The sequence below is a fragment of the Dendrobium catenatum genome, unplaced genomic scaffold, assembly GCF_001605985.2.
Source record: "Dendrobium catenatum unplaced genomic scaffold, ASM160598v2 fragScaff_scaffold_542, whole genome shotgun sequence".
NCBI lineage: Eukaryota > Viridiplantae > Streptophyta > Magnoliopsida > Asparagales > Orchidaceae > Dendrobium > Dendrobium catenatum.
The window spans coordinates 3,707,049-3,776,866 of record NW_021319004.1 but is presented as its reverse complement, the minus strand read 5'-3'; the positions used below and the strand labels follow the sequence as shown (position 1 = coordinate 3,776,866).

Genomic DNA, 69,818 nt, shown 5'->3' with positions numbered 1-69,818 from the left:
CCCCCAGTTGACCATTAGTGGTACTAAAACTGTCAGCCCCTGAAGTTCCCCAACACATATGGATAAAGCGTTAGCCGCTTTATTTTCTACCCCCGGTCGGTATTGGATCTCAAAATCATAGCCTAAAAGCTTTGACAGTCACCTCTGATGTTCCTTAGTCACCATCCTTTGCTCCAACAAGTATTTTAAACTCCTCTAATCCGTACAAACGATGAAATGCCTACCTAGTAGATAAGTACGCCATTTCTGAATGGCCAAGAATATGACCATCAACTCTCTCTTGTATACGGACTTCAATCGAGCCCTGATCGATAGAACCTGACTGAAGTACGATATAGGCCTGTGATTCTGCATCAACACTGCTCCAAATCCATATCCTGACTTATTGGTCTCCATTATAAAGATCTAACTGAAATCTGGAAGAGCCAATACTGGGACTGTCATCATGGCCTTCTTAGAGCTCTCAAATGCCTTGGTTGCTGCCTCTCTCCACGAAAAATTATCCTTCTTCAGTTGGTCAGCCAAAGGCCAAGCGATGGTATTGTACCGCTTCACGAACCTCCTATAGTAGCCAGTCAATCCTAGGAATCCCCGTAACTCCCTTATATTCCTAGGCATTGGCCATTTCTGCATTGCCTCAATCTTTGACTGGTCGGCTGTCACGGCCTCTTGAGACACTACATGTCCCAAATATTCCACCCTAGATTGGGCGAAACTGCACTTCTTTAAGTTAGCCTTCAACTAATGGGCCTATAGGATCTTAAGAACTTATTTCAAGTGCTCCAAATGCTCCTCCTTTGTTCGACTGTACACCAAAATTTCATCAAAGAAAACCAGCACAAACTTCCTGAGGTACTGTTGGAACACCCTATTCATCAAAGACTGAAAAGTAGCAGGGGCGTTAGTGAGCCTAAATGGCATCACCAAGAACTCTTAGTGCCCCTCGTGCATTCTAAATGCCGTCTTTTGAATATCCTCCTTCATTCTGATTTGGTGGTAACCTGACTTTAGGTCCATCTTGGAAAACATTACTGCTTCTTGCAGCTCATCTAATATCTCGTCAATCACTGAAATGGGGAATTTATCCGGTACTGCCTCCTTATTCAAAGCTCTGTAATCCACACAAAACCTGCAGCTCTCATCTTTTTTTTGACTAATAAGACTGGACTATAGAAATGACTCACACTGGGTCTGATGACCCCTGCCTCCAACATCTCCCTAATCAGCTTCTCAATTTCATCTTTCTGAATCTAGGGGTAGCAGTGAGGTCGAATACTGATCGGTGACACCCCATCCTTCAAAAGGATTGCATGCTCTTGCTCTTTGGGTAGTGGTAAGCCCTGAGGAGGCTGGAAAATCTCTCTGAACTGCTATATGAGTGGTTGCACCACCAGTGGAATGTCTCTCTCTTCCCCCACACCGACCCTCTCCTAGCGTTGTAGCTCCACCAAATATCCTCCTCCCATCTCCTGTATGGATTTGAGAGATACTCTTGACATAGACAACTATGCATCCCCCTGGATCACCATCCTTTGTCCTTCCACCATCAATTCCATCCTCAGGGCACCCCAATTGACCTTGGTCTCCCCCAAAGTCTATAGCCATTTCATCCCCAGGATGACATCGGTACTCCCCAATTCTAAGGGAAGGAAATTCTCCCTCATCTGTATCTCTTGAATGGCCAGTACCACTCCCCTGCAAACTCCTCTCCTCATCTCCACCTTCTCCATGTCCATCTTCACTCCATATCCTCTTGTGTCCACTAATTTCATCCCCAACAGATTTACAATCTGGTTAGAGATGAAATTGTAGGTAGTTCCACTATCGATCAACACCACTACCTCCCGATCCCCTATCTCTCCCTTTACCTTCATGGTGTGAATCCCACCACCGAGTTTAGAGAGACTTCAGCTACGTCCAGGTGTAACTTCTCTTCTTCTTCCTCCATTACCCCGCTCTCACCTCTGTCAGTTTCCTCGTCATCACAGACGGTGAGAACCTGAAGTGTTCAATCCTTACACCTATGCCCTGACATGTATTTCTCATCGCACTTGAAACACAACCCCTTAGCCCGCTTCTTATGGATTTCCTTCTCAGTCAACTTCTTGAAATTTCCTCCAGGCCCCCCTCCTCAAGTCCTCTCCTTTGGTGCCTCTCTTGAACCTCCCGGTGAACTCCTTTGGGAGCTAGAAAAGTAGTAGTCATCTTGTAGGATCCCCCAGAGCTACTACCTCGAGCCCCTCTCTCCAGTTGCTTCTGCTCCTCCACCAACTGTGCCAGTTCCATGGCCTCCCTCAAGTCGTGCGGTCTCATCACTCTAGTGGCTGCTCTGATCTTCGGTTTAAGCCCCTTCATGAAGTTCCCCTCCAGCACGATCTCAGAAAGATGATCCAGCCTGCTCGCTAGATACTCAAACCGGTCATGGTAATCTGCCACTTTCTCCTCCTGTGTCAGGGCAAAGAACTGCTCGTAGAAGTCTCCTCCCCTACTAGTTCGGAAACGCTCTAGTAGACAGTCCTTGAACTCTCTCCAGCTTCGAATGGGCTGCCTCATGTCCCGCCATTGGTACCACGCTAGTGCCTTCCCTTCCAAGCACAGTTCTACAGCTGTTAGTTTCTCCTCCTCTATCAACCCATAAACCGTAAAGTACCGCTCCACCTTGTAGATCAAGCCATGTACATCATCGCCCTCAAAGATGGGCATCTTCAATTTCCTCACCCTCGGGTCTCCCCCGTTTCCCCTAATTCCTCCATAACCTCCCATTCCGTGAGGGGGAAAAGCTCCCCAGTGGTCACGATCTTCCCTTCGATGATCGTACTCATGCCCTTCCTCCTATTCCCCTCTCTCCTTTCATCTTCAGCACCCCGACGGTAAAATTCATCCCTTCTCCCCAAAAATTCAGCACCTCTTCTCTCATAGTCCATGCTCATTTTCTCCTTAGAAAGTGGTTCTAGTGTAGTCATTCAATCATTCCCCTCAAGAATCTCTACTTCCGTATTCTCCCTCCCCCTAAATGGTTTCAGATTCCCACATCTCCCATTGTCTCCGGTGGCTTCCCTTGCTTCCGATGTCATCGAATTTTGTTTTCCCTCTAACATTTTCTTCATCATTTATTCCAAGGCGGTGAACCTCCCATCCATATTTTTATGGATGGAAGCGAATTGGTTTTGAAAATCAACGGTTCTTTCTTCCAAATCAGTCTTCAGTTGGCCAATTTCTCCCCCCAATACTTCCACTTTCCTTCCGGCCATCTTCCCTCCCAAGGTTGTCGAGAAGATCTCTTGTGGATGAAGGTCCCTTGCTGAAATTTTGGAATTTCAGCCATCGATGGTCCCAAGACAACGCTATAATACCAATTTGATAGGAAGTACTTGAGTTCGCAAATAACCACAAGGGTAATACTTGAGTTTGCAAGCAATCATACCAATAATTGGCAAAAACAGTGAGCAAAAGGGCTGATTTCAATGAAAAATCAGCAGAAGCAATGCGAGAACGTTGGTAGAATGAAGCAGAAACACCAAGGAAAATCTTTGATTCAAATAACAAACAAGAACACAAAGCAAGATATAATTTATCTCAATTCGAGAGGAAGGAAAACTCTCCACAATCTCTAGCAAGCGTAGAGCCCAAAACAAACCCTTGGTCTCAAAATTTCAGCAAATCTCAAGATGCCCTAACCCTAACCTCCCCTAGACTAATTAAAGCCAAAGGAAGTTTACAAATACCTAAACAACCCTTTTCATTCAAAATTTCCCTTCTAATCATAATTTAAAAATAGCAAGAAGGCTCCATGAAACCCCCGCCCCCTCCAGGTTTCGCCCGCTTCCGCCTGCGATATACTTGAACCTGTCCCTGTTGGACCGGTTCAGCCAGCCTGCCCTAGGCCGGCTCCGTAACAACATGTTCTTTTCTCTTTAGCTTTTACCAATGTTATTAAAGTGCATACTGTGAATTGAGGAGAGAGAAAAAAGAATAGGGGGAGAGAGAATAGGAGAGAGAAAGAGGGAGAAATCGAGTGGACAGAAACCCGAGAGAGGTTGAGAGAATAGGAGAGAGAAATTGGGAGTTTGCTTGAATTTTTTTAATCATCTTTCAGCCTCTTGTAAGCATCCTCTATTTATAAATAGGATTTTAGGTTTGCAAAAATAATAAAAAGAAATTAATCCAAGTGCAATCAAAATAATCCAGTCATGCATCTTTGATAAGAGATAAGTCTTTGATGACAGATTTTAGAAATAATGTAACACTTGATTTTTTTAATTGCATAATCAATCCTTATAAAATGTGTAGAAACATCTTCAAATGTGTTAGTTGATGACATATAACATAACTTTGGGGGTTCAAGAACACTTCATTGAAAAGTTGAAGAGGGGTTGGCGTCCATGCAAGTTTCAATGATAAAACATGTTGTGTACTCTAGGTACACCCATGATCAGTTCGATGGTTGTGGCATCATGTGGACTCGTGGAGTTGTTTGTAACTCAATTGCTAGTGGGGAGTCTAGGGTTCTTAGAGATGCATGTCAACATGCATTATTTGTCAGATCAATAAAATGGGTTAGGATCTCATGTAGCATCTTGTATGACTATCTCAACAATTGGACATCTCCATATATTATATCACTATTTAATACTTACTATGTAACTATATGATAATATATGATGATGGTAGCAATTTAAATGAAAAATCACTTATTATCATGGGGGCAGTAGTACAGGAAGCTGGTGAATAATATATTCATACATTGTGTGTTTACGAATGTATTTTATGTATATATGCATGTATACGTGTAGTCAGCAGGGGTGGATTTAAGCTAGGGGCACAGACTCCCACTGTCTGCATAATTATCGCCTAATTAAAGTATTTATGGTAATACAAAATAATAACTTTAGATTATTTTTCCTTCCTTTTCCTCAAACTTGCGAAGTTTGTTTCTTCTTTCATGCATGTAGCATTTTGGCGGCTCCTTCGTCTTCCTCGTCCTCGGCTGGCAGCTTCACGACAAGTATCTCTCTCTCTCTCTTGGCATGTCTCACCAGTACCCACCTCATATATGAACAAAAAAAGACATGGGAGTTTTTCGCTTTTGAATTTGCTATATCAGCCTGAGATTGTGGGATTCTTTGCCAAAGTGAATAGGATCAACTCGACGCACCATCCATTTTAGGGCCTTTTTTCCTTTATTTTTTTTGGCCTTAAATCGTTTCTAATCCTAGGTTATCTGTAGCTTGTGGGGCATATAAGTTCTATTTATTTTTTACTAATTGAGGTTTTTCTTTTTTTGTTCTATGTGAATGTAAATGTTTGTTTTTGGGGCATATAAGTTATCAAAGAGAAAAATTATATATTTACATCAAGGTATATATGCAATTTTTTTTATTGTACTTGATGTTACTAGCAGTAGGATTTTTCTTCTAAAGTTGTGCATGAATTGGATAAAGCGAAGGAAACAAAATAACAATTAATTCATGATTTCATTATGAATGAATAATAATCTCATCAAATTGTAATTTTATTTCAATCCAATTCTTATAAGGTCCAAATTATATATTTATTTATGTGTGCCTGTTTATATAATTTTTGCACTATTTCAGGATTTAAATCAAGCTTGCGGCGATAATTTTGACACAAGATTTTAGAAATTGAAAAAAAAAGTTAGATTTCATATTTATATTGATAATGTTAATAGTACTTGTAATATTGATTGACAAAAATTTTGCTTTCAAAATATCTAATTAAAATCGTAGAGATTATTATACATGATTAAATATAAGTGTTGATTATGTACATTTTCTTTTGCACCAAGAATTAGCCTTTCGTAGTCATGATGAATCCGAAGATTATGAAAATAAAAAAAATGTTCATGAACTTCTATGCTTTCTTATTAGTCATAATGATGACATTAATAAAGTTATTTTGGATAATACTCATTGAAATAATAAACTAATTGCTCCATAAATTCAGAAATAAATCACACATGCTTCTGCAATTAAGGTTTCAAATGTCATTGTTAATGAATTAAAAAATTATGTATTCGCAATTTTGTTCGATGAATCCCATGATATATCAGTCAAAAAACAAGTTATTATTGCATTATGTTATGTTGATAAACAAGGTTGTGTTATTGAGCATTTTATTAAAATTATTTATGCAGACGAGACATCCCTTTTAACACTAAAGAAGGCTATTGAAACACTTTTTGCAAAATATGGGTTGAGTGTGGCACAACTACGTAGACAAGGTTATGATGAAACTCGCAACATGTTGGATGTGTTTAATAGACTAAAAACATTGACCATGAAAAAAAAATCTCTCAGTTTAATATGTATATTATTTTACGTATCAACTGTAATTAGTATTAGTTGTAGTCGTATAAAATCATATCCAGATTGCTTTATTTTTTAATACAATTGTTAGTTTAATAAACATTGTTGGTAGTTCGTGCAAAAAAAGAGAGATACTAAGAGAAAAATATTACAACAAAATTATTGAGCAACTTGAAAGTGAAGGAGTTATCAAAGATAGAAATTTGAACAAAAAAATTACTCTTCAAAAGCCCGAAGATACTTATTGGGGTTCACATTATAGTTTACTCATCAGTTTAGTTCTTTTTTTTATCTTTAACTGAGATGTTTGAGATAGTAATACAAGACGGATCTAGTAGTGAGCAAAAATGTGAAGTATATGTCATATTTGATTATGTATAAAATTTTAAATTTGCATATGATGAAGGCTATATTAAGAGTTACAAATGAGTTATCACAAATGTTGTAAAGAAATGATAAAGATATTATAAGTTTCATAAGTTTGATTAAGGTATCAAAATAAAAGCTTCAAATTATACGAGATGATGGATAAGATACTTTGTTTAAAGAAGTTGGGCTATTTTGTGAGAAGAATAATATAGATATTCCAAATATGATTGATACATTTGTAATGCGATGAAGATTAAGGTGTTGTGCTCAAACTATCACAAACAAACATCTTTATCAAATTGAATTATTTTATATTGTAATATATATACAACTTTAAGAGCTCAATAATAAATTTGATAAAATAAATACAAAGTTACTTGTGTGTGATATGTTTGATTCTATGTTATTCTTTTTTAGTTTTTGTTTTGATAAAGAGCAATTGATACCTCTAGTAGATTTTTAGGAAATAGATCTCATCATATTAGGCAATTCATACTAACTAGGTTATAAAACAAGTAGGAGAACACTATAAATGCAACAAGACACTTCATTTCAATAAAGCATAAACCAACACCAACAGAATGAAACTTAATAGTAAACATATATAAGTAAATGATTAGGAAACATTGCAAGAAACAAACTAAAATATAAAATAAACTACCCCCAGAACAACCTAAAAAGATCATCTCAAATGTAAATCTAAAAATTAGAGAACGATGCTCAAAGGAAAAATCAAATCAGTAGTTTGCCAAAAAAAATTTGATCCTGCTCAAGTCGGCACTCCTCCGGCAAATACCAACAATGGGCTCAACAACACTTTTTACTCATAATATTTGGAGAAGAAATATACAAGTAGAAGGGAATCTGTAGAGAGAAGAAACAGATAGAAGACCGAGAAGAAGAAATAGATGTAGGAAGAAGATAGCTCTCAAGCTAGGAAGAAAACTCTCAAGTTTTGGTTTGTTTCATCCAACAACAACCCCTCTAGCAGCAAATCATCCATAATTTATTGGAGAAGAAGGTCCAATTGCCCACATAAATGTGCCCACCCAAATAGCTAATAAAAGCCAAATCAAGACAATCACTTTTGGAGAAGATAAAACACTAGTTTATTAATCAACAAGGAGGGAACATGAACAGCCAGCAGCAAGAAATTTGCATGGAAAACCAACAACAGAGAATCCGAAACTGCATGGGGAACAAGAGGGTAAATGGCCAGTAGCAGGAAATCTGCATGGAAAACTATCAACAGAGAATTCGAAATTGCATGGGGAACATCAATCTGCTAACTAACATGGACAGAAATAGGCCAAGCCCAATAAGAAAAAAAAAGCCCTAGATTAAATACCCATGAAGTCACCAAGGAGCAAGGAAACAAATTTAACATAAGTGGAAATCCAATGAAGAGAAATTACTTAAGAGCACCGAACCTAAGCATGATCATGGGTCATAGGGCTCATATAAAAAAAATAGTCCAAAATTACATAACATCCAAAACATAAGAATTTTTTTAAAAAAAAATGATAATCCTTAATTGCATCCAACCAAATTGAAAATTTTATTGTTGATGTGAGATTGCCTGATGCATTCATGAATTTAAAAAAAATTAGAAAACTTGCTCAGAAATTAATGGAGACTTGGAAGAATAATATTTATCATTTGGTGTTCCTACTTATAAAGCTTATTCTAATATTGTCAATTGCTATAACAACGGTCGAACAAGTATTCTCTACAATGAATATTATAAAAGAACCGTTTGCGCAATCGTATGAAAAACTCTTAGATTAATGATTATCTATTTACTTATATTGAAAAAGATATATTTAACAATGTTAATAATGAGACGATTGTACAACGATTACAAAATATAAAGACTCGGAGAGTGAAATTATAGGTGATATGTAAGAAGAATATCAAGAGTTAACATTCTCAATTGTTTTTTCTTTATCATATATTCTATCTTAAAATACTCAACCAAATTAGATGAAAAAAAAAAGCAAGAGAGCTCCCAAATTTTCTTTTCTTTCTTCTTGCTAGTCTTATGTGAAGAATGATCTGTCTATATATATATATATATATATATATATATATATATATATATTGGAGTAAACTAATTTTACATGAATGTCAATTGCCATCTTTTCTTGAGTGGGAGTTGGTGTAGACATGGATGGTCTTCTAATTATATTTAATGATCTCAATCATCTATCTCCTCTAAGATTGATCTGTAGAAATATGTGGACAGGTCCTCTAATAAGTAAAGGAAATGATCCACGGTTTTTTCATTGATAAGAAAAAATAACATAAACATTTATAGATAGAAACAAGTAGAAATGGAAAATTATAAGATTTAATCTGAATATTTGAATTTGGATCTTTATTGTATTTACTAATAAATAAAGGATGAAGGAGAATTTCCTTATTGGTTAGGTGAATTACACAATCTTTTATTTCCCAAGTATCAATTTTTTAAGGGATTTTATTTCTTCAATTACCGTACCCTTTCATTGGAGTTGCCAAGAGCTTCTTGAATGTTGTATGGAATTCATGTAACTGAGGTTAAAAGGGTACAAGCTAACTTGTCATATGACACAATTGTTGATAGGTTGTTGGTGTAAGATCTATCATCTTTCCTAACTATAATAATTTGATCAAGATCATGTAAAGTTAGTTCATTAATTTTTGCTACTATTGTGAAGTTGAGAGGTCTCTAGATTTAGTTCCTATTTATGGTTTGATATAGGAGGTGCTTGGATCTTTTCCTTTTATGATTTTTGGCCTCTGCAAGTAAACAATCATTTCCTCAGACATAATATTATGTAGAGATTCCGAATGGTTGTTGCTAATTTCATTTGAGTTTGTAGGAATAATGTGATTTTAAGTGGAGATCATCTGGACTGGTGTTAGGGCTTAAATGGATCTGTAGCAAGCTCAATTTCCAAAATATGATATTGCCTGGAATTCCTTCCCTGAATATTAGCTTTAGTATAGAAGGGTTAGTTTCAAAGAAGATGATATCCATTGTAGTGTAGAATCTTTTTGTGGACATTGGATAGCATCTATACCACTTTTTGTTCAATGGGTGCCCAAGGAAAATACATTTGAGTGGTTTGTGTTTAAATTTGCTACAATGTTGAGGATGCATTATAACAAAAGAGGTTCTTCCTAAGATTTTGGTTGGAATGGATGAGATAATTTGAGCTTTTGGGTAGGTTTTGATGAGAGTTTGACTAGGTGTTTGAAACTTTAGTATTTGAAAGGACGTTCAATTGTTGAGAACTATTTTAATTAATACATCTTCCCCTTAGAAATATTTTGGAACATGTGAGGAAATTATGATTGATCAAGCCAATAACATTAAATGTATATTTTTTAGCAAGAGTGTGTGACACATGCTTTGATGAACAATCTCTTGATCTGATAGGTAGGATGCAATGTAGAATAATAGCATCACTTCCATCATCACTATGAAACACGTAGACTTTAGCTCAAAATTGAGTTTTCATAATCTTATGTAAAATTTGAAATATTGTGCTAACTTAATGTTTTGGAATGATCATCAATGAATGTAATGAACTATCAAATCATTTAGAGCTGGTGATATTGTTGACCGTAGATGGCTTCACATATCACTATGGATCAGGGAAAATGGATGAGTTGGTTTGTATGGGTGATTAGGGAACTAGTTGCAAGTGTGCTTGGAAAATTTATAAATTTTGATTAATAACATTTAGAATTTTATCTGAATAAGGTAGGTACAGAAAATTTGGATAACTTAGTAATGTAATTGCTATTATTCATGCTAGAGGAAGAAAGTATCTATACCTTTTTTCCTTTATTGACACCTATTTTCTTCATTCCTTACAAGGTAGAGACCAGCAACCATCTTAGCACTATCAATCTTCTTCCCCAAATCTAAGGCCTAAAATTCACATATGTTTGAGAGGAAGTTAATAACAAAATCAAGATCTTTGTGATTTTATTGATGGAAGGAATGTTACAAATCACTTTTGGAACATGAAGTACAAATTAAAAAACAATGTCCTTTGATAGTATCATAAGATTCAATGCTAGCATTAGTAGAAAGGGATCCATCTACAATTGAACAATAAGGTTTTCAGAGCATGGTTTTATACTCATAAGGCCGAAGTATCGTCAATCATGTGACCCAAACGCCTAAGTCGACAATCTAGGTTCTTGCATTTTCAAATGTAGTCTTGAGAGCGTTTAAAGATTTATGTTTTTCTACAATAGAGCTGAGCTTACAACATAATCAATATTTGAAGGTTTTGTAGAGATTTTGGTGTTTGCATGGGGAATTCATTACAGCAACAACAACAAACTTTTATCCCACTACGTGGGGTTGGCTACATGAATCCTTTTTCTCCATTGTGTCATGTTAAGAGTCAAATTCTCATATTAATCTAATAAGGAAAGGTCATTTCTAGTATTTTCTAACCAAGTCTTTTTAGGTCTACCTCTACCTTTCTTAATATAGGTCAAATCTAATATATCTACTCTCCCAACAGGGTCATCACGCCATTTTACATGACCAAACCATCCAAGGTGACTCTCTCTAATCTTATCTATCACTGAAACTACTTCAACCTTTTCACGGAGATGCTCGTTTTGTATCCTGTCTCTAAGAGTAAATTCAATCATCCACCTAAGCATCCTCATCTCAGCAACACTTAACTTGATATTATGCTTCTCTTTTAATGGCCAAGATTCTGCGCCATAACACATTGCAGGTCTCATTACCATCTTTGAAAATTTCCTCTGAAGTTTGAGTGATATTTTTCTATCACATAATAAACCCCAAGCATTCCTCCACTTTAGTCATCCAACTTGAATTCTTCTAATAATATCCCCATATATTTCAACATCACTCTGAACAATAGACCTAAGATATCTAAAACAAGCACACTTATTAATGACTTGATCGCTAAAAGTCACAAACCCCCCAACTAAATCTATTACTATTAAAATTACACTCCATGCATTCAGTTTTAGATCCAATCAAACGAAAACCTTTAGACTCTAAGGTTGACCTCCATAATTCGAGTTTACCTTCAACTCCCTCTCTAGTCTTATCAACAAGAAGAATATCGTCAGCTAAAAGCATAGACCAAGGGACATCCTCTTGCAGATGTCTAGTGAGAACATCCATGACTAACACAAAAAGATAAGGGCTTAAGGCTGATCCTTGATGTAATCCAACTGAAATAGGAAAAACACTTGGTCAAATCACTTTGTGTTTGAACGCAAGTAACAACTCCTATATTCATATCCCTAATGACTTAAATATAAACATTATTAATTCCTTTCTCTTCTAGAACTCTCCATAGCACTTCTCTTGAAACTTTATCATATGCTTTCTCTAAATCAATAAATATTATATGTAGATCCTCCTTGTTCTCTCTAAACTTCTCCATCAACCGTCTCAATAAATGAATAGCTTTCATAGTAGACCTACTCGACATGAATCCAAATTGATTTTGAGAAACATTAGTTTCACATCTTAACCTATGCTCCATAACTCTCTCCCAAAGTTTTAAGGTATGACACATCAACTTAATTCCTCTATAATTTGCATATCTTGTGCATCACTTTATTCTTAAAAATAGGAATCAACACACTCATTCTCTACTTATCTGACATCTTTTTAGTCATTAAAATAATATTAAAAAGTTTATTAAGCCAAGAAATTTCTTTATCTCCTAAGCATTTTCACACCTCTATTGGAATATCATTAGGACCACTAGTTTTTCCATACTTCATTTTCTTTAAAGCCTCTCTAACTTTAGTTTTAGTAATACGCCGATAAAAATAAAAATATATACGTTCATTTAGAGTGCTAAGGTCACTAAAATCAATCGTATTCTCAAAACCTTCATTGAAAGCTTAGCAAAGTATCTCATCCACCTTTGTTGAATAACCTTTTCTAAAAGAAGCATTTTTTTATCTTCATCCTTAATGCACTTCACTTTAACTAAATCCTTGCTGCTCCTATTCTCTTTGTTTGGCTAACTTATACATATATTTTTCGCTCTTTTTAGAATCTAATCTATTATATAAATCCTTAAAAGTTAAAATCTTTGTATCACAGATTACTTTCTTAGATACCTTACGAACCTCTTTATATCTTTCACAATTTTCAGAATTTTACATCTAAACCAATTATTATAATATATATTTTTTATTTTTTATCTTTTCTTGCACATTTTAATTCTACCACAAACTATTTTTATTATTAAGAACTTTTTCTTTTGAAACTTCAAGTACATCTTTTGCAACATTCTTAATATTACTAATTACTTTTACCCACATAATATTGGCTTCCTCACGCACAAACAAAATCATAAGATCTCAAATTTACTATAAAAAATATTTTGTTAGTGTTCTTTAAATGCTGTGGGTCTCCGAAAGGATTCTGGTCATGTGGTTCAAATGTAAAGGGTACGATCACATTATTCCGTAGGACAAAACGGTCGTAGGCCTTTACAATCGACACAAGCAGGCCGATTGAAGAGCAGATGGAGTTATGTATACGATTAGCCATGGAGGATAGCGGCTTTCACCTACCAACTTCGATGGATAATAATATACATAACCCAAAAGTTCACGAGATTTCCCCCATTCGATACATCAGCTCGAATGAGATTTATTTGATTGTGGGGATCGGTTTCTTACGGGCGCAAGCCCCCGTAGTTAATTACATCCTAGGCCTTGACCTAGAAAAACTCTCGATTAAGAACGATGTATTATTCACTTCTTAATTTGGTGCACATAAAAAGTTCCTAAGTTCTATTCCAAAGAGTCTCTTCTATTTATCTTTAATGATGATTAGACCTTTTTGAATGAATAAATATATGATTAAAATTTTGAGTTTAAAAGATCAAAGATCGAATTGCTACCCTAAGAGAAACGACAGACTCAAGACACACCAGAAGAAAGGAGACACACTGAGGGGTGAACAACCTGGGCTTATGCTTGCCTGGAGTGAGCTGTCAGCTAACATCCTAAACACAATCAATCACCCTATATGTATACAAGATAGGAAAGCTCTATCTTAAGAAATCAAGGATATGTAGTTCAAAAGGGTTTCAATCAGGGACTCTACAATATGCAACAGAGTATACCTAACGCTGTATGATGCATGAAATAGACACAAAATATCCCTAGGTCTACTGATGTAATGCATGCATGTAAGTGCGGTGCAATGTAAGACAAGGTGTGTAAAAAAAAATGCGTGCATGACATCCAGAGTGCAGAAAAAGTAAATAAACATACCAGATACCTTCCAGGCAAGGCATCTGCATCATATCACAATAGAAAACCATCCTAGCGATGCCCACATCGTGTGGGAAAACATCGATGCCCAATGGCACAATAGGTGGCCTACTCTACAGGCCTAAATGACCCTAATAGTCTCTAGGGCTCATAGAAGGTGGGGGTATCATACCCAAAACCAAAAAGAGGCCAAAATCCTAGCGGTGCCCACTTCGTATGGAAAAACAACGATGCCCAATGGCACAAATGGGCGGCCTACTCTATAGGCTTAAATGACCCTAATGGTCTCTAGGGCTCACAGAAGGGGGCAAGCTTTGGCCTATAAGGCCAAAGCTTCGTCAGTGTACTAACCTATGGCTGGCTACCTAAATATGCTAGAATACTTATCAACAAAATGTGTGTGATGTGTAGTAGTTCCGATATACAATTAAAATTTTACTTTACAAGTTGCAGAAATTATACCTGACTGTATGTGGCGATGCCACTTAATAGCTCCAAGAAAGCAAATGATCTCAGATTGTGGCGATGCCACTTAAGAGCCTCCAAGCAAATGATCTCATCTAATTCTCCACCGTCAAGATCTGGTGTACCTCGCAAGATAAGATAAAAGAGGAATATATATAAGCGTAGATGCCGTTCGAAAAAAAAATGCAGGTAAATAAATGAATGTTAGTGTTTTAAGATTGATTTTAGAAATTTTATCTTAGGATTCGATTGATTATCACCTTTGTTTCACATCGAGGCCGTGAGATTTATTTCACCCTCCTTGGGGCTAACTTAATAGCCTCGTAGGCCTGGGTTACCCAGTGGCAACCAATTTTTGTTGAATTATTAGTTGGTTATAAATTAGAAAAGAAATGTAGATTAGACAATTTTATTAATCAAGTTTGTTGATTGATTTTAAAAAAAATTGATCTAAGGTTCGATATTTTAGGAGTCTTCTATCCTAATGAATTTTAGCTTTTTTTTAAGTTTTGATCTCCTATATTAAGTCTACATCTTTTAAACTTTAAATTGGTTAGGAGATTATTATTAGATTAGTTGAACGAGATTTAGATTTTATATTTTAGGGATTATGAAATATCAGTTATGATTTGAATACGAACTAAGTATTTTAGTATATTTGTTAAGCATTAAATTAAGGTTAATTTTCATTGGTTGATTATTAGTGGATTAAGGAACAGTAAACGTAGGAAAATGTGTCACTAAGTTTAAGTTTTGATGTCTCTATCCTATAAGGAGCATGCATCCTAAGTCTATATTTTTTAGGACTCGGTCCTTAATTTTTATCCTTAGGTGTTACTAAAGTTGTAGGAATAAAAAGAGCTTTGTTTTCTAATCCTTAGGACTTTCGCACACGTGTCACTAGGTTTAGAGATCTATGGATAAAAATACGATAATAAGTAGCAAAGCAGTAGGAAGAAAAGAATGAAAATCAGACATAAAAGGAATGTAGGCATCGTTGTTTTAGACACACTTCTTTGAAACCAAGTGTGTCTCTAAAATAGCCTCCTCCCTAATTCGATATGATATGAGTAGGAAGGAAAGCATTTACAATGCTCTTTGCTGTCCCCACAATCCAAATAAGGCACTTGATATATTTGACTCGACTACCCAAGCGATTCTCTAAAATAAAGCTCAGAACGTCGAAAGGGAACAAGCTCCCAAAAAAACTAAAATCAAAATAAGCTCTCTTTTGTTTTACATTCCTCCAAAATCCAATTTTAGAAACAAATGCAAACGAGAAGGAAGACAAACCACACACTGAACAAGATCGTTTGTCCCAAAAAGGCGAGGGATCTTTCAATCGAAAATCAACCATAAAGCTCCAAATCTCAAAATTCACTTATAAAACCTTCGCATGAAACGACATATGAAACCCCTTATCAAAAAGAAAGCAAAAACACCAAAAACTCTTTTGACACCAAATCAATCAAGTGCTTTTATTCTATTTGGTGTGGGGTAAAACCATTAAAACCTCGTAAAATATTCATAAAACTTATCACAAAATAACTCATAAAGCTTTCCAACAAGAAGAAATACAAGAAATCATAGTACCTTTCTAATTATAAAATAAACCGTAGCTCTTTCAAACATAAGACACATCAAAACTCTTTTCAACGTAAACAAATCATACTTCTCTCAAATACAAAGCAAAGCCATCCATCTTTCAAATATGAGACAAATCACAAAACTATCCAACATAAAGCAGCTCATGAAATTTTTTTGATATAAAATAAATCATGAAAGCCTTTAAGTTATAAAACGATTCGAAAGACCCCTTAGCAAATTCTTTATTCTCTATGTTGTATGCTACCAAATATCCAAGAGATCACCAAGAAATCTCACAATTTCTTTTCAATCCAACGCGAAACAAATACAAATAAGAAGAGAATGGTTTTGATGTCATTTCACGTTTTCAACCTTTAACAAAATGCTACAACAATATAACTGACCAAATATTTTGTCAAAGCTCAAGAGAATAACTCAATACTCCAATGTACCGTTGAATCAATTCCCTAGAAAATCATGGGGATCCCTCATTTTATCCACCAAGAGAATGTCTACATGTGTGGATATATGCATTCCTATTCAACCTTATATCACCACTATATTTCTCATGATGGTATTAAGAAAATAATCTTTAACAGAATTCTATTAGAACTCCATTAAGCAAGTGAATAGTTTTCACATAGATCATTTCATATGTATGTTTTGAGCATGTTGTTCTCTAAGATATACCTAAGCACATGAGTATCTTATCTCAATCCAACTCATTCTCCCAAATGTATAAGTGAAGTAAGTTGAAAATATGACTTCCCATAGCTTTTTCTTGGCCAAATATTCATGCTATTTCTATAAAGGCAAAAAGACAAACACTTTACATGCATCTTCTTTATGTCTTTTTATAAAGAACAATATGGATTTTCACCATCTTTCACAACCTACACAAAAATATCTAAATAACATAGCATGGGTCATAAATGGCTGTGAACTTCATATACCAGGCATTCATTTCAAGTGAAATAAGATCAACAAAAGCTTTGTTCACGTCCTATGAAATCATTCATCCTACCATCTGATATCAATGTCTTAGTAGAAAAAGCAATATTGCTATTTTTTTTAAGGGAGAGGAGAAGAACAGAGAAAGAGAATGGTGAAGAAGGGTTAGAAGAAGAAGAGAAAGAAAGAAAAGAAGAGAAAATGGGGAGGACGACGAAATCTGGAAGAAGAGTGAGGTAAAGAAGAAGAAAAAAAGAAGAAGAAGAAGAAGAAGAAGAAGAAGAAAAAAGAAGAAATCTGGAAGAAAAGTGAGGTAAATAAGAAGAAAAAAAGAAGAAGAAGAAGAAGAAGAAGAGGAAAAGAAGAAGGAAAGAAGAAATTTGGAAGAAAAGTGAGGTAAAAAAGAAGAAAAAAAAGAAGAGAAGAAGAAGAGGAAAAGAAGAAGGAAAGAAGAAATCGGGAAGAAAAGTGAGGTAAAGAAGAAGAAAAAAAAGGAGAAGAGGAACGCTTACTTTGCAAAGAGGAGAAGGAAGGAACGGTCCAGGTGCCTGGGAGAAGGAGAACTCCAGAGAGAGGGATTTCGGTTCCCTGCCGTGAGACCAACGACTATGTTTTTTATTTTTGCGAACTAGAGAGACGAGAGCCAGAGAGGGCGGCTACTCGCACCAAAGAAAAAGAGAAAAAAAAAACACCCCGAAGGGCTTGCGGCTAGGGCGAATTATTGGATCAGGTGATAGGACGCGGAGAAAAGTCCGGATATTAAAAAATATATATATTTTAAATTAAGCGCATGTAAAGCGCATGTAAAGCGCAGGTAAAGCGCATGAAAAGCGTATCTAAAGTGCACAAAAAGTACACCGCGGCAAATATGAGTCAAAATGATTCATTCAAGGGCAAACAGCACGTGAAGCGCATATAAAGCGCACGGAAAGTGCACTGCAGCAAATATGAGTCAAAATGGCTCATTTAGGAGCAAAGCGCATGGAAAGCGCACAGGAAGCGCACGGAAAGCGCACCGCGGTAAATATGAGTCAATTCGGCTCGAGTCGAGTCAATTCGAGCTCAAATTAGGCTCGACGGGGTTCGATTAAATCGATCAAAGGTGTTCGAGGGTAAATCAGGACAAAAATGAGGTCAACAAATGCCCCATCTAATCTTAGAACAACGTTTTACTATATTTTTATATTCTGTTCTTCATCTTAAAGTTGAAAACTAATAAGCGATGTTGAGTACATAAACTTTCACTCGAAATAACTTTACAATCTTTATAATTTAAATGGTTTATTTTTCTTATAAGAAAATAATCAATCTGAGTTTTACTATTCTATTCTGGTAAGTGAGATGCTCATCTCTTTTCTTAAATAAGGTATTAGCAATTACAAAATCATAAGCTGGAGAAAAATCTAATGTAGTCTTACCACCTTCATTAGTCACTCCAAACCCATAGCCACCATAAATATTTTTAAAATCCTCTACATCTCTACCAACATGTTCATTTAAATCTTCTCAAATAAAATCTATTTCTTCAATATGTATCTTTTGAATTAATTCTTCTAAGTCATTTCAAAATTTGAATTTTATATACATATCTAAATTTATTTGAGGAGGATAAGCACTTATAATATTAATAATTTTACCATCAACAATAATCTTCAAAGTAATAATTCTATCTTCAATTATATCTATTTTTATAACATTATTCTTCAAATTCTTATTTATAATCACACCTAGCGGTGTAAGTGAGTTGAACCGGCTCGCGAGTAGGCTCAAACTCAACTTGTTTATGGGCTTGCGAGCCGAGCTTATCAAGCTCATGAGTCGAGCTCGAGTTCGAGCTTGAGCCGGCTCGGCTTGTGAGCTCGCGAGCCGGCTCGAATAAATATTAATATTTTTTAAATAAATTTATTTTATTTATTAAATTGAAATATTTAAAAAAATTAATAAAAAGCACCTAAGTTTTATTTAAATGTTAAACATTTTATCTTTTTTTCTTTAAAAAAAAAATTTGACTAAATTTTAAAGATCCCGCCTAAGTTTTAAAAATCCTGTTTAAGTTTTAAAAATCCGGCCTAAATTTTAATATTCCTGCTCATGTCTCACGAGCCGGCTTGCGATCTTGCTCGAGCTAGTTTACAATGGAACGAGCTCAAGTTTGAGCTCGGCTGTCGAGCTCGACTCGAGTTCGAGTTCGTTTTACAACAAAAGAGCCGAGTTCGATAAGACCTAAACTCGACTCGACTCATTTACACCCCTAATCACACCTACTTCATTTCTAGTATGACTTCTACCACAATACCTAAGTTTAAATCCTAAACTATCAGTCTCCTTAACTTTCTCTCCAATCCATTTAGTTTTCTGAATGTATAAAATATTTATCTTCATATGAATCATAATATCAATTAATTCTATTAATTTGCTTGTAAGAGAACCCACATTCCAAGATCTTATCCAAATTCTAGTTACATGGACTAGCTTCTTTTGCCCACATCCATCTATGATCTTTGTTGAATGTACTTAGGTCTGCTGACATTGGAGTCTCCATGGTGATAGATTTGTCATCTACTTCACGATTTCGTGTTGTCATTGATTTGAAGTCAGGAGGTTTTCTATGTGGGCCGTCTTCTGACAATGATCATGCCAAGGTTTTTCCACATTGTTGAATTGGGTTCCATGGGCGGCAGAGGCAGAGATGAAGTATTGAGAAATATTAGGTACCCTCAACGTTACCTTTCTCATGTTTCTTCATTTCAAACTTCAAAGAAGGCCTCACGAATATTGGGAAGAGGCTTCATGCTTAACATTCTCCTACGAACATCGTCAAAATTTTATTTAGACTGAGTAGAAACGTATACACTCGTTTCCACAATCATTCGGTATTTTTGACAATCTTTTGGGCACCTCTATTCTATTTCATTAAAGATGTCAAAATGTTATCAATAAGCATTAAAGAGTTGAAGTATATTATGATAGAGTAATTGTCTTGTTGTTGGTCATGAAGAACACTTTTGAAAATTTTTCTCATTTTTATTTTTTTTGAAATTTATTAATCATGGCATCATCGTATTATTTTTTAACTTCAATATTTAAAACTTTAGGCTTTTACAGTCATTGTGTGTACCACTCTTGTAAGATAATCTTCACTACCTTTCGTACTGACAAATAATATCATTAATTGAAAGGGTTTTTCCCATTAAGATTGTGCCCAATAACGATAAAGAAGGTCTCTGATGAGATGCTGCCGTTGATTAGGATAGATGGACCTTTCACCTCAGAGTAGTCTTTTCTTTTGTTTCCAACTATGAGAAGTGACGAAACAGGAATGAACGTGAGAAAATATGAGGAAAATTACTAGGAAGAGCAAATGAAATCGCTCCTATACCAGTTAAAACTTGAGGACGTTTTTCTTGATTCAATTCTTGAAGGATTTCGAAGTACAAGCTAAGTATAAATAGAGGAGATGATTCATACTTTCCTATATAAAAACAAGTAGAAAGAAAAAGAAATTATTTGAATATTTGAATTCATATCTTTATTATATTTAATATTAAAAAAAGAATGAAAGAGCAATGCCATGGATTGGTGAGGTGGATCAAACAATATTGAAAGCTTCTTGTACAAGTGCAGGCAGATGAACAGTAGGATCCATGAATTCTCTAGGTTCTGTGGACATCAATAGAAACCAATAGATTTATTATCTTAGAGCATAAATTGTCCTTCTTCTTCTATGGAGATCAGTGCACATGGTAGGATCATGTGTTAATTTCTTACTTCTTGAAATCTCGTAATCAAATAACTTTTGGTTATTATCTTTACTTTTGCTAGAACAGATTATCTTACTTTGGCTCAATGTTTTTTGGTTTTCGTTTTTTATTTTGCCCCACTTTCTAAACCATTAAAAAAGACGCGTGATTTTCACCATGATAAAATTTTTAACCTCCCCTTTGATTCAATTCAACTCTTGAATGCTTTATTTATTTTTTTGTCGTCTTTTACTTGAAGTATCTGATCTTTTCCTATAATCCTCTGAAAATTATCATGAAAAAATGATTTATTTTTTTTAATCGTACTTTATAATTTTCACAATATTAACATCAACGAATTTTTTTTTTTTAAATTTCTTTCTAGCTTCAAATTTATCTTTCAAAAGCCCTATTACTAAACCGTTTCTATTTCTGCATTGAATAAATTATGCTGGCAACTTGAAAAGTAAAGTTTTATATTAAATAAACCATTTCTTTCCTTTTTACAAAGATTTTCTTTAAACTTATATTTTTTCTTTTTTCTTTCTTCAACTAGAATTTTGTAAATTTGGAAAGTTAATATTATTGTCAAATAAGTTTATCATCGAGACGATACAATTGTTTTGCTTGATTTGCTTGTGTTAGTGGCAAATTGAGATGATTTTTTTTTTTAATTATTTCAAGTGTTTGGAAAGTTAATATTATTGTCGCTTCTATTTCTAAATCTTAATTTTTATGATGCAGTAAAAGTGGAATGCTTGTAGTGTTTTTTTTTGGTGGAGTCTCTATGCTTGAAGCATTTTGCTAATCAAGTTCCCGAAGACCTACATATTTTCAAGCTTGCCTCAAGTATGTTAAGTTTAAGTTATGTTGAACTAAAAATCATGACTATACAAAATTAGAAAGAAATACACAAAAAATAAAAGAAAATTATATATCTGTTATAATCATAATAATAATAGAAGCCCATGTGCCTATTAATTCTATTTCAGTTTTTTTGAAAATATGTAAATAAAATAATAAATTATTTTCAATATAATAATATTAATTTTGTTTTGCATTTTTCTTAATAACATCCATTTGGTTTACTTGTGATTGATATAGTTTATAGATACATGATTTATTAAAAATAACAAAATTACACCTGAATAAATAGAAAATTTTTGAATTAATCTTAGATGATAAATGATATTTGAATCAGTACTAATTAACTTAAATACAATAAGATCGATTAAAAAATACATTAAAAACTCAATACCCATGGTTAAAGACTGGTAAAGTTGGGCATGATAACTTCAAAATTTAAGGGTGTGCAGTTAAGCAGTACTTTTGCACTAAAGACAAAGGCTTCGTCCCTATTGCTTCATAAATCAGCTTTTTAGTATAAAAATTTAATTTTTTAAATTAGAATGTTGTTTTAAGAAATAATAAGAAAGTCATCCCAAACGAAACCAAAGTTGTATATGCTGAATTACCAATTCAAGCTTTAGCACATTTGAAATAACAGCACTTTCTCAAACTTCAACTCATATTTATTACTTGCTTCTATTAGAAAAAGTGTTGCTTGTGCATTCATATGATGTCCTATTGCATGTCTTGCTTTTCTTACTGTTTTAGATGTAATGTAATGTACTAATGAATGTACACCTCTTGGCCCATCATGAGAACATCTTTATGTTCTTAAGTTGTTTCACCACTCTATAATTAGATTCTCCATGAGGCTCTACGTAGGATTAACCTACCAATGATTAGTGAGAGACAAATCATTACAATAATATCTCTTAAACATCTTTCTTTAACATTCTTAAAACCTTAAGCGTGTACTAACAAGGCTGGTAGGGGTGACTAATATTGTTTCCAGCTGATAAAAAATCTGTCGCCTGAAAACTATCTCTGTAAGTTTTTATGAAATTTATCGCCTCCTGTCTTTGTTCTTCTAAAATACTTGTCATGTAATTAACTATGTAGCGTGACTTCCTTTTTTGTTTGACATCACCTATGATCTATATGTTATAAAATGCTATGTTATGTCCTACTATTTATACATTTCTGTACCAGTTCTCACATTAGCAGTATTTTTCCCTTAGGCTCATTTGGACTAATTTTCATGAAGGATGGTAATAGGCCACACCCTTTCTGAAGTCCACATATTTACCATGGTAATAGGCCATGTCTCAAAGCAATTGATACATGTTTCTGTTAAACGAATTACTCATAGTATTATGCCTGCAATAATTTCCTGATAAAATATGAATTTTCTGAGTTCATTTGTAACAAGATGTGCGTCTTGTTTCTGTTAATTAGTGTGGTTTCTTATGTTGTCAAGGTTTGAGCAAATTTCATCTTACGAGAGTACTATGGGCTCTCTTTTGATTGAAGGCAGCAGATGCAAATCTTATTGTAAGTTGGATGCAGAAAATCTTTGATTTCTTTTATTTGCTTTTAGCCATGTTTATACTTTTATTGCTTAGTGACAAGTTCAGAAGCAGAGATTAAAAAGCTTCCTCAGCACGTAATCAAAGTGTGTTTGAGGCTTCATTTAGTATGGCTTTCTTACCGCTTCTTAAAGCAACTTTTTAGTATAAAAAATTTAATTTTTTACTAAAAACCTGCATTAAGATGCAGTAAGAAAGCCGTCCCAAACAAAGCTTGAGTTTGTATTAAACAATTTTAACCAGCTTCCCTTTGTTTTTGGATTCAATATGGCATTAGATTGAAATGACTGTTGAACTAAGTAAGCAATGTGTACTTCTCTGTCAGACGCCTTGCAAACTTTTATAAATATAAAGAATTTTTGTTGTTGTTGTAAGAATTTTTGTTTTCCGACCTTTTCATCCTTGAAGAGCCTGCCATCTGATGATAGATTTATACAATCCTGAATTAAATTTTGATCTTCCCTTTTCCTTCTATCAACTTTTATGGAAAATTGAAGATTGGTGTTGACAGAACCTTGAGGTTGCAGCTTTTGAGTTAGACTTCTTGCATGTACTCACAACTTTTTTTTTTGTTCCCATCTCTGTCAAATGATGAAGGACATAATTCAATTCAGTAAACGTGGGTGGAAATATCCATATGAGGTAAACATTATTCTTTCCTTTATCTCTTCTGTCATTTCATGAACTTCTGCATCAATATGGCTACTGCACACCCAGCCAGGTTCACCCACCAACATCCCTGGCATAACTGTAGCGCATTAAGGGCTGTTCCTCTTTATGTGAACTAGAAACATTTTTATGTGTTTGTTTTATATGAGATTGAACAGCTATTATCCACTCTCAACGCTAGAAATTATTGCTGCAGTAATGTTAGTCAATGAAATGTCATAGGAACTAATCAGATTTTCAAGTAATAGCTTGACACTGTGATGGAGGAGCAAAACAATGGCATGTTGCATGAGTTGGACCATGACATTGGTATTTGGAAGGTTTTAGGTTTTTGTTTTTATTTAATAATGTCATGGTATGCATAGTTTTATAATAGGAGGTTTGTTAGGATTATAATAAATATTTGTTATTTTGAAAAGAGTTAGATTTGAAATTGATATGATAATTTATTGTTTTTATGGGAAAGTTTTGAGATAAGCTTTCTTAGACTTCGTTAAAGGCGGTTTTTTTACTGCTTCTCGAGTACAAAATTTTTAATTTTTATACTAAAAAGTTGTTTTAAGAAGCAATAAAAAAACTGTCCCAAATGAAGTCATAATTTTATTTTAATTTGTTTTTGTTGTATTATCGTGTCCAAAGTTATTATTTCTCTTTTTTTAGTGAAATTTGAGGCCTCCCTTTTGTGATAAGATTGATGAATTTGTAACAATGAAATGTGTTTTTTTAATGCCCACTTTTGGGAGTAAATTAAGGCTTCATTATGGACGGCTTTTTTCTGCTTTTTAAAAGTAGCATTTTAGTACAATTTTTTTTAGTTTTTTAACTAAAAAGCTGTTTTAAAAAGCAGAAAGAACAAACGAAACCTAAATGGGTTTGATGTTGTGTTAGATAGACCAATAGTTAAATCCGGATTCAAACCAAAAGCATGAGTTAAATAGTTGAGAGCTAATCACTTGATATTTATATGTTAACATATATTTTTTTCAATTATTCAATATAAGACTAAATTCAAAGTCTCACATATTTTAATAATCTCATTCGCACGTGTGAGTACTTCACTTCTATCATTATTCTTTAAAAAAAGGCTCATCAATTATTATGCATGAAGAGCAATTCTTGAGGTACTTTGTGCATCATATGCCTTTGAATCTTATTTAGTCATAGTAGAGCCCCACCTAAGAATCATAGGTGCCCTTATCTATAGGACATGTTGATCTCAATCGAATATTTGACTATAATACTTTTTTAGGTAGTAAACTAAATGAAAGGTAATCTTGATATTTCTATGTAATTATATTTTTCAACTATTCGATGTCAGATTAATGCTTTGTTTGGGGTGATTTTTTTTATTACTTCTTAAAATAGCTTTTTTGTTTAAAAATTTAATTTTTTATACTAAAAATTTGTTTTAAGAAGCAATAAAAAAGTCGTCACAAACGAAGGCTAAACCTAAATCCTCAAATTCTTTAGCATATTTATTGTAAATCTGTCTGGCTTCTCTATAAGTGATCTACTCTTCTTTTTAAAAAAAAAAAAAATTATTCCAAAAAAGATAAGGAAGCTACAACAAAGATTCAAAAACAACCAAAGCCAAAATACTTTAGATAACGAGAAACAAAAGCAAACTTAGCAAAACAAGCAATCAAAGATACAGGAAAAGGAGCAAAAAGTGGACTCAGGAAATGGCGAAGCTCCCACAACTACCCCACAGCCAGGCACGGACCATTAATTGGTGACATCCACTCATAAACACATCCTCAACCTACAACCCACACAGACCACCACCATATAGAAGGGCTTATTGCAAATGTTGCCAACAAGTCCGGGCCAACAAGATGATAAGCAAAGAGCCACCTCATCATCATCCAAATAGTCAATAAAGCCCATGGCATTGAAAGCGAAAGTATAACCCAAAGGCGTAAAGACTATTTCTTCTTAGATTTATTTTAATGTCTTTTGTCACCGTCATTGAGTACTGCTTGATCAAAAACACACCCCACCATGAAACTATGCATATCATCATTTACATGGTCACCAAAATCATCACCCTCCCCCCATAAGGCATGGATAGGGACTCATCCATATCCATCCAATCAGATTGATCCAAAATAGAGTTATTCAAATACCGAGTCAGATGGGCTTTCAAATCTGCGTTAGACATAACTGAATTAGGAATATCAACATACTCTGCATTTCCCTTCGAGACATTCACAATAGGAGACAAGTTCGACTTAACATTAATAGGTAAGCTCGAAGCCAAATTAATAAATGAATTTTCTACATCTCGGACCATAGACTCCGAAGTAATATAACCAACGAATGGATTGGCGAACCTGACAAAGCAGAAGCTAACAAATCCTCACTAGTAGGCAAACCATTCCCAGAACCCACATCAACAAACATATCACCCAAATATGCCACAACATCCGCACAAGAATGGCTAGCTATAAGGCTAATACCACAATTATTTTCAATCAAATTTCCATCCACACCCTCACAAATAACATTCTTAGGTGGAACCGAAGGAGCATGTTCCTTCTCAACAAGAACATAATCACTAAAGGCTAAAGCAAAATTCAATTGACAACATTATCCCCCAAATAATCAACAAAACTTTCCAACCACAATACCAATGGGACTCAACTCCAAAGTTCTATCATTAGCATCATCAGCATTAACCACCCTATTGATGGTAAGCACAACAAGAAGCAAGGAAGGGATAGCAAAATGATTCAAATTCCCTTCACAGTTAACAATAATATTAACAGGTTTATAATAGGAGTAACATTATAGGCGGGGCAGAAGAGAGGTGAGGACGATAATCACCCATCATATGTACAGGAAGCACAAAAGGGGGGAAATCCTTCCATGAAAACTTGCTAAACATAACTCAATTTCTCAGGACCTAACCAAACTTTGTTAGGGTAAGATTTAGTGATGTCAATCTCAACAAGCACACGAGCCACGAAAGGCTGAGACCAACAGAAGTAGCAGTGTCAACCTTCAAAAATTTGCCAAAAATTGAACCTAAACTGTGAAGTATACGATTGGAGTAGAGATGAGGACGGAGATGCAAAAAAGAAACCAAAATAGGGATCACCGGAGATTTAACACCAACATCAAATAAAGGAGACCACTTGGTTATTTTCATGTAACAATTATACACTAGATAAGATCTATGACAAAAGACCCTACAATAATAAAGATCATTAGCCAGTTTGATCAAAATATGCGACAGATCAAATTGGGTAACCAAGACTTCTCCATTAAGCTTAAGATTGAAAAATAGCCTCCGAATAGATTCAAGAGAGGGGCACTTAGAGGGGAAGAAACTGGCTAATGAAAATTGAAAAGGGACAACCAAAGCCAGAATTTCATGCTACGAAATTCATAGAGAAGGAAAACCATAAAAGGAGGTATTTTTAAGATCAAGAAAACTCACATCAGAGGAAAAATCATAAAGAGCTTCCAAAATTGAGTGAGATTTTAATGAACCCTCTAAAAACCAGGTTCGTACAGGCGATTCGCCACCATTCTGGGTAGGACACTGGAGATGGATGAAACGTAAACAAAACGGTAAACCAGTGAAAATTTCAAAAGGAGAATAGAAGACATCCCTGGATGAAACACCGCCTAGGAGCACCAGCGTCACCGAGCAGGGCAAGGTAACCCTAACGGAGGGCGAGGGAACCCTAGAGGAGAATTTGACAATGATTGAAGGATATTAGGTGATCTAGTTTTCTTTATATAGTTGTTTTAATTGAATTAGGCAACTCTTGATTTTTTTCCTTATATGTGTAAGATGAAAGCCAAATACTCATACTTAGCTTAGAATTAACCTAAGAGTTTTATCTCAAGTGATATGCTCACTTATTCTTAGCTTAGAGGTCATAAATTAAAATATGGATTTTGATATTCTTTAATTAATGTTGACCTCTATAACAAATCCAAAATTAAAATTAAAATGTAAAATACCTGCCCCAAATCCTGTCAAAACTTGCACATCTGGCAGCCCATCATGGTATTATGCTCAAATCACGTCGAAATCCTATAGATGTTATGCATATCAGCTCTGAACTGTCTATTTCTGGCAAGATGATGCTATACAACTCGTCGATCACGCCCCCATTTGTTATTAAAACGAGGAAGGAACAAAAGCTGAGGGTTCTGATTTTCCTTCATCTCAGCCAAATCACAAAGCCCCATTGATTTTCTTATTCTTCCTCATCACCTGCAGCCGACCTGCTTGCAAGCCCCAAACCTTCCGAACACTTTAATCCACCAACCTTACTCCATTACAAGACTCAATTCTATGTCAACATCATTCGCTCGCTTCTTTCACACCCACAAAACCTCTTGACCGGAACTAGACGCCAACCTGCATTCCGAGCTCAAAGGCCTACTCTACACCTCACCTGTCCCATCGAGCTCGATTCAACCTCACTCATAGCACCGAACTCAACTCCTAGCTACAAGTTCCCAGACGCACGGAGGTGTCTGCATGCCTCCAGTTGATTGCATCTCCTCAACACTTCTGTCCCTCTATCATTGCATATTTTAATGCACTAAGTTGATGACCAAGATGTATTTGAATGGTGTAAGGTAAATATCGCCTGCATATAACCAATGTCACCTAATTGAAATCATCGACTATAGATGTACTGCAAGAGTGACATGCCTTTTGCAAATACAGATTCACATTCAACATCAAATAATTTGTAGATGAATACATTAGCCCGCCTGCAATAAGCAACAATAAATACATTGCAAGAATGAGGAGTCCTTTGCAAACATCTAGAAGTTGATATATGAATGAATGAAGCTCATTGACAGCCTACATCAACACACAAATGAAAATGCTAACTTGCCTGCAAATAACAAAATATCTTGCAAACATACGCAATGCAACATACGATGAATACGAATGCTTGGTGGCAATGATGAGAGATTTGTCGTATGCATAGTAGTATGCCTACAAGTGATAATCAACAATGGGCAATGAATGCTACGACACTCTTACAATCAACCACTATTCAATGTCAAGCATATATGATGGTCTGTTGCATGCATAAGCAGAGGATATATAGCGAAATGCAAGCGTCTAAGAGCATATGCAAGAGAATTGTTAGTATATGACAGTCTATATGCAAGAAGTAATAAATAATCATAGTGCAACGCCATATTAACATATCCTTAATATGCATACAAGCTGACAGAAGGCGCTTATCAATTCGAAAACCAAATCCCTGCATACATGTCAATAGGATTCATTTGCATAGCTGATCATTGCACCCCACCCCCCTAATGCATTGAAAGAGTGCTGACACATTCATACATGTATTCACACAAAAATGTTGTATACTTGTGGCACTGCATACGTACAACTATTACATAAATATGTTATGCAAGAATGCTTGCAAAAGTATATACCCACATGGTCCTCGACGAGTGTATTATACATACATATGACATCAGAGGATGTTATGTGGGTCAAAAAATGAACCTGAGTTTGAGCCCGACCCTCATACATTAATGGATATGAGTCAACACGATTCGACCTATCAAACAAATATATGATTGCGGCATCAACATGAATATTTATTTTAATATTTTTATATTAGGCCTTCAAGGATTATGACAAAGAAAAGTCATTAGCAAAGGTATAAAGCATATAATGAACTTAATCCACTATCCGCAAATAGACAGAGGTGATGTCAATGTTCAATCTAAAAGGTAAAATTTTCCCATAAAAAAATTGCGATGATGGTCGTGTTGACAAAAAAATCATAACTAGAGAGGATCCCAAGTATTCAAAAAATGTCTCATAATGCCTATAAAAATCCAAAATTTTAAAAATCATCCAAAGTCGAAATATTTAAAATGAAATAAATCATCAAATGCTTAAGTAAAACCCATCCATCCTCCACAATAGTTTGTTGAGGTGGACAAATTTGAAAATTACTTTAGCTCACAATGATCCAATGTCAGGTCAAGAATATCACTATGATTCATTCTCAGACAGTCTACTACAAGTAAGGGTGTGGCATATGTCTTCTAACTGGTGGTTTTGCATCCAAATGACATCATAGGTAATTGGTTATGACCAAGACCCTCTGAACCGTGTGGTTTTGCCGCCAAATGGCACCACTAAATTATGATCATGGTCAGAGCCTGTGTGCTCTCCAATGACGTCAAATCCTTGAGATATGCATCAATAGGATATAATCGATAGGGCACAATGCCCTTTGTTAACTAAGGTGGATTCAAATTTTCCCCCTTACCCAAATACTCGAGCATGATGACTCTAGACAACGAAACCATGGGATATTATTCATGTCTATCATCACTCCCCCCACCGTCTTCTTTAAGTGTAAGGTGGTGCATTTCTAGTTTTAAATATCAAATTTTCAAATACCAAAATAATGCTTCTATTATACACCAGATTCAACGCTTCTCTACATATTTGTTAGGTGACTAACCTTAATTGAAAGTTCTCTCTCATTATCGGGAGGGGTAATTAAATATACCAGAACTAAGATCATAAAGTCCTCACAAAATGAGGGCAAAATCACTAGGTAGTGTCTTATTTAAAACCCAATCCGCCTTCTAAAAAATTGTCTAAGAACTTAAAAGTTAAAACTCTCCTTGACGACCCGTAGATGAAGAAAGAAAGGTGTCCACGGAGAGGACGGGGCCCAAATTTTCCGAGCCTACAATTAAATATTTCTAACTTTCTATTGAATTTGGTGCATAACACACCTTACACTATTGTTATCAATGAATATTTTAATGCTTATTTATCAATATATAATTGATATATCATCAAAAAAATATCTTGATCGGGCACAAATCTCGAGGCAAAATCAAGTCGGAAACTTCAAAAATTAAATCCGGGATCACCTGAAATTCTATTTCAGCAAACTTACAGTCAAACTGAGCATCTCAGAAATACGAACTCAACAACACCAAATTCAACTTAATCTGAGCCAAAATAAGTTCGAATCGAAGACCTGAAGTGTTGTTGGCAGATTCAAACCACAATTTGGATTACAAAACAGTTTCCAAACATGACACACTTATACTCAAATCGAGCGGCTCGACGAGACGAATCCAATGAGTCCAAGATCACTGAATTCTGATATCATTAAGACCTTCAAATGTCTAATAAACGGTCCACGATCAAAAGATTCAATATCAGTCGTCCATCCGATCCACTCCACCTTTTCCCTTGATCCTCCTCCTATTTACAAGTCATGCCATCCTTGAAAAACTAAAAATATCCTTCTCGACCACCGTCGGAGTTCTGCTCGATGCCCAAGTGACGTCGGAATTCTACCCGACGCCGGAATTCTGCCCATGCGACGCCAGAATTTTGCCCAAGTGACGTCGGAATTCTACCTGACGTTCAAGTGACGCTGAAACTCCGCCCGATTTCCAAGGGACGCTGGAATTCTAAGTGACTATGAATTCAACTCGAATACACAACTTGTCCGTAACTGGACTTCAATCCGGAAGTAAATCATTGTAATATGATCGTCCTAAATTCTAAGGACAAGTCAGCCTCTTGTATCCCAAGAAAACACTAGTGAAATTTTTTTAATTAGGCGTGGCCTAGTGGTTTTTCCCCTTTCTAGGGTTTTCCATATAAAAAATATGGGTATATTTATTTCTCTCATGTTTGTGTGCTAGATATCTGTACAACGTTGAGACATAAACTTTCTAACTCTATTGCCGCGTATATTCTAGCCCGCAACATCGTGGCCCCGTGGTTTTTCTCCTTTTCATGGTTTTCCACTTAAAAATCTGGGTGTCCTTATTTCTTCATGTTTTTGTGCTAGATATCCGTACAACGCTAAGACGTAAACTTTCTAACTCTATCATCGCATATATTCTAGCCCGCAACAATAATAGTTCTTATATCTTTTGTTTTTTTAACTAAAATAAAAATATTTGGAGAAATTTCTTCTCTTTAGATACAAATTCAAGCTTTGAATTGATATCCGCTTGAAATGTTACCCAAAATTGTTTACTCCATGGAGTCATATGTGACTAAATAGTTCTAAACTAAACAAGGAGCTTAAGCTTTTTATCTGGGTATCATATTCATAATTTTGAGAAATTGTATATCGTCATTTGGCTTATCTGAAAGAAATTGTATGGTCTTTTGAGAGTTTTTCAAAGGCATTATTTCATCACATGCATTTTTTTACTTATGTATCAAATTACAAAATCACATGCATGAATTTTTATTTTAATTATCTTGAATGAGATCGAATCCCTTAACCAACTAGCTTATAGTAGTTAGTGAAATTTCGGCTTCATTTGAGACATTTTTCTTACTATTTTATAAAGTAATTTTTTAATATAAAAATATCTTGAAAATAACAAAAAAATAACAAAAAACTATCCCAAACGAAAGCCTTCATATATCTAATAATTTTTTTAATACATCCAATCTAAATAATAGTTTAATTTAGGGTTTTGACTCAATGTCAGGAGTCTGAATTTTAATATAAGAAAATTTAATAATTAAAAAATTAATATTTTGATATGCTCTTAACTCTTCAAAAAAAAAATCTATTGCAGCTCCATTTTTTTGACCTCATGTTTATAATTATTTATATTTAATAAAATTATGCTCTCTCATCATAATAAATAATAAAATTAAAAAAATTAAAATTCACACAAAAGATAAAAGAGTAATAAGAGGTCCTGCATAGTCCATCTTGATCTATTAATTAAGAGCTTAATCTAGCAATTAAAAGATCTTGAGTAGTTAGCTAATAAATAAATGGTCCTCCCCTCCATAGTAGAAAATCTAGCATAAAGCCACTAACTGCTACATCCTAAACTACCTGAGCTAGAAACACTGAAACAAAGGGAATCATAATAAGAGTCAGCATCACCAAAGGAAATAATAAATAAATAATAATAATAATAATAATAATAAATATCCCAATCACATGCTCTGAAATGGTACTCTCAAGTCTCAAGCTTGCTTACAGGTCCTCAGGTTGCAGCTTCTGCCAAGTCTTCCCACAATCATGCCTCCATTATTGTGCTGCCCCCTTCTCGAACAATTCCAGTGCAACTGCTGCCTTACTGTCTCACTTTCTCTTATATTTCTCTTTCCTATCAATTTTTTTTTTTCAATTATTAAAATTACTACTATTACAACAATACTAATATCAAGTTTTTATCCTACTACGTGGGGTCGGCTACATGAAAATTTTTTTTTTCCATTATGTCTGACTAAGAGTCAAATTTTCATTTAGATCTAATGAAGAAAAATAATTTCTAATATTTTCTAACCAATTTTTTTAGATCTATTTCTGTCTTTTTTTTTTAAACAGAGGTTAAATTTAATAGATATACTTTTCTAACCGAATCATTGGATTTAAAATTAATTAGCTCAAAACTATCTGGTTTTAGTTTGAGTACCTTAAGCTAAATCTGCTTATAATTTGGGAGTCAAGGCAACATAGCTTGTTAATTTTGATTCATAGCTCGATTTAGATTTTTTTAAAGAATATAATTTTAATTAGCTTATCTTCTAAAAAAAAATTTATTCGACATGCATCATGCTGATTTGTAAATGTGGAATTTTATTTTCAAATTGGATTTATCAATTAAATTATGATTAAAAAATCGTTCTAATTTGGAGGGAAGTAAGAAAAAAAAATCTATTATTGCTTAGTGGTAGTTTCGGGCGTAGGTGAGACAAGTTAGCTTGTGAGACTATTTGAACTCGATTTACTAATAAATTCACGAGCTAAGTTTTTCGAGCTACGAATTTGAGTTCCATCTTAAATTTTAGCTAATATATTATATTGGCTCGAACTAGAGCTGGACTCACCTCAACTCAGCTCATTAGCTTGGCGATCAAGTCCATTCAATTAATACTAATTAACATATTGATATTTATATTAATATAATTAATTATTTTATCCATATTCAAAATAAGAAATAAAGGCCTCCAGCTATCTTATCAAGTTCGAGCATTAGAGTCAAGACCGGCCCTTATATTTTTCATTCGAGTCAAGCTCGAGTTCAGCTCAGTGTAAACTAAACAAATTTGACTTGATTAAGCAACTAAACTTGACTCGCTCTTTTAACACCCCTAACGATAATGATTCCAACAGTAAGTTCTAAACCAGCTGATACGTACCATATGCATAAATTTATGATTAAATTCAATCAGAATTAAAAAAAAAAAAGTAAAAAGGGCTCAGGAAAGGACATCAAAGTTCTCAAAATAGCTGCACTTCATCTTACATTACTAGATTAGTAAAGAAACTTATAATAACCATAACTAGCAACAAAAGTAAAGGAGAAAGCTAAAAGGCTGCAGCATCATTATATTATATATATATATATATATAAGGCCATATAAGCGTTATTTAAAATTAACGCTGTAATCTCTAGCAGCATCACTAAAAGGATCATTCCATTCCCAAAGTTTATTGGATAATAGCGGTGGCAATTGATTCACAGGAAGCAGTTGTGGCTGGTTCAGGTAGCTTACAATCCTGCTCAGTTCATGCACAGAGGTGTCTGAAGAAGAATGTATGGGTGGCTGTGAATGGTACTGTGATGAACCTTCTTCTTCCATTGGAGTTGAGCTGAGAGAAACTATGGGAATGGTGGTGGAAGAAGCGTACATGGCTTCCTCTGTGCATTTACAGTCGCCAAGCTCTGAAGAAGGTGAAGGTCCTTCTCCAGCTGCAGATTGTAGATAGCCTATGGGAAGAGGATTGATTTGTCTGAGATTTTTGTCTGGTGTAGTAGTGCTGGATGATGAAGCCTTGGAAGAGATTTTGTTGGAAGAACGGTGGTGATCTTCTACACCAGGTCTCTTGTACACTCTGCACAGCGAGATCTCCGTCTGCAAAGCGCGTTTGTTAAAGCTAGCATTTCTGCTTTTTATCTGTTTGTTTTCAGTTTTTCATGGATGTAATGTGATATATGGATCAAATTAAAGCAAGGAGAAAACGTACTTTAGATCATGATATTTTAATAAAAAGCTTAACAAGAAGAATTTAATGTAATTTAATTACTAATTTTCCAATACAAAAGCCATCATAACATAAGGAAATGATTAATCTTTAATGACAAATTAACTAACCTTATAATTTCGATCGGTTTCAGGCTGCGGGAGCCTGTACTCATTCATGATCCAGCTAGTGCGGATTCCTTTAGGTGCTTTCCCCGAGTAAAAAACAAGAGTTTTCTTCAGCCCAATCGGTCGCGAGTTCTCGCTCCGAATCATCCGGTCCGCTCCGGTCGCCTTCCAGTATCCCGATGTGGTCACCCGGTTCGGCCGGTCTCCGTTCCTGTACTTCCTGTCCCTCGGCACATAAAAGAACCATTCTTTCTCCCCTATCGCTGCCAGTGCTGCAAATTCCACAGCAATAATAGAAATTTGAACAATTTTGAAGAAAGAGTAGGTCGCCTGAAAAGCAAAGCTAAAAATACTATTTTTAGATGCAGAAGAAGAAGAAGAAGCTGAAGAAGAAGAAGAAGAGGAGGAGGAATTGCGAAGGAGTACAGGGAAGCTCCCAAGGGTCATAGCGATAGAGATCGAGGAAGGTTATGAGGTCGACGTTGAAGCGTTTTCCTTCAACTTTGCGACGGAGATAGAATTCGATGAGTTCTTCTTCTGTAGGGTGGAAGCGGAAGCCGGGCATGACGAGGTCGTTCTCGTGCGCGTCTTTCTCAGCTTCGTCTCTGCTCATGGCAGCGGCGATTGCCATAAACCGTTTGGCTAATTCTTCATTGGAAAAGTGGAGATATATATGATTTTCTATAGTCTTGCTTGCTTGCTGCTGGATCGACCCTTTTTATACTGTGGGCAAGTGGGCTTAGCTGTCCAATGAGTGCAAGTTGGGTCCTTTTTTTATCTAAATAAAAAAATAACCAAGCTTATATTTTGGGTAAATATTGTGAATATAATTTTGATTAGGATGAATTTGTATTTCATTCACCTCAGCTATTTTTTTATGAAAAAAATGATTTTTTTTTTTTAAAGAAGAAACGGTTTAATTATAGTTAGCACTATTTTTCTAACACTGTAGAAGAGTAAAGGGAGAGAGGAAGGGGAAGGTAGGGAGGATCAAAAGGGAGTACAAGAATGCTATATATGGATATGAGAGAGAGAGAGAGGAGAGAGAGAGAGAGAGGCCCTACTTGGGAAAGGAGCATGGAGGTATTAAAGAAGTGAAAAAGACTTCACAAGTAGAGGACAGCTTGGCGGTGGCCTCTTAGAGGTGATTCATTATTTATTTTCTCATTCTCTTCATGTTTTTCTACCTTCTTCCACCATTATTTTCCTCTCTTTGTATCATCTAACAAAGCTTAAATCTCTTATTATTTATTTTTTCTGAATATTTGACTGCCTTCAGCTTAGTTTCTGCACTCAATATTATTTAATTTCTTACTTAAATTTCGTACTATATACATCCTTAATTTCTTTTTAAATTTTGTTTCCTTCATCCTTCAAAATATTTTACTTTCTGAGCATCTTGGGGGGTGTGGCTGTACGTCGTCGTATACTGGTATTTGTTAGTCGTTCAATTTTAGCATGCATGCATGATGTGAATTTTGCATGCACGGATCTACAGCCTTGTTTGAGAAATGCTAAGAAGTCCAAAATGAATTTGAATTAAATTTAAAATATTTTTAATATGATTCTCCAAAATTAAATTTTTATTGTCACAAGCACATAATTCGAATAGGAAAGTAAAACATTTTTCTTTAATTTTGAATTTGTGTTATGGTCAAATGAATTGTGTTATATGTGTGTAGCTTGCTTGCAGTAAAAACATTCTTCTTCAAGTGGATGAATGGCGGAGAAGGTTGTGGACCTGAAGTAGTTGGATAAGGCTCAAAGTATACGATAATTAGCAACTTACTTATTAAAGGAGTGTATGAGGCCGACCATTGATTAGTTGGATTATGAAGTTAATCACATATTATGCTGGATAAACATGGTATTTCATCTTCAAATATTTTTGCTTTTCTTTTTAAATTTTTTGCAATGGAAGATGATTACTAATTTTTTGCTTAATATTTTCATTTTTTTTGGGTGTATCTAAGGTAACAATTGGCATAGTTTCTATATATGTTCACATGTAGTTTTATAATGAGAGAGAGAGAGTTCTTTGTTACGAATGATAGTCTACACATAATTAATGAAATAAACGAAAAGCAAATGCACGAGGCAAAAGTTTTTAAATTAAAATTTTTAAAAAGAAAAGAATATGGTGCTTAATCTAGTTAATTAACTTCCACTAATAGTTTTATGAATTATAAAGGGTTGTTGTTCTAGGAACTCTGTGTGTTGGCCATTTCTTAAGGAAGGAAGTTTCTTGAAAGAGCTACAACCTTTTTGGATGGTTTCTCCAAGAGATTCAATGGAAGGGGTGAGGAGGAGAGAGAGCTTGTGAAATTTTTTTATTTTTTAAGATATTTTTTGGTTGACTTAGAGAAGTCCATGCAAATTACAAACTGTATTCGCTATAACATTTATGATGTCGTATTTAGCTTCCTTAATTTTTTTCGTAATTTTTGGGCACTATCAAAATTTATTAAGAAATCGACACCTATTGCTACAAGTGGGGGTTTTGGGACCGTTACGTGTCCGTTTTGCAAACCGATTTCATCTTAATTTTTTAAATAAAATTTGTTAATTTATGAATATTTTTTTGGTAATTTTTTGAATCCCTAAAAGAATTTCTTTGATTTTTTTTATTAAAATTAATTATAATAATGTTATTATATATTATTTAATTATAAAAATCTAAAATATCTAATCCCATTATTTAAGTTGCCATTTTCTTGGTTTTGAGAAACAAAGAGCAGCTTTCGTTTGCAGTACTGTGACATTTTGAAATAAGAGAGGAGAAAGAGATGTGAGAGAAAAGAAAATTTGGATTTTGGATAACTTCGGGTCATTTTCGTTCGTCAAAGCAGTTGAGAAAGTTGTTCGACTCGAGGTAAGACACATTATGCCCATCTCAATTTTCGAAAATGTGAAAGCTTTGGCCAATATTTTGATTAAAATTTTGTATATGTTAGCAAAAGTGGGGATAACTTTGCACCTGTAAAACGTTCATCGCATAACTTTTTGAATGTTGTAGAAATTACAATTATACATATTTTGAATATTTTTTGGAAATGTTTCATTGGGTGTTTTAAAATTTGTGGAGTTTTTAGCGAATAAAAAATTATCGGGATGTTAAAAAATAGTGTTGTAGTACAATAAAAGTCTTAAAATATTATTTTACACAATCCCTGATAATTTAGTAGTTTTCTAAAAATATGTATTTTTTCCTAGTTGGATTTTCTATTGTCTACCGTTATACAATACTGTGACATTTTGATACATGCTCAGTTACTCTTTAATTGTTATTATATGATTATTGTGATTAAATTATATCTTTTGGGAGCCATAAGGGGTTAGAATCCTTTGAGATTCTGTATATGTTAGGAAATTGCTGTGAGTTATAAGGGGTCAGAATTCTTTGAAATTCTATTTGAGACATGGATATTTGATATATTCTAGTGATATAAGCATAATTAAAAAGGGAGTCATAAGGGGTCAGAATCTTTTGAGATTATCTCTGGTTCCGAGAAATATGATCTGAACTACTCTATGATATGAATTATAATTTATTCATTAGTTATGTACTGTTATCTAAATCATAGAATAACTGTAATGCATTTATTACATTTTCTAGTTTTGTGATTCTCAATTTAGTTATTTATTTAAATTGTAATTAATTACTTTTAATTATTCAGTTTATTCGATAAAATATTTGATAAAAAAATATTTAAAAATTTAAATTGATTTGTGTGACTTGCTGAGCTGTTGTAATCCACTATGATTTTACTTCTAGTTTTCAGGATCTGGTAAGGGGAAAGAGGTTGTGGACTAGCTGTTCAAGATCAGATCCGAGGTCATAAGTATTTTGCTATTTTGATTTTTGTACAATTATGACTAATTTAATTTTCAGTTATGTAGCTCTTGCATGTAGCCATGTATTGTAGTGTATATATTTATTTTAATGAATGAAAGAAATTTTATGGATGAGTTTTTAGTATTTGGATATTTTAGTAGCTCTGTTGTTCGTCATTATTTCAATGAATATCAGCAGAAAAATTGAAATAATTCCAAAATTAAATCTTAGGGTTTGCCTGTCACAACTCAACACAATAAGACCTGTTCTGATCAAGTTGGGTTATGAAAGAGCTAACCTCTCTACTTATAATAATAATACATTAATAAAAAGAACCTAGGAATAAGATAATTAAAACTTGATCAAAATACTAACAATCTCCATCTTGTTCCAACTTTGTAAAGCTAAGAAATGAAAAAAAAAATCTGTTGTCCACAAAGAACAGCCCTATCTACCATCCCCACCGATTGCCACTTCTCCTCCACCTATTATTCACAAAGAACGGCTCAAGAAAAGGCATCCACCAGACGGTTACCTGCTTATCCTACTAATCATTTGAACTTGGGTCTGCTGTGACATTCTAGCTTAGGCTTCGCTTTCGATCCTATGAGCCCAACTCTCGTATTCTCACGCCTGGCTCAACCTTACGCATGGCACCTGCTCTCATGCTCTTGTGCATGACTCGACCTTTTGCACGACATCAGGTCTCATGCTCTTGCTCTTGCTTAGCCTTCTACATAGCACCAGCTTCTACGCTCCCATAATTAGGGTATTCTGATTGGATCCTTGCATGAACTCCAAGAGCAAGCTAGCTGAGCCGAGCCCAATCCCACTCACACACCTGCCTCCATTGTGTGCATTATGATCCATGAACCCAACTTACACTCACACGCATTCTAACCCACGTACGCCTATGCTTGTCGTTATTCCTAATGCAATCTACACACTCATGCCCCTCTAGTCCCACTCGCACTTTGGCACACTTCTTTTTGTGAAAACATTTTTTATGTATCCTTTCTGCATGCACAATTCAGTCTCAAGGAACTATTCTTGGTTGATTCTTTTTTGAGCAAGTTATGTTGGTTAGAAGATTTCCTAATGCCCTTCAAATTGCAACTCCAAAGCTTGCAAATACCCGCGTGAAATATCCTCCAACTCTTGTTCCCAGACCTAGGACTCCTGCACGACACCCTACTCTGACCTTGATCCAGACCCGCATTGGACATACGTGCAGCTCGCTCCCGTGCCCGTCACCTGAGCGACCCGATCCCGTACTTCGCATAGTGCCTCCCTGCATCACATATGTGTTCACCCATGCCCGTATAACTCCTTTTACATGTCCACTCATCCCCTATGCATGTCCTCCCAGCATCTTACGTACTCGTTCACCCATCGACTCCTATATGGCATGCACTAATTAACTCCCAGGCACACTACCCGCCTGTATAATCCAATTAACCTCCCTACAATTCTGGTCTGATCCCACATCTTCACTCCATGCGCAATCCTCTTGATCGCATGCCCTCTTAAGTATAATCGAGCACAACACCCGATCCCGTAGTTCCATCTTGAGGCCACCTGTCTGACCATAGTACAAGCATGTGCTTGCAAAACTCTCATGTGATTGTCTCCTGTATGTACTCGTTGCCGCAAACTAGCAACCCTCCATACTATCCCACTTCGTCCTGTGCTTCACCGACAACTCGACCACCTCCTCTTCTTGATTACAAGAACATCTTCATCCTCCTACCCCATGATTGCCTCCACTAGGCTCTAACACCAATTTGATGATAATTTCTAGATGAAGGAAGTTTCTTGAAAGAGCTACAACTGGATACTCCAAGAGATTCAATGGAGGGGGTGAGGGGGAGAGAGAGCTAACCCCTCTACTTATAACAATAATTCATGAATAAAAAGATCCAAGGAACAAGATAACTAAAATTGGACCAAAATATTAACATTTTGAATGAGTTAAAACAAACTTGGCAATTGAGTGAATGAAGGTTATTGAAGATGACTATGAAATTTATCATCCCATCAAGATGAATATGAGAAAATTATAAGGCATCAATAATAGGTGAAGGAAGGTCATGGAGGTTATTCAAGATGACTAAATTTGTCCTCCCTGTTGGTAGTAATAGCACAACCATGAAGGCGTTGCGATATAATTAATAATCATATAAAATATAATCATGACATCTTGATTATCAAATCATTGATGATAATAGTCAATATGCCATGATCATAAATAATCATAAATCCATGGACCCAACTCACACTAAAGGATTAATTGTTAATTGACTTAGACCATTAAGTGGGTGCAAACTCATAATAGACAAGTAGAAAAAAAAGGTGTTATATTTAAATGACTAGATGAAACTGATAGAAGGTATGATGAGAGAGAGAATTTTGAATATATGTGATCTACTCAACATCCAATAGATCTGGATATTGAAATTTGGACTAAATAATTATGAGAGAGAAATCATTTAGATACCTAAACAAATATGATATGCTCAAATAATCAAAAGATTTAAGTTTTGGATATGACCTAAATAATTAGAGAAATTGGATAATTTAATGGGATAAATCTATGAAAAATTTGTCTTATTCAAATACTCAACACTCTAAATGACTACATATAACCTTGAATTTTAGGATGTGTGAGCTTGATTATTTAAGAATATTTAACTTAAACATAAAAACCCCCAAGTAGAATTGGCCCACTTAAAGGGATATATAAAATTGCCTAAGTAGATTTTGCACACCTAGGCATGCAAAGGGAAGTGCTCAAATATGTTTGGCTTGCTTGAGACATAAGATATATAAATTATATAGACATGCTCAAAAGATTTAGATTTAGCATATATGTTCATGTGCAAATGTGTGGTGCCTAGATAGATATGGATTTTCCATAGTACATATCAAGATCATGAATATTATATATTTGGTTAAGGGACATGAGCTATCAAGGTACATTTGGAAAAGCAATAGAAAGAGATCATAATAATCATTTTATTTGGTTTGAAGATTTAGAAAAATTATGTTAGACATAAATTGAATAAGCTAACCTAAATTATGATGCATGTGGTCTAGCCTAATAAGAGGGCTAGTGAAATGATTAGCTATATGATCATGTTAGATTGATTAAGGTGTTATGATTTGATAAAGATTAATTAAGTGTGTTGATTGACTCGTCTACTTGATCATTCAACCAACATGAGGAAATTTATTTATGCATTGTATAAGTGTTAGTAGTTTGTATATGCCAAAATCATGCCTTATTGATTGAGCCTATGTGAACTAGGAACAAATAGTCTATGTGCATAAACTTGAACTATAATATGATGATATGATGATAAACACATAATTAAATGCATATTTGTTATGTAGGATTGAATCTATTTGGATTAATTACTAACTAGACTCACTCTTGGGTTACTATTCTATTTGGAGGCATTCTAGTTATTTAGTAAAACATTAAAAAATAATAATGGAATGATAATGAGCAATGATAAGTTCCAATCAATCTCGAGATTATATACCATAATTTAATCTAAATTACTTGAAAAAATATCAAATAACTTATATTATATGTTTGTAAAAGTTGTTATTACCAACCTAAGATCTAATAATCTTATTTGAATAACAACAACCCTTAAATTTTATAGTAGGTTCATTTGAACTATTTATGATCATTTATTGTCCATCTCAATCTCTCAATTCTCCCACTTTTTAAGATTAGGGTTGTCTTAATCATATCTAGCTCCCCTCCAACTTTAAGGCACTCTTAAACTTTAATAATTGTTGACTCTTAGTCATATGCTAACATGCATTGCCTATTTTAAGTCAGCCTTCCTTTCCTTAAGAATAATAATGTTTGATCACCTAGAAACTTAAGGATGCCTGCCACAATTCTATGTCATATTATCATCTCAAAATGATCACTATAGATCGTCCATTTATATTTGTAAGAGAGCACTATCGTAACCACCTTGGATGGCATTGATGACCTTCTAAAATTTCTCCATCATCACATTAAGTTCATTTAATCTCCATCTTCAATGGAGTATAACTTTGACCACCTCCAAGGGCATTTACAATATTCCTATATCATTATATCACTCCCTGAAGATCATTCCATCTCCATTGATATAGGAGGGCTAGTTTAACTACCTCTGGTAGCCTCTATTACCTTCTAAAGTTGCTCTATTGCTACCTTCAAGTCATGATATATCCACCTTCAAGGAAGGTTGATATATCCTTCTTAAGTGACCTCCTTTGTTTTACTACACTACCTCACCTCAACCTACAAGTTGTTAAATATTCACTTATAGAATAAGGACTTCCTTAATTGCAAAACTAAAAGCATATGCTTTGTAGTAGTGTCTTCATCAAGTTTGAAGAAGGGTGAACCTTTGTAACTCACTCCTACCACTAGTGGGAGCTTTATATATTTGGTTAGTTTTGGTTCTTGTTATACATTTTTTAATGTGTCTAGGGTGCCCTTGATAGCTAATTAGATTATTAAAATTAATATCTCTCTCTCTCTCTCTCTCTCTCTCTCTCTCTCTCACTACGTTCGGCCGCCAATAATATGTCGTCACGTGCTCTTACTCTTTACCGCGCGGCCCGACGACTTGACCCGGACCGGAACCCGGGAATGCTATGTTCGCATATTGCAAGGTATTACTCGGTATTTGCTCGGTATTGCTCGGTATTGCTAGGTATTGCTTGACAATAACAAGAAATACCGCTCTGTGAAGACAAATACCGAGTAATACCTAGAAATACCGAGTTGTACCAAGTTTTTTCTTACCGAGTTTTTCTAGAAAAACTCGGTATTTGCTAGAAATACCGAGTTGCACCGAGTTTTTCTAGAAATACCGAGTTGTACCGAGTTTTTATAGAAAAACTCGGTATTACTCGGTATTTGCTCGGTATTGCTTGGTATTTGCTCGGCATTGGTTATTGTCGAGCAAAATCGACCAACACCTAGCAAAATCGAGAAATACCGAGCCATTCTGGGTCCGTTCCGGGTCGAGTTGTCGGGCCGCACGGTAAATAGTGAGAATACGTGGCGCGATTTTATTGGCGGCCGAACGTAGAGCTACGTCCTGTGACCGGACCAAATAAAAATTCCACAACGTGGGGTCGGCTGCGTGAATCAAATGAATATGTAAATCAAAACCACTTTAATCAACGAAACTCTTAAAACTTTTTTAATAACAGCTTTTTAGTGAATTTGACCTCACAATTTTTCTCTCTCCATATGTTACTTTTTCATTCTTTCAACCCTTAAATGATTTTTGCTCATTAACGCCCTTCAACGTTACTATCTTTCACTCATTAAAATATTTTACTTTAATTCCTTGCTCAGATCCTCATAAAGTTCTCCATATTATCGCATAGAATATTATTACACCAACTTCCCCTTAAAAATGCCGAAAATGTCAGAGCTAGGTGACCAAAAGGCATGAAAGAATTAACTCACTCTTGATTACAAGGCATGTATCTGAAATATAACTATAAAAATATTTCACTATTTTTTTAGTAGGGTGAGCGATTAAATCCGATGCATTAGATTTAACAAATTTTTTTCCAACTAGTACTTTACAAATTCGAGCATAATATTTCACTCATATTTTACTACATTGTCAAACAAATAACTCGATGAATGAAATATTCAGAGATTGTCACATAATAAATGCATCTTAAGGTTTCGTTTGAGACTGCTTTCTTATTGCTTCTTAAAGCAACAATTTAGTGCAAAAGTTTTATTTTTCGTATTAAAAAGTTACTTTAAGAAACAGTAAAAAAGCTGTCCCAAACAAAACCTAAGGCTTCATTTGGACGGTTTTCTTACCGCTTTATTTTTCTGAATACAGTCATAATTTATGTTTGGTCATTACTTTTTAGCTATTTAAAAAAAAAATAAGAAAGCTACTTTCTACAATAGTTTTAAAATTTTTCTTTTTCTACAACAGCTCTACAAAACAATAAGAAAGCCATCTCAAAGAACCCTAAATATCCTCCATTGAATAACCTAAGATTTTTCTGATATATTGTATATTTGTTACATATTTGATTAAAAAAAAGATTTTTCTGATATATATATATATTATATATATAAGAGCAGGCTGATCATAACTTAAAGGAAAAAAAAAAAAGATTTTTCTGATATATACATATAAGAGCAGGCTGATCATAACTTAAAGAAAAAAAGATTTTTCTGATATATTTTAAGCACAATAGTGTTACACTATTACTCTTATTATTAATTGAGCCATAAAAAAGAAAAAAAAAACCTCCTTTGTGAGTGAGGCATGAATTAAATGGAGCCAGTTTCAACCCTCAAGTCTCAAATGAAACCTGTGACCTATTTCTACTGACGTGACAAAAAAGAAAAAGAAATCCTCTCTCTCTCTACCTTTCCTTATATTTTGTTGCCTTCCTTGCTGCAGTAGAATCCATGTGTTGATATCTCTCTATTTCTGCATGGACCGTCAACCACCTCACAATCTGCTTGAAAAATCCTTACTCGCATTTAATGGTCTCAGCTCAACTTGGTCCCTCCCAAGTAGCAAAGCTAGCTAAATGGCATTTCATGGATGTCTCATACCTTAGCTTTCTCCGTTGAAGACTCCAACTCCGCTCTATATCTACCTCTCATATACGCATCAACAGTCTCTCTCTCTTTATGGTTACTTTTATTGGCTTTTTCTTAGAGAAGAAAAAGGTCGGCCATGTCCTCATTAGTTGCGAGCAAATAAGATAATTAATGAGTCCTTTGTGGAATTATGAAGCCTCATTTAAACAACGGTGCGAGCTTTCATGATAAAATTTGCATCTTTATGGTTATTTATAAACCTGGTTGACCTGAATGTAGCTTGGATTGTTGGACAAATTTGGATCAGAATATACTGATTTATATTTAATCAAATCTATAATATATAGTTAATCAATTAATTTTGTATTATACTTATTTTAGAGTAAAATCAATGACTAAAAAAAATCTGTTTATATTAAATTTGTGGATTACTTGTTTCTTCTCTTCAATATTGCAAGAAGATGCCAAAGTACCACTAGATAGCAAAATCATAGAGCTAACACGAGTAATGAAATGGCTTTGATGAACAAGAATGAGGGCTTCAACAACATCCGCACCATCAAATTTGGGAATAGTATAGGTCACAACAAAGAAAGGTTCATTACCACTACAGGAAAGTATGTCTTTTTCGACGGATAAATTTGTCGCAAAACAAGCAATATCGGCCACTAAATATGTTCTGCGGAGGAATGCATTCCAATGCTAAAGTCATGTCGGAAAAATATTTGGGTTGGAAAAAAAATTCATCGCAAATATTTTGCAGAGGACTTATGATGGATTTAAAGTCCAAAAAAACGACGTGCTCGTCATAGCAAGCAGTGGCAAATTCATCACAAATAGATGATGATTTATTTCTGGTTTGCAGCTGGAATACCGCCACAATGGCGACGTTATAGTGGCTATATATGTCTACCGTAGTTTACATCGTTAATTGCGACAGTGAATTATGCTGCAATTAACAATAGAGATATGTTGTATCGTTGTTTTACAGTAATTCTAAATTTAATATGCAGTGTTGCGGTAATATATTGGAGTGTTGTAGTGCTAGGCTACTAACAACATTTTTGCATATATTTTAATCTAAATATTCCTGATTTCACGAGATTTTTCATCGTATAACTTTTGATATATTATAGATTTAATCTTTTGAATAATATGATATAATTTAATTATATTTTTACTAGTTAAAAATTTGTATATACATGTTTATGTGAAATGAGTAGGGAAAATATATACTAAAAATGATTTGAAAGTGATATATTGTGAATTGATATGATAACACTGAACTGTATGTGCTGAAATGGTTGATATGTACTGGAATGTGCTACTGATTTGATTAAAAGGCTGTATTGATTAATATCAGATAGATATGATATGATAACCCCACGCGTTACCCTCAAAATTTACTAATTCACTAATAGGAGTCATAAAGAGCTGGAGACTAATTATGAGTCATAAGGAGTTGGAACGACTGTTTCATGTGATTATTGATTGAGAGTTATAATAAAAAGTTTAATGATTGGGAGTCATAAGGAGTGACTGATCGAAAGTCATAAGGTCATGAGCAAAATCAACACTATAGAAAAAACGCATGTTATCAGCAAGCATAATCCATCAAAAAATGCCCAAAATCCGTCGTAAATAAGCATTTTCGACGAAAAATTATTCGACGGTAAAACGTGCGTCAGAAACATGTTACCGTCGCAAAATAATATGCGGGAAAATTTTTAGGAGAAATTTCGACAAAAAATATGTCTGAAGTATTTCCGGGCAGAAATAAAGTCCATCGGAAAAATAAAAAATGAAACAAAAATTTAAGAAACCATTAGCCCGTATCTTCAATACAATTTTTACAATATTTATTTTAATTTTAGAAAATGAATTATTTTAAATATTTCTAATTTTCATTTTCTAGAATATTTAAAATTTCATTGGAAATCCGTCGAAAGTTCCACCGGAAAAGCCGGCAGAAAATCGACCAAAAATACCTCAAAAAATTCATAAAAAATCCACCGAAAATTTGTCGAAAAATCTGCCGGGATTTCTAACGGATTTATTTCCTTCAGAAATTCCGCCGGAAATCAGCTTTTTTCTGTAGTGCAAGATACCTTCATTTGAATATCTGATACAGAGATATTGATTACTAATCATTGATACTAATTACTGATGATTGATTATTGATACTAATAATGATTGTTGATTTATGAGTAGAAATCATTGATTATAGATACTGATATTGTACGAATATTAATATTATAGGTATTGATTATAATTGATACTTATTATTACTGAATACATATATCGAGATACTATTATTATAATTCATATACTAGTATGTATAATTGATGGATTGATATGAATGATTGAATGATAAGACTGATTGAAACTAGGCTAACTAGCTGATGATAAGGCCATACTTGTTGATAAATTGATACAATTAACTAGCATAGATAACATATATTAATGTATAGTTTTCATATCTTATACAAGTTATAACATATTATTTCTTTTTTTTACCTTGCATTAATTTTAATTGTAAGATTTAATTATTTGCTGGGTTATCTGCTAATAATGTGGTTTATACATATTTTCAAGAAAATGTAATAACTCGATGGAGTGAGGCTCTGGACGACATGTGTAGTTTTATTTTCACTGTTTTTAATTTTTGTATTCATGATGATATATAATAGAAATAGGCTTATCCTTTTGAATCATGACTATTGTATACAAGTTATTTTGGGCTTATAATAATTATACATATTGATTAATATAAATGCACTTATATTTCTTTTTGCTGTTTATATGAAATTTATAAGCTCTGGTTAAAGGGTTAGAAAGAAGGATACAATTCTTCTAATTTAAATCATAGGACATGACAAAGTCGTATCAGAGTAATGATTATTAAAAGAATTGAAATGTAACTAGAGCTTATGAACATAAAAGAATGAGATTGTGTTTTGCATTCATGAATACTTGTTGCACATATGATCCTTCCAACGCATCATATCTTGAAGATTTGTTTAACTGTTTAGGTACAAGGAAAATGAATCCAAGCGGGAATTAAAGAACTTTCAATTGAACAAAATAGAAGCAACTCCTATTATACCCAAGGGTGTATTAAAATTTGTTGATATAGTTTTTTTTTATTTGATTTTTTACCGCCATTCTTGACTTTTCCTCTCGCAATCACTCATGATTAATCTACCTTATCATAATCTTTGAGCCATTTTCTTTATTTGCCTTTTTCTATATTTTTCTATGTTTTTTTTGTATAGTCTATAAATAGATGAAGCAATAGCTTTGTATACTAGATATAAAGAAATAATGAAACCTTTTAAGCTTATTAAAATTTCAAATAAATAAAGAAATGAAAGCACATGAGCCATTCAAAGTCCAATTAAAGATAAATAACATTAATTATAATGACATACAATATTTGATAATCTACTTATATGGATTCCACTTGAGAGTCAATGTGATGTGCCATAATTGACCTTAAATTTTGGACCATTAATCCAAAATCACAATGAATAATTGCTTCCACAAGAAAATCATGCCCCCCAAAAAAATCTATTAGATAGGCTAAGACTTTCATTTATTTGATGAATTGGGACAATTATCTATTTGTCCTTTCAATTATTCTATAATTAGTGTGAGATCTTTATGAGTTAAGTGATTGGCCTCCCAAGAATTAGGGTTAGAGAATACTCTATTCCATCAAAGACCAAAGTAACTACTCTATGTTCCTAAACTAATATTTAGAGCCCATAAAATATCAATAACCTCATCTCTTAAGAAAGCTAATAGGAGAAATTATTAAATGCGTTGTATGTATACAACCTTCATCAAAAGTCTTCATTCAATAATTCAACCTGTAACAAAAATATCTAAAGAACAGTATGGAACAAGGTCATAATCAAGCAAGAAATTAAGATCAGTAGCCGTCGAAGCTTCCAGCTAGCGACCAAAAAAGCCTTTTTTGGCTGTTTCAACATAAATTATACTGGATATTATCAAAAACATTTGGCCGACCAAACTAAATCAGTGGACGAAATATATTGAACTGTCATACGATGCCTCCACTTGCTTTGCCTCCAGAAGAAATATAGCCAGAAATTACGAGGTCTGCGGTTGCTCATCCAAGCATATTTAATCATTCTTAATTTTTTTGGTTTTTATGAGATGTCAAATCACTCAGTTCCCTCTAGCTTAGTTAGAAAGCCCATTTTTATTCAATTTATGAGTGATCACACAACCACTTGAGATGTGTAGGGTTATTAGTAGCTATCATGTCTTTAAATGTCGCAGCTTCATAATATAGAGTTTTTTTTTTGTATTAATTCAGCTATGAATCTAAGGATTTCCACTTATAATGCACTAAAAGATTGCCATAACTTTGGAGCAGTTGAAATATTAGAGCAATAACTTAAAATTGCAGCGATTTTGGTTTTGTTTCAGATGACTTTCTTACTACTTCTTAAAGTAGCTTTCTAGTACAAAATTTTAATTTTTGTACTAAGAAGATACTTTAAGAAGCAATAAGAAACACTACAGAAAAATCGCTTATTACCGGCAAAAATTAACATTTCTGATGGCTTTCCGGCGCATATTCTTTTGCCAGTAAAAGCCGCGTATGAAACGATAATCGGTGGCTAATTTCCAACGGCAATTTTTTTTCTGGAAGAATAATGCCTACAAAAATTAAAAAATAATAATAATTAAAAAAAACCGCACTGCCCGTTGCCCTCCTGCGCTGCCCACCAGGCTGACCGCTGCCCTGCTTCCCACCAGCCCGACTACCAGTTGCCCTGCCTGCCAGTCCGGCTACCTGCTGCCCTCCCGCATTGCCCGCTAGGTTGCCCGTTGCTCACTCGGCTGCTCGCCCGCCTCCTGCGCTGCCCGCCCGCCTCCTGCGCTGCCCGCCAGGCTGCACTCCCGTGGTAGCCGACTGAACGTGCTGCCCGTATGTGCTTGGATTCAAAGTGAGTATGATTTCAAAGACCCAACCAATTTGTTGGAAGGGCAAAAGTGTTTAAATGTTACACTTTTTTTAATTGAAATATAAAAACTAAAATACGATAGAGAAGCCAGCCGAAACGCTATCGGAACCAAAGCCGCTGGAGAGCCGCCGAAAAATCTATAGAAAATTAGTTAGACATATATCGACAGAAATATGTTGGAAAGTCGGCTAGCTGAAAGCCACTGGAAAAATTCATGTATAATGAGCTACTTTTCTATAGTGAAAGCTATTCCGAACGAAGCTTTAAGTTAATGCGGGCAAACTTTAAAGTTTTTGTAGCGAGATGAGGTATTGATCATCATTGGGTCACAACAAGCTATGGCTGAACGGAGAGGCAATAGGGAGACGGCAAGCATCAACTCATAAATGGGCTGTTGTGGTAACCCTAGGCTTATTATTGCTGGGTTTTTTTTTTGTCTTTTATTTTAATGTACTTATATAAGTTTGATTAATTCTCACTTAAATAATTGAAAAGCATATTGTTGTAGAAAAATTAAATGATTGACCCACATTCATACGTTGAAATAAGTTCAATCATGTGTATATAGCCTAATTTTTAGCCTATCATTGGCACACTGCTTAATGATTGGTATCATCATCGATAGGTCGGCTGGGATCTGGTGGTTTATACGGGTTGCAATTCTCATGAGTTTGGATGAATTATATCATAGTTAGGTTAAGTATAGGTGCATCACATGACTATTTCCATTAGGGTGTCAAATAAATATAAGAAATAGTTAATAAGAATTAAGAATGATATACTTGCCACAAGAATGACAAAAGAGAAATAGGAAATACATTAAAAAAATGATAATGAAAATTTATTTGGTTCTACTTTAATAAGATCTACATCCATGCGAAAGGAAGGAGGATCAGAGCTATTAGTAAACAAACATCACAATCAAAGTGAAAAAGGGAAAAAAAATACTTATCCCTTTTCCCAATTTCTAAATTGCACCCACAAAAAATAAAAACAAAAAAATAAGAAGAAGAAAAAGCAAGAAAAAAAAAACCCAAAATTCTCACACCAAGATATTATCTTACACCAAAAAAAAAAAAAATTAAGGGATTTGAAGTCAAATTAATTGTTTTTACAATTTAGAGTTGGCCTTATTGGTTGTTGTATTGCCCACACTTTCATGAGGACAATCAAACATCATGTGAGTAGGTTTACTTGTTTTTATATCCTCTTCATATAATATCTCATGTTACTACTTTTTCATTTATGCATGTTATGGATTTAGATATTTTGATCGAGGACTGAATCTTATTATCTATGAGAATAAGGTTAAACAAATTATTAAAATTATGTAAAAGATGGTCTACATCAAACCATGCTTTAGAAAGCAACTTTTCAAAAAAAAAAAAAATGTATTGAGAAGCTGCTTTAGAAAGCATTAAAAAAACTAACACAAACAAAATCTTAATGAACAACTTTAGTACCACTTTTAGCTATAATACTTTTTATAGTAGATGAAAGTTTAAGTTTAGTATACTTTACGGTTCATATTGGTGAACAGCTTTTTTGGGGAAAATTTGGGGCAAAAGCCCATGTATTAAATCAGCAGGAGTTACAAATTAAAAGGAAAATCAAGGAAGTTACAAGTATAGAAGCAACTATACCCCACCAAAAAGAACAAAAGAAAACAAAATTTAAACAAGCACAAGCACAGGACTCAGGAAAATAAGATCTACAACAAAAATTCAATCATAAAAGTGATCAGCCCATATTGAAGAAGGCACCGGTTGCCCTTAGAGAAGCCAGAGGCAGAACGGACCATCGTAGCACCTTCAAAGAAGTCCATCGAATAAAATCCTGGTTGCCAAGAGGGCCTTCCAAGGATGTTGGCTGGTTGTAGACCTTTGCAAATCATCGTCCTCAAAAAGAAACCAAGCAGCCATCGAGAAAATCGCAAAAACATACACAGCTGTCCAAAAACCAAAAAACCAGATGCCGACCAGAAAGATCAAATTACCAGGTACACAAATGAAATCAATCTCCCAGGTTATCCACACACCGAAGGAACACCCATTATCCTGAGAAAAATAACATATACCACAAGCCAGCAGATAAAACCTTCTCAGAATAACAGAACAAGCGTTCCAAGTACCACAGTTGAGCAAAAAAATCACACAGTCAGGCCAGGATATCCCCAAAATTTTCCATGAGCTGATATTTACATTTCCACATAATAGTTTTAGCATGTATAGCATTGATGATAACTTCTTTTAAAGCATTAGGACTCCTCCAAACATTACTAAACCTCCTATTATTCCTTTCTCGCCATATAAAGTACACCAAACAAGCTAAGGATAGAAAGCAGAAATTCTTGTCCAACTTAGAATAATGCAGATAATTTCCAACAAAATCAAAAGCTTGTAAAAAATTGGGTCTAAGGTAGAATTTAGACATCATAGGAAATAAAGCCGTCAGTATGGAAAAGGAATAATCACACTCAAAAAATATGCGTGAATGAGTTTTTGACATCTCAAGACAGCAAGAGCAGTGAAGGTTAGCAGGGATCCCTCTTTTAATAAGATTATCCACAATTTTGAGTTTCAAATTCACTGCCATCCAAGCATAGCAAGCATAACGTAAAGCAAATTTCTTATGCCAAATGTATTTAGACCAGAGCATATCATCCTTTTGAGAGTGAAAAACAGCCATGAATTGTTTATTAGTAGGGTTAGAAGAGCCCTCCCAAGATAGAACTGGTTGCTCCTCCTTAATATCAACAACCCAAATAAGAGAGCAAACCTCAACAGGTAAGAGAACCAGGAAGGTTCCAACAACCATTAGCAATGTAATCATAAACCCAAGTAAGTGATAACCTAGTAGAGTTGAAATGGTCAGCTACCCATTTTTTGTTGCACCAAGGATCCCACATAAATGAAAGATTACAATTACTGTGAACCGAGAGGGAAATGTGAGTAAGAATCGAATAAGCCATATGACAGATAGAAGCTTTAGTGGGAGGAGGTTTCCAAGGTGAAACAAATTTCTCCCTAAACCAAGAGCCAATCAAAGCATTGTGGTTGTACATCCAAACAATGAAGGAACAAGCCATATTGTAATACAGAGTATCAAAAGAAGGGAGACTAAGACCTCCCTTGCCTTTAGGCAAAACCACAGAATTTTAGGAGATGAGGTGAAGCTTCTTGTCTTGAATGTTCTCAAAGAAAAGAAATCTGGTGAACAACTTTTATTGATCACAAACTCTTGGCTTTTGCAAAAATCAAAACATTTAGAACTCTTAGCAAATATAGGAGAAACTAAAGAAAGAAAGATATTTGCTAGTCAACTTTATCCGAGTTTCATTTAGAATAGTTTTTTATTATTTTCTAAAATAATTTTTTAGTACAAAAGTTTTTTTGAACTAGAAAATTTTGTACTAAAAGAATACTTTAGAAAGTAATAAAAAAATTATCCCTTTTTTTTATTTTCTTTAGGGGAACATAGGTGAATTGTCATAATTCCTTTTACAGATTTAACTCCACGGGTAGAATGTGCAAATCCCAAGCCCTGGCCTTCATAAAGCTACTGCAATGAGTTTGTCTGGAAGCTGTTGTTCTTTGTTGTCATGAGAATGAGAAATATTAAGTCCCTGTGTTACAAAATTGGAAAAGAGTTGGCATGCACAGATAAAGTGCTTTGGACTCGGTTCAAATAAGCACCTTCTCATTTATTTCTCATGAATGGTTGCAGCTACTTCATCTGCACGCTCGAGCTGAATACTAAAACTTTTTATTTTTTATTTGTGGAGTATGATTAATGTTCTATGAAAAAAATATATTGTGCTTATTTAGGCTTCGTTTGGGATGACTTTCGTACTACTTAAAATAAGTTTTTAATACAAAAATTTTAATTATGGTACAAAAATACTATTTTAAAAAGTAGTAAAAAAAATTATCCCAAACGAAACCTTAGGCTCATTTGGGATTAGGGGTGTCAATTTCGGGTCCGGCACTATTCGGGTCAACCCGAACCCGACCCGTTTTTGAAAACGGGTCAGTTTTCCTGATCCGACCGCGTCGGGTCCGGGTCAACCCGACACAACATGAATGACCCATTTTCAACAAAAAAAATTGCTAGTTTTCAGGTCAAAATGGTCTATCTCCTATTTTTCGAGTCAAAAAATGGGTCTATCTCCTCTTTTCGGGTCAAAATCGGGTCAATCTCGGGTTTCCGGGCCAAAGTCGGGTTTTAGGGTCAAAATAGGGTCAATTTCGGGTCAAAGGGTTAACCCAAACCTGACACGATTTTTGAAACTGGTCGAAATGTTCAACCCGAACCCGACCGGTTTCGGGTTGGCCCGTACCCGAATTTTTCAAGTCGGGTTCGAGTCGGATTTTCGGGTTATGTCAAATACTGACACCCCTATTTGGGATAGCATTCTTACTGATTTCTAATTTTTTTCAAAAACTTCTTGAACTCGAAAATTTTTGTACAAAAAAATTAATTTAAAAAGCGATAAAAAAAACCATCTCAAACAAAACATTAGGCTTTATTTGAGATGGTTTTCTTACTACTTAAAGTAGTTTTATAGAAAAAAAAAATTAACCAAAAATTTTTTGGGCAAATTTTAAGACTAAGCATGATTATAAATTGTATAATTAAGAGCTTAAGCATGTTTTAAAAAAAAAATTTAAAAATAGGCAAAGTCACCTGTTTAATGGGCGACTTACTAGTCTAGTCAGCATCCAGTCAGCATTCAAAAAACTTTTAATTTTTTTTTCAAAAAAATAAAATTACTATAGTAAGTCGCCCGTTAAACGGCGACTTGCTACAGTAAAATATTATTTTTTTTAATAAATTATTTCAGAAATTCTTAATTTTTAGAAATTTACTATATTCTTTAGCTAAACGTAGAATTTACTACATTCTGTTAATTCAGATTTAGTAAATCTTGAGAGAATTACTATCTGAAAACTTTTTGGCATGAAAAATGTTAAAACTTGCTAAATTCTGATACATTCTTTAGCTATTTGTTTCAGCATTTATGGTTTGCGAGAGGAAGAAATCCTTAACTTTATTAATTCCTGTAAAGGATGGAATTTAGCAAAGCCTAGATTTAACCTATAGTGGGGGGTTGAAATGGGATTATCAAAGCAAGTGGATCTAAAATCCCCAAATGAACTATTGGTGGGATTTAAGCTAAAACATGCTTAAAGAGTGCATAAAACAAGCCCCTAAGGTTGTTTTTTATATTTCTGTTCTTCTGATCTTTGCGTGTATATTCTCCAATGCTGAGTTGCTCAAGCTATTTCTGCACAAAGATGTTTTCTGTTTGGTGTGTATATTTACTTATTTGCCATGATTTGTTGTAGATCTTTCGATATTCCAGTCGAAGAGATAATTTGAGTAATATAAAAATATTTGTAATGAACCTTTTTCATGTAATTTTTTATTCTGACTCAACTTAATTTCACCCCCATAGATTTCATGAGTTGCCAGAATTCGATGAAGCAAAGAGGAGTTGTCAGAGGCGTTTGGTTGGCCACAATGAGCGACGCAGAAAGAGCTCTTTTGAGTCTCAAGGAGAAGGCTCAAGCCGTTGCATGCAGGCAGATCAAGGTGGGAAGGTGCCGATAAGCCTCCCTGGAAATCAAAATTATAAGCATTTTCTGAAATAAATTAATTATATAAATAATATTTTACTGTAGCAAGTCGCCCGTTAAACGGGCGACTGGCTACAGTAATTTTTTTTAATAATATTTTAAATTTTTTTAATGGTGACTAGACTAGTAAGTCGCCCGTTTAACGGACGACTTTGCCTATTTTTAATTTTTTTTAAAACATGCTTAAACTCTTAATACAATTTATAATCATGTTTAGTCTTAAAATTTTACCAAATTTTTTTATTAAAAGGTTATTTTAGAAAACAATAAGAAAGCTGTCCCAAATGAAGCCTTAGAATATTGATGGATGATTATAAGATATTTAATATTTAAATGTTATCTTATTAAAATATTTTGAAGGTTTTTTTATTACAAAGGAATTGAGCGTTGTCATTATGCTCGATGTCTAAAAAATTGTGATTATTATTATTTTGTAAAACTTTGCTGTCATTGGGAAATTTATAAAGGCGGAAAGAAAATCTAGCCAACGATTGCAAAAAAGGTTGATTTGAATTTGAGAAGTGCTCTTCGTTAAGGGTATGTTTGAGACAGCTTTCTATCTGTTTTAGGTTTTATTTGGGACGGTTTTTTTACTGTTTTTAAAAGCAGCTTTCTAGTATAAAAGTTTCTTGAACTACAAAATTGTTTTAAAAAGTAGTAAGAAAGCCGTCCCAAACGAAGCATTATTTTTCAGACAACTATAATTTCATTTGGCTAATACTTTTTTTGTTGCTTTCTCACTGTTTTTCAAATATGTTTGTGATAGAAAGCTGTTTTCTGCAACTTTAATAGTAAAGTTATTTTATGAATTGCAATTTTACAATTAACTTTATAAAATGCTTCAGGCTCCCCAAACAGACCTAATAGCTCATTTGGAGTCACTATGATTATTTATGAAAATAGTTATATAATTGTTCTAATAAAAATAGATTTTTTTTTTTTAAGTTATGGAGCATTTGTTTTCATTTTGAAAAGGTCAACTAGTACCCAAATAACAATTATAAATTACTTCCCATTATAACAATTTATAAAAAAATGGCTAAAATGTAATAGCCAAATAGAACATTGAGAATTAGGCTTCGTTTGTGACAGCTTTTTTGTTGCTTCTTAAAGCAACTTTTTAGTATAAAAATTTAAATTTTTGTATTAAAAAGCTGGTTTAAGAAGCTGCGAGAAAGCTGCCCCAAACGAAGCCTTAATATCAATCTAAAAGGCAGAACAGTAAAAAAACTAACACATATAAAATATGATTACATTTTTTCCCAAAATTTGAACTTGCACAAAGTATAATTAAATCAAAACTTTAAAATTCCAACTATGACAAGTTGTTCTAATTAAAAGCTTAGAGAGTGTAGAAATGAAGTTTAAGGTTTGTAGGTTTGGATGTAATAGAAAATTAGATTTCGTTTGGGACAACTTTTTTATTGCATTTTAAAATTACTTTTTAGTACAAATTTAATGCAAAATAAAGTCCAAAGATAATAGTGGCTTGTGGCTGGTGGAATGTAGGGGTGTCAATAATTGATTCGAATCCGACCCAAAAATTTCAAGTTCAGGTCAATTCGTTTAATACAGGTTGGGTTCGAGTTCATCAATCTGACTCATTTTTAAAATTAGGTCGGGTTCGGGTTGACCCGAAAATTCAAAGCTGATCTGATTACAACGTGGTCTGTATAATGGCTGCGTGTTCCGCCATTTCGCACTTGTGCGTTCTCATATAGTCGTATTCGATATTTGAGGCTTTGAGCATTTCGGATAGGGCTATTTTGAGTATTCTCCATTTGAGATATCCGGACTCGTGTCTCTCTCTTTCTCTCCAGATTGGAATCTTGACCTCATTTGTTTCTCTTGTCGGTGCCTACACTCTATAGCCTCTGATGGAGCAATACCTTTCAGGCCGAATCGATTTTTCATTTGTTTGTATCTCTTTGCATATTTTAGGGTTTTTGACTATGTTTTGTTCTGATGGTTTTGGAGTTTACTAGGATTCATTGATTCAATTTCTTTCATGAGTTCAAAAAAAAAATTCTTTCATGAGTTAAAAAAAAAAAAAAAAAGAGTGAGATGTTTGGTAATAATTTTTGGAAGAAAACCTGTGGGTTTTGATTGATAGCTTGCGAGCTATGGTCCCGGCCATCTTCTAATCTACTTCTTCTCTCTGCAAGTTCGACGTCACTTGTATCATTCTTCTCAAAGCGAATGAAATGCAAGTTTAGGTTTATTTGTGTCATTTGTAAGCGTTAAAGTTTGTAAGTCCTTTTATTTTATAAAAGTGAAGTTGTATATTATTCAATTGTTGTATTTTGGGGTATTTTATGTAATTTTCTATTATCCTAGGAAGAGTATTTTTTGCTTGCAAAAATTTGAGTATTTTCCCAATTTTTTGCTTGCATCAATTTCACTTCATTTTTTAGGTTTCACCAACAATCGACATGCATTTAGATTTAGAATTTTTGGGGTTTTCAAATTGGGATTTTTTGGGGGTTTTTAAACCAATTTTAGGGTTGATACTTCTTATTATGTTCTGAGGAGGAAATCTTTTGGATTATCTCATATTATATTGTTTAGGATAAAATGGTGAATGATTCTCCGACTCTCTGTTCTATGTATGTGCTCATTTGTGTTGACAGCTGAGTAGTTAGTGCTATTGTGTTCTAATTCTTGTTACTAGCATTATTTTTTAGTGGTTGCTACAATCAATTGTTTTTATTGACATGTGGTTGTTGTTGTGATTTTTTGTGATTGCTAACTTGATGTCAATAATTTATCATGTTGCAAGCTGTTGTTGATGTTCTAGTTGCTGAAAATTGAAATGAAACAATCGAACAAGTAAATGCATAGATTTTGGTTGCTGGCTTGCTATTATTGGGGTAAATCGTAAATGCAACCAGTTGTTGTTGACTTGTTGTTTTGGTTTTTGTTGTTGGAACCCGTTGTTATTATTGTTGTGATTATTGTGTTTAGGTAAATACAATTATGCAACCAATTATTGTGGTTGATGTTCTTGTTATTGTTGTGGTTGCTCGAACTAGTTGTTGTCGTTGTTGTTGTGTTTGTTGGATTTGGGTAAATGAAAGTATGCAACTAGTTGTTGTGGTTGATATTCTCGTAGCTACGATTGTCTTTATTTTGATGTTTTTTTTTTTTTTTTGAAAGAGCAGTGATGAGAAACCTCCTAAAGTAAAGGAATGGATTCTTTTGGGGTAAATGCAACCAGTTAGCTTTATGTTCTCTTAGACCAAACTGATACATTATAATTGAACATATACTACTATATAAGATAATATAAAATGATGTCTTTGATGGTACTGTCTAAAAATTATTTACTCATTTACATCTTATTAAGTTTAGTACTTAATGACTGATTTCAAGGTTTAACCTGAGCTCTAGTTTACATTGCATTTATACTATTTCAATATTTGCATTATTTTTAGACTTACAAATATTTAACTGCTTTATTTTTTCCCTGTTTTTGCAGTTTTGCAGATGGATCTCATCTCGAGTTCTAAGTTCTCCAAAATCTACAACATCAGAGAGCCTTAGAGGGGGTGCAAATTAGATTAAATAAAATTTATGTTTATAAAACAATGTAAATGTAATTTGTAAATTTTTATTTGTATAACAATGTAAATCATTAAATGTATTATACATTATTAGTATTTTGTTACTTGTTTGTATTCAAACATATTAAATTATTGTTAGTATTTTGTTAATATAATTGGACAATTGGTTATTTACTTTATTTGTGTTCATTTTATGATTTTATCATTTATATTTTATTTTTGTAGTTGCTCAAAGCCTCAAATAAACAAATATTAAATTTGTATTGATTAAATAAATAATTGAGAATAAATAAATAAATAATTATGATGAGGATGTATTTCAGTTTATTACATTTTATATATTTACTTAAATTACTTAAAAATTAAAATCTTAAATAAATCTAAAATAAAAAATGGCAAAAATTGATAGCAAAACAAATTAGCGAGTCAATTCGGGTTGGCTCGAATTTGAAATTTTATTTGTATAACAATGTAAATCATTAAATGTATTATATATTATTAGTATTTTGTTACTTGTTTGTATCCAAACATATTATATTATTGTTAGTATTTTGTTAATATAATTGGACAATTGGTTATTTACTTTATTTGTGTTCATTTTATGATTTTACCATTTATATTTTATTTTTGTAGTTGCTCAAAGTCTCAAATAAACAAATATTAAATTTTTATTGATTAAATAAATAATTGAGAACAAATAAATAAATAATTATGATGAGGATGTATTTCAGTTTATTACATTTTATATTTTTACTTAAATTACTTAAAAATTAAAATCTTAAAAAAATCTAAAATAAAAAAATAGCAAAAATTGATAGCAAAACAAATTAGCGGATCAATTCGGGTTGTCTTGAACTTGAAACAGATCGGATTCGAATTTGGATTCCCAATCCTTTCTATAGTCCGATCGGATCAATCAAGAGCGGGTCAAGTTCGGGTTAGACCTAACTCGAACCTGACTCGATAACCCATTTTAACACCCATAGTGAAAGGTGATAGAATTTAATGATTTATAATGTATTTAAAATAGTTTAAATTTAACAATTTCTAAATAATAAATACATCAAAACTAAACTAAATACTTCATAATTTTACTTTGAATTTCTACGAATTTAGATCAAATACCAATATTTTTAAAATTCTTATATTTAAAATATTTAATGCTCTTTTTACTTCAAATTAAATATCCCTTAATTTTCCTTGTTCATAAATACTAACCATTCTAGGATTAGGATTATCCCCTTCTAATCCTCCTTTAAAAATGGAAGACCTAAGAAAGCTAACATAGCGATTGCGGTGTGCTTTCTCCGGCGGCAATGGTTTCATCAGATCCTGTCTTGCCAAACTCCTCCGCAGGACGAACTACACCATCACCTTCATCTTTCATCCCGGCATTGACCCTCAAGCTCCTCAAGCTCTCCGATGCTTCTGGAAGCCGCCTCCAGCTCAGAGAGGCCGAGATCTTTGGCGCCTGGAAGGGGTGCCGTGGTGGCGTCTTCCTATTGACGGGGAGAACTGGGCCGTTCTCGATTAAGGCAATGCCAGACAGGTAAAAGCTCCACTGCCGTTCTCCAGAATCAGTGTATTCGTTTAGGTTTGTTTGTTTTTTTTAATCAATTTCTGGTTATGTTGCATTTTGTCCATATAAATTTGGTTTTCTTTGTGAAGTGGATTTTCTTGGGTGGACTTGTGTCCAATGGGAAGTTAGAAAGAGAAGGGATTTTTTAGAATTTTTTTTAGTGAAACAACCTATAAAATATAGTATACTATGATAATGTTATTCCCATAGAATACAGAACCCTCCAAGAAAAGGAAAGGGGATAACAAAACTAACATCCGGCGCAACACTAATGGCAAGTTGCTGCTTCTCAAATGTTGTTTATTTTTGGATTTGAATTTATCTGTGGATGATACAAGAGCTTTGCTAATAAGAATGAGTTAAGCAAAGAGAAAAAAACATGAGAAAGAAAGAGAAGTTAAATTGAGAAACTCTATGATTTTACTAGATTATCACAAATTAAAAGATTAATATAAGTGATTAAACGTGTTAGGCTCTTCCTCTGAGGCCTTATTTTGAGTAAAAGTGTAATATTATGATGAAGGCTATATTTAATCAATACAAGTAAAATGATATTGCAAGGATTAATAAATGCTTATTGTAAAATGAATAAGTCTAGTAAGCTTATAACTTTATTTGTTACATAAAGAACACATGATGAATTCTAAGGACGAATTCAAGTGAATTCACCGCCAAAGTTACTTAGAAATTAGTGAATTCTAGAGAATTCTTCAACAACTTTGCTTTGGTCTTGGTGAGTAGCTCTTTGTAACATGGATGAATTCATTTAAAGACCTAGGCAAGTAGCCTTAGAGACTTCAAATGCTGAGTAAGGGTTTGGTAAGTATTGAAGGAAGATATCAAGTAGCTTTGTCAATTTTAACCTGCTAGCGAGATTATCATATACTTTGATGACTTCTTTGTTGCAAATCGATCTCTCTAACTAGCCAACTTTCTTTGAACTCGATTCTGTCACACCACAAAATTTAATAGAAGAATTAAACCTTAAATCTAGTTATCTCAGCTTCAATATAGAACTTTCCAGAGCCAACTAAACAATCCAATAAATAATATATAATAAAAATAATCATCTATATTTTCATTTCCAAACTCAATCATATAGAAATAATTCAGTATACGTTGGTTTTATACATCAAAATATAAATACTATTCTACAAAATGCCTTAACAGAAAACTCCTGATAGCCTATCTTTATCGACTTCTACTTGGTTGAACCCTTCTCTTTTTTTGAAATTTCATAAAATAGTAGAGTGAGCATTCATATGATCAGTAGACTATCCCAATTCCTATTGCAAAAGTCAATACTTTTTTTTGCAATGTACAAATAAAATATTTAAATATCAATTTCAAAATAACAGAAAATAACTTTACTTTTAAAAAGCATAAACAAAAAAATGGCTTATATTGGCAGAATAACATAAGTATATTTTTGACTTGAATATGCATCAGAATTAACTTTCTAGAACTTATTAATTGAACTTGAACATTATAAACATTAACATGTACTATTACTTAGACATTCACATGGGTGTCATAATGCACTTGTTAATAAAACATCACTTTGTACTTTCTTAGAAGCATCAAAGTATACTTATTTACATAATATTTTTTGTACAAAAGATTATTTTATTTAATAAAATACACAACATATGAATTATGATATGCACATATCCCGATGTGTTTATATTCATGTTCTACTAACATTTGTCTCCCAAAGTCAACCCTCACTAGGTGAAGGAGACCTAACCTAATTCTCCTTATAATTTCACTTATATTTATACCTCCCTTGAACTTCTCACACCCGCATAAAGTAGATCGACCCATAAATAATATCTCACATCTTCACATGATAAATGAGACAAAAAATAAAAGCAGAACAAAACAAAAATTCGTGCTCATATAAATAACTTGTAGTGCACTTTAATATTTTCCACTTCAAAATTTCTACCATATGAACATAAATGTACATGCAAAGATTAACATATTAAATTATTAATAGATACACATGATATTGAACATGAATATAAACACATATGTACTGATGTATGTATGACATTTTAGAAGATGATATATGTATAATTTTCCACATGCTTAATATTTGTCATTTGAATTCCCAATCAAGGTTCTGTGAATGTGACAGATATAAGGAATGTGAGTAGGAGTCAGAGATAGCCTACACCTTCAGTGATGACAACACATTTAGTACAACCAAGAGTATATAGACCAAGTAAGCAGAAAGTGATAGATGCGCTAGAGAGGTCCATTGGTATAGTTCTTTATTCTAAATATTATTATTAAATGAATGAAATTCATTGCACAACATGTTATATGATTAACTGATTGACATGCATACATGTATGAGTGAATATACACTTTTAAGTGATGTGATCAGTGATTAGTATTATGTTTTGTCAGTTATTAGTTTGTAGTAGGAAATGTAATTGAGGATAATATTTTTCTAAGGTGGTTAGATTGTAAGAACCCAAAATTAAAAATTGTTTGTGGGAGCTCTTCGGCGTCGGAATGGGTAGCGTCGCGGCATTAAGTTCTTGGGTTTTTGGAAAAATAAACTAACGTAGTGGTGGTGGGTTCTGTTCGTCGCGACACTAGGTCAAAAGAATATTTTTTTAATAAAATATCACATTTCATTAGATTAAATCTCTCATCTAGCCATCCCCTCCCCCATTTCTTCTTTGCTTGGCTTGGAGATCGATGAGAGAGAGAGAGAGGAGACGGAGAGAGAGAGAGAGATTCGTCGCTCCAGTTGAGAAAAATGTTCTGATCGTGGTGAGTAATTCTAACCCTACCTCTATTTTCAATGATTTCATGCTTTGTCTATTTTATGTCTTAAAATTTTGATCAAAATGCAATATTTCTCATTTTAGTAAATTTTCATCGTGGAACTTTTAATATGTGGTAAATATCATTATCCTTAGCATTTTGGTTGGTCAATATTGAAATTTTACCAGATGGTTTTATTTATATGTTATTTTAATAAAAATGAGTAGAAAAATATTATGTATAAAATGATTAAGGGTCAGTATATTGCAATTGGACATGAAATACATAATATAAATATATTTATTTAATTCAATATGTATTTTTGACATACTACAGACATACTGATGAGTGCAATGATAGTTACATTTCATGTATATAATATATAATATTTGTTATTATAATCTACGTGATATGAAATATGTATAAAGGCAAGAAAAATTGTTGAAAATAATTAACTTATTCAAGTTGGCTAGAGACACGTTACCATGTATAGGAAGGTAGGCTGATGGGCTTTCCTTCAAATAAAATTTATGGTGTAATTGTAATAGCCCAAATTCCATGTTCAAAAAATTGCTCTGTGCGCACTATGTGCCCTGGCGTTGAACTCTTGGGTTCAGGTGAGGATATTCTAGAAAATTCTCCAGGAGCGTAGTGGCATTGGGAAGTTGAGCGCCACAGCGCTAGTTCAAAATGTTGAATATTAAATATTAAAATATCTCATTCCATTTATTTTCAAGTCATACCTCCCCCATTCCATTTTTCTTGCTGGGGAAGGAAAGAAAGGAGAAGGAGAAGAGAAGGGATAGAGGAGAGGAAAGATAAGGCTTTTCGAGGCTTGTTTGTCTACCTCTTTTGTTGCGAAAAGTATTCTAATCGTTATAAGTGACCTCTACTTTATATTTGTCTTCAATGAGTTTGAGTTTAGTATATTACTCCCTTTAAAAATTGATAAAATTGTGATATGTCCTATTTTAATAAAGTTTCATTATGTAACTTTTGACAAGTGATATATGTTGTAATTCTGAGCAATTTGATTAGTTTATATTGAAGTTTCACCTGATGGTTTGGCTTATATGATATTTTAATTGAAATGAGTAGTGAATTATTGAATGCAAAATGATCATATGCTAATATACTAAATTTGGATATGAGATGCATGTCATGTATATGGTTTTTGTTCATTTGGCGTAATGCATGCATATTGATGAGCACACAAGACAGACTTACATGTTTTGATAATTGTATATGATGTGTACAAGATGTTAATTATTATAATATATATGATATAAAACAATTGTAAGAACAAACAAAATGAATGAACCGATGTGTTATATGAGATGGATGAGATCACTGCTAATATGAATGAGAAGATTGATGAGTAATATGTGACTAATGAGATAACTAATGATTAATATCCGATAGGATTGATGATTGATATGATAAGATTGATGACTGATATGATTGATGATTGATGTGATAGAAAGATGATAGATAAGATAGATGATTGATTAGAGTAACGATAGTTAATTGATAGATATGATTGATGATAGATACGACATGTGACATATAAGACAGATGATTGATATTATTGATGATAGATGACATATAAGAGATATGATAGATAAATTAATAGCAGATATGACCGAGATTGATGATTGATGATGGATAAGATTGGTGATATGTGATATATGATATATGATGATTGATTGATTGATGAGAATGATTGATTGATTGGTATGACTGATATGCAATGGACTAATAGGGTACTAATATGACCATATGATATATGATAAGATTGATAAGACTAATATAACAACATACGATATAAAATTATATGATATACATGATACATTGAATTATTATACATGATATAATAGATAAGATACATACATTAATATTGTTTGATATGCATATAATAGATATTGAGCACTTGCTTGATATGATAGGCATATTGTACATTATATAAATTGAAATAAAAGACATAAATTATATGTATGTATATATTCCTTTAGATCTGTTGCATTGTGCTTGACATGAGTAGAAGAATGATAAAACCTTATATGCTACTAATCACTCATCATTGAATATGAAATATATTGTTTTTTATACTTTTTATTGTTCATATGAAATGACACTGTTTATATTGACTACTACATGTTCTTACAGTTATATGTTTAGACTGCTTTGGATTGAATGATTCATGCATGTTGTTTCTGCCGTATATCGATTGCAGTTGTAGGTTCTGATAACCTATTGAGCTGTTAGCTTAGTATGTGGCTTTTATATCTTTTCAGGAAGGGTCCAAAATCCAGTGGAGTGAGGCAGATCAGGATTCTAATTTTGTTTTATTTAATGTATTTTAGTTTATTCTTTTGTAGTCAGTAATATTAATAGGTAAATTGATGAATGCAATGATTGATGTACTAATTATTGTAAATTTAATTTTGATGAATGAATATAAAAATATTTTGATGTATATGATTTATAGTTGCTTTTGCTAGATTTATATATATTAATGAATTATTAAAATCTTTTATAGATTAATTAAGAGATGAAATAGGCAATTTTTTCAAATTTAGGTCTTGTGGCATTATACCTTCCAGGAAATCTCTGCATTAGATCTATCCTCAAACTTCTTCCTTTGTTGACCTATCCACCAGCGCTTAGCATCTCCATCAAGTAAGAACATAACCAATGGAACTTCTCTAGCCTCAATGCACTGCATGTTGTCAAAGGACTTACCCTAGCCTCATCAACTAGCCGCAGCTGCTTGAGGCTCTACCTCCTCCCTTTACTCCAATCATCCTACTTTGGATTTCTCGCATCAGCTGGGGCTACCAAGCTAGCAAATTGCATCATAGAATAGGAAGTCATCACCCCTAAAGTACTTTATACAGTTGCAGCTTTATTTGAAACTCGGTCCATTAGCTGCTTCTTAATTTTGAGAATTCATGATGCAACAATACTTCTAACACAAAAAATACAAGGTTCAACTATTTGCACATATAACATATATATAAACAGAAATAATACTAAACTACCCTGACTTCCTCCTTATCTCTACAGATCATTCTCACGGCTCTGCTTACGATTTAGTTCTCCTAAACCTAGGGGCCGATCCAGCTTCTTTTTTAAGGGTGGGCAAAAAAAATTTTTTTTGGGGATGGACAAAGATGCTTAGGATTGATAAAATTAGGACAAAAAAATTGTTTTAGGGGGGGCAAAATGTGCAAAATATCCAAAATATTCTAAAAAATTCCCTCTAAATATTAAAAAAAAAAATTTTGAGGGTGGGCATTTGCCCACCCTTAGGCCAATGTGGATCCGCCTATGCCTAAACCTGGCTCTGATAGCACTCTGTCATGCCTGATAATCTAATAAAAAAATTAAACCCTGAACTTAAACATCTCAACCACAATATAAAAATTTCCAGAGCCAAATAAATAATAAAAATAATCATCAATATTTTCAATTCTAAAATCAATTATATACAAATAATCTATAATAAGTTGGTTTTATATATCACAATGTAAATACTAGACTACAAAATACTTTCACAGAAAAACTATTGATAGCCTGTCGGCCGTGTCTTAATCAACTTCTACTTCATTGAGCCCTTCCCTTTTCTTAAAATTTTATAAAACAACATAGTAAGCATTTATATGCTTAGTAAGCTCTATCAATTTCTATTGTAGAGATCAATGCTCATATTTGCAGTGTACAAATAAAAGATTTAAATATTAATTATAAAATAATAGAGATTGACTTTACTCTTAAAAAGCATAAACAAAGGGATGATTTATATGAGTATTATCAGCTAACAGCGTAAGTATGTTTTAAGCTTGAATATGCATTATAATTAATTTTCCAAAATTTGTTATTTGAACTTTGAACATTATAAACATTAGCATGTACTTTTACTAGTACATTCACATGGGGGTTATAGTGCACTTGTTCATAGAATATCACTTGTATTTTCTCAAAAGCATTAGAATATACTTATTAATAGAATATTGTTTTTACCTGAACTTCTTTCATTTAATATAATATGGAATATATGAATCATGGTATGCACATATCCTTATACATGCTATAACTCCATTTCTACTTATAGCTCATAAGGTTAACCCTTATTAATTGAAGGAGACCTAATTTGATTCTACTTATAAATCCACTTTAACTTATGTCTCCCTTGAACCTCTCATACCCACATAAAGTAGGTGGGGTAAGAAATAACCTCTCATATTTACACATGACGGATGGCGCTAAAATAAGAAGCAAAATAAAACAGAAATTCAGGCACATAATAGAACTTGTAGTGCACTTTAACATCTCTCACAGCAGAACTTTCATCATATGAATATGAATGCATATATAGAGATTAACAAAATTAATGGGTATATATGACATTGAACATGAATATGAACACATATGTACTGACATATGTATGAGTGTATGACATTCTAGGAGATGATGCATGCATAATTTGTTTACACGCATAATATTTGTCATTTGAAAAACTAGTGATAAGATAATTTTAAAACATTATTTTAAAACTTTTGATGAATTGTCATTTTTATTATGAAATACTTAGAAATTTGTATGGACGAAATCAATTGGTGAATTATCAATTTCTTGCAGTTAAAATGATCAAAATAAGACATTTAATAGTATACCATAATTGTACAATGAATAGCTTATTATATTCATTAAAAACACACTTTACTCTATAATCTTTCATAGAAATATCAGAATAAAGTAAAAAATTGGTTATTGGGAGCCCACCTCGAGTAAAACAAATCTTCTAAGAAAGTCGACAGATGAATTAGATTCTGCAGCCTCCAAACTTCTTCCTCTTTTTTTTTTTCCGCTCTCCTCCATTTCTCCTCTCCATCTCTTCCTTCTTCGGCAAGCCTAGTGCATAAGGGGTGAATGAAATGGGTTTAGATATTTATTTATATGAAAATTCATTTCAGTGGCCAGCGTTGCAGTTCTCTAGCTCGCAGCACTCGGCCGAAATATTCTAGATTCCCCCAAATAGTCCTAGACAAGGAGACCAATACCACAATTCTCCCTCAGAGTCTACTCCAATACAGAGGATAATGTTGTAATGCCGCCATGCATAGCCCCGTTGCACCCAGCCCAACTTTTCCCCCCAAACAGAGAGGGAAGTGCCACAATGCTCTATGGCACAGCGCCGCAGTGCTCCCAGAAGAATTTTCTTATTTAACTCTAGACTCTTCCACCTTTTATTCTAAATTCTCAAATCTAAAATTTTAGAACATACAGAGGCACATAAGAGGATCTTATCAAGTTTTGTAGCTACAGGTATTACAGATTCTTTGTGATTAGCAATTAGCAAGACCAGTCTAACTTGGTTATAATATTTTCCATTTTGAAAAGTTCGTAAATGAATAAGAGAATAAAATTATAATCTTAATGAATTGACACATTGATTATGATTGATCATGTGGATTTGATAGGCGGTCAGCTCATTGATTTCTCCATGTCTATGAGTACTCGACTTCTTTCTAAAGATCCGATTTGAACTTCTCTCATAACATGAAGATATCAAGAAAATCAAGTATACCAACAAAATAGTCTTTGCAATGTTGTTGGAGAGCTACGAGAAGTGAGAAATTCTCTCTCATAACTTGAAGATATCTATTTCTTTACTCCTATTCTCTTATCGTACCTACATTAAGTTAAGCATAACAATAAAAAAAAAAAATATTATGTATAGATATATTTGGGGAGAAACACCACACGAGTTTAGCTCTCTTGACCGAAAGAAGCTGTTTGTGCTATGCTCATAGCATTAGTGTACCTATACTTTGAATCGTGTTCTTTTGAT

The 69,818-nt window shown here is 33.6% G+C and overlaps 2 protein-coding genes and 1 long non-coding RNA gene across 8 annotated transcripts in view; 2 read left to right on the top strand and 1 right to left on the bottom strand.

Moving 5' to 3' along the window:
* The first annotated feature begins 18,979 nt into the window (after positions 1 to 18,979).
* On the top strand, positions 18,980 to 24,272 carry LOC110115001. Of its 5 annotated transcripts, none has more exons than XR_003700667.1 (3): positions 18,980 to 19,702; positions 23,058 to 23,131; positions 23,764 to 24,272. It is a non-coding gene; the product is annotated as an uncharacterized LOC110115001 (long non-coding RNA). The 5 variants fall into 5 exon arrangements; XR_002305284.2 differs by lacking the exon at positions 18,980 to 19,702 and adding an exon at positions 21,128 to 21,580; XR_003700666.1 differs by lacking the exons at positions 18,980 to 19,702; positions 23,764 to 24,272 and adding exons at positions 21,128 to 21,580; positions 22,819 to 22,890 and having other exon boundaries at positions 23,058 to 23,540.
* Positions 24,273 to 34,071: 9,799 nt separating this feature from the next.
* Positions 34,072 to 35,882, bottom strand: LOC110115000 (NAC domain-containing protein 35-like). The gene is made up of 3 exons (XM_020848085.2): positions 35,384 to 35,882; positions 34,961 to 35,229; positions 34,072 to 34,720 (listed from the first exon to the last, which is right to left on the bottom strand). Exons 1-3 carry the CDS (start codon positions 35,586 to 35,588, stop codon positions 34,232 to 34,234), a joined length of 963 nt encoding a protein of 320 aa, XP_020703744.1. The 5' UTR covers positions 35,589 to 35,882; the 3' UTR covers positions 34,072 to 34,231.
* Positions 35,883 to 60,866: 24,984 nt separating this feature from the next.
* The window catches only part of LOC114579595, a 13,491-nt gene continuing 4,539 nt past the window's right edge, over positions 60,867 to 69,818 (top strand). Inside the window, exons 1-2 of one of the 2 annotated variants that reach the window (XM_028694731.1) lie at positions 60,867 to 61,153; positions 66,259 to 66,455. In XM_028694731.1, the coding sequence (XP_028550564.1) occupies positions 60,921 to 61,153; positions 66,259 to 66,349 (324 nt within the window). In that variant the 5' untranslated portion in view covers positions 60,867 to 60,920 and the 3' untranslated portion in view covers positions 66,350 to 66,455. Of the gene's footprint in view, positions 61,154 to 66,258; positions 66,456 to 69,818 lie in introns of those variants that run through there. The other variant, XM_028694732.1, reaches the window with a different exon arrangement.

Coding starts and splice junctions, on each gene's coding strand:
- LOC110115000 (XM_020848085.2), bottom strand. CDS start 35,588: ATGGCAATCGCCGCTGCCATGAGCAGAGACGAAGCTGAGAAAGACGCG. Junction 35,230..35,383: donor TGACCCTTGGGAGCTTCCCT/GTACTCCTTCGC, acceptor TGGAATTTGCAG/CACTGGCAGCGATAGGGGAG. Junction 34,721..34,960: donor AAACCGATCGAAATTATAAG/GTTAGTTAATTT, acceptor CGCGCTTTGCAG/ACGGAGATCTCGCTGTGCAG.